Below are 66764 nucleotides of genomic sequence, written 5' to 3' on the forward strand. Positions count from 1 at the left end.
GATGAATTCATGTATTATATAAAATGTTCTCTCTTGTACAGGTTATCAACGTTGCCTGAAATACTGAACGGAGTGACACTTGAGTCTTCCTCCACCAGTATTTAAAGCTAGAAAATCACCATAAGACATATAGTATTAATTTTGTGCAACGTACGAGAACAAACCAGATTGTTTGCTGATATCACAATTGTCTAACTCACTAAAAAAGAATCCCCTCCTCAGACACGAAATCTCTCAAGGAAAATGATCCCATGGACATATTTGAATATATAGTTTAATCCATTGAATACCGCAATTCTACATGTAAAAACAAACATTCTTTTATACTAAGCCTCATAATTAAAATTGATATTATGGAAGCAGAATATTTGGTATGATTGATATTCTGGCGTTCACTGAAACATGGTTAAACTCGAACATTTCACACATCGAAACAAACATTCAACCTTTCATACTTCAGAAAAGAACGAAAAGGTAGGTGAAACAATTGTGTAGGTGTAATTGTGAATGTGAAGGAACAATTCCACTATGAGGTTAGACCTCGAACCTAGAGGATCAGAATGTATTTTTGGATTGAAATCATGCCGTCTTATTCAAAACGTATCTTAATTGCGGTCTTTTATCTGAAGTAGGTTTCATTGTCATATTTATGCCTTTCTCCAATTTTCAAAACCGTGAGCGTCTTGTATGGCTGAATGACAAAGGTGACTATAATTTACTTAGAGACAAAAAATCGGCTACAGATTGGGATCAATTTATAATCATTATATAGCAGAGAATAAATTGTTGTAGAACAAAGTATTGTTAAACATCAGATAAATGCTCATACTAAATTATTCATTATAATACTCTATCAACATTTTTTATCAAGAATAATTTTATAAGAATATACAAATGATATATTTCTATTGCTTTTATCAATATTTGAAATAATGTTCCTATTGTAGACCAATCCAATTTGGTAAAAGAAAATCTCTATATAAAGCTAAACATTCGCGAAAAAAAAAAGATTTTCTCGTATTCTACAATTGAAAATTTGCATCCCCAGGGTTATACAATGATTTACCCCCACAGACGAGAAGTGACGGGGCAAAGTAAGAACACAAACTCTACTTGTATATGATAAATAAATATATATTTAACGAAAATATGTTTCAATGTTATTTTGCTAATTTTACCTCCTCATAAAAGCATATAATTAAAAAAATAACATTCATAACTTTACAATAAAACTATCACATACATTACCTACAATGTCAATTTATAAACAAAAAAATAATTTTCATTTAATATAAACCAGTCATGCATAACACAAGAATTTAGTTGTAAAAATATCTGCTTTAAGAAATATATATTGTACAGCAATATGGCACTTTGATAAGAAATATAATTAGAAAAATATTTGAAGTGAGACATATCACATGTTCCATAAAAGGCAAATATACATAGTTTACAATAACATTTTATAAAAGTGTTCCCATGTGTCGTGTTAAAATAGAACATTTGTTGCCGATTTATCAAGCACTATCTACTAAAAAATGATTTTTGTAGAATCAAGAACAAAACGTTTCGTTTTTCGTCCATATAGACTAGTAGTCTATTATAAAACTGCACGTTTGTTACGTCACTTTTCATTGCATAATCGTGACGTTTATATTATTACATGTAGTTATAAAGATCGTTGACAGGTTATATGGCCCTATATAAACGGCTATTTGTAAATATAACCCGAGCCGTTAGGCGAGGGTTATATTGCAAATAGCCGTTTATATACGGCCATATAACCTGTCACGAATTTATAATACAGCAAGCATCATTTTAGAGAAAAAAAGTAAGATTTCTTCATGAATCGACGGCAGCCGATATATAAAACTATATAAACGTCACGATTATCCAATGAAAAATGACGTTACAAACGTGCAGTATTATAATATTAGTTATAAAGATTGTTGACAGGTTATATGGCCCTATTTAAACGGCTGTTTGTTAAGCGACGTTGCAAACGTGCAGTATTATAAAGTTTAAGATACCCGGCTGCTGTCAATTTATGAAGAAATCTTACTTTTCTCACTAAAAAATGATGCGTGTTGTATTATGAATTCGTTATAAATATATCTGACAGGTATTATGACCGTATATGAACGGTCGTTTGCAATATAGCCCTCGCGTAGTGGCTCGTGTTATATTTTCAAACAACCGTTTATAAATATAGAGCATATAAAAGGTCAAACATCTTTATAACTAATAATATATACATAACTAAATACAGTGTCGGATGCAAGGACTTGTCGGTCCGTTTCTAAGATTCAAAACTCAATTGGTGTAAAATAGCAAATGTAAGCATATTTCCATATTCTACATCTGAAGGTGATAATTACATTATATAAACATTTATATCGCTTATCACAGTGTAAGAAAATTGACCAGTATTTAACAAGAGATCTGTATACCCGGCTGTGCGTTGTCTTGTTTAAACACCATACGAATATCAAGTAACTAGGAGACAGTGATAGTAGCTAATGAAAAAGCATATAATAAATTGCACGCGCAAAAACCCTATTTCAGAACACATATAATCTGTTATAAAGCGCGAACAATGTCAACACTTAAAAGGCGACGACATACGTTTAGTTTATTCATAATTATGCGCTCTTAATGTAATAATGTTCTGTAAATGAATATTTTTTTCTGTTCAACTGACTTAGGCCTACATAACAGTTATAACCGTTCACATTGCTTTGTTTATCATGAAATATTACTTTACTGTATTTCGCACAAATCCTAATTGTGAATACCATCTTGGATCAAATGCTAATTTTCCTAAATATTCGTCTCTAGTATGATTAAAATGTAATTCTTCGACACAGTCTAAGGCAAAATGGTGATAATTTAAATAAAATTTGTTGGCGAATAGTTCTCGTCTTGACGCAATTAAAGGGAGATCACCAGTACCGAACACACACACCATACGCACTCTTTGACCGTGGCAAGGCCAGTTATATTTTCCTGCGCCCCAATTTTTGAAGCGTGCAACAAATGGCTTTATATCATCCTTCATTTCTGTCTCGGGATACCCTGTAAAAATAATGAAACATTAGAAATATAACTGTGTACACTACATATTAAAAATAGGCCAAACTGCCGAAAACTATACGGCACACTGAAATGAGAGGTTTTCAATTGTATACGGCAAAGTTAATTTTTTATATGAACAGAATAAATATACAATTATTGTTAGGTATACAATATTTCTGAATGACAAATGTCAAAATGTTAAGTAAAACTGAGTCAGATTCTTTCTAATTTTATTGCAAGTTTGTTGTACGACTTCGATCTAAACAATGAAAACAATCATTCATTGACAACTGGCATTGTTTTCTTACTAGTTATTTTGTAACATTCATTTCGATGTTTGATTAAAAAAATAAACGTGAATATACGAATGAATAAAAGAAAGAACCTTAAAATAACAACTAAAACGTCAGAAATGAAATTGTTGCAGGCTAGGTTTATGTTCATAGAGGTAAATGCAAGCCACCGTACACGCACTCTCTAGCACCGGCTTATCAGAATTCCAACATTTATACAGGACACTGGTGATATTTGGAAATAAGAAACATTCGTAGATGTGCTCATACGACTGTGATCATCGAACATTCAATGTCACACTTTCAAACCATTCGATGAAAGCCGCGCATGGTCCCCAAGTTAAAGAATCCGCTTGTCCTAAACGAGAAACAATCTACGGGACAAAATTAATTTGAGTTTTTAAAGGGGGCAGCCGGCTTATTTGTCGGACATCTACAGACAAATTAAAACACAGCCAATGTATTCCAAGGGTGATTGTACATTAATCAATTAGGAATAAAGGAACCACCCAAGAAAAAAATAACCCACTTTATAAATTACCAATGGTAAGGGCACGAAATATAATATATTTTATCAAATTTACTTTTTACGACCACCACACAATATAATCAACTATGATGTGACAATAAAATTAGGAAAAAACCCTGTTTGGATTCGTCAAAGAATGGCCAAAACGGCAAGTTTGAAAATGTTTCAGGTCCTTTTTCAAGGACGGTAATGGTTAGTCTCAGTCAGCGCCCCCACCACACAGCACCGGCTTAAGCAGAATTCTACATTGATAGTTTTTTTATACAATGGTGAAATTTGGAATTTAGAAATGTGTATATACAGCGAATATGCAAATTTTGTTCTTTCGGTGATATCATTTGAATGGGCTAGCGCGGATATTTCCGATATGATTTGCACGACTGTAGCGTTGCAAATGGAAGCACTAAATCCTACACATTTAACTGAACCCTTAATCTGCTAGAACCGGGTGTTTAGCCTTTGCCACCAAGTGCAAGGCCTGTCTGTATATCCACGGAATCTGACCAGGCTCTATACTGTTGGCAGCTCAAAGTCTTTTGTCTTTTTGTAAAATTTTGATATTGAAATCCTTCGATCTTGAACGGACTATTCCATTTCAGTTCCACCACACAAATATTAATCAAGGGTTGATATTCATGTATTTATAAATAAACACTCACCTTTATATGAGCCTGGAACTCCTAGACTAGGATTATGATTTAATGATGCAAAAAATGTTTCATCTGGTACTTTGGTATTTCTTGTCCAATTCAAAAGATCGTGTGCTCTTTGATCATGCAATACATAATCAACAAATCCTCTGCTGGCAACGATATGGACCGAACCTTTTGTTGGAACAATTCCATGGGGCGGGGGACCGACACCCTCCCATCTATCTTTGTTAGCACTGAAAATACAAACGTCTTTTTATGATGCAACCAATGGTTATGGATTTTTTTTATGAAATAGAATCTATTCAGTCACAAAATAATCTTAGAGACGTTTCCGGTGATGTCTTCATTTTCAGAAAGTAGGACAGTGACTACTCCTTTTAAAAGAAATTGTCTCAATTATGATTCTTTTTTCATGCAAAGCGTGAGAAAGTTCTGTTCACCAGTTAAAATTTTTCTCCTTGCCTATGTAAAAACTTGTAATCAAAAAGCATTGTAATGGTAAAGTTCTTTTTATTGGAAACATGAATCAAAACTTTTGTAATATATTATTATAAACGCTATTATGAAAAATAACAAATCAGATCGTGCTGTACTATTTTGATAGAAAAAATAAAAACATCTTGAATTGTCTTAGGCAAGCTATATTCAATCTTTGTATAGTTATTGGGAGTTGAGCCTCACAAAAAGAGTTTATCCACATATTTTGTATTTGATACGACAATTGGAAGGTTGAAAATTACGGTGACACTTCGTTTAGTAAATTAACAAAACAGGATATTCTTACAAATACATGTAACAGAAAACAATGGATTACTCATTAGTAGTCCTATTCAAATATTGACTTTTCAGCTGGTGAATATGATGTACAGAACAATGTTAATTGGTGAATTTCCTATGAGTCAGATTTTCACCGAATCATACATACTGTAAAGTTGTACTTTTTATTTCATTATAAGTTGGAATAAGAATTAACGGGTTTTTAAAGTAAAATAGAAATTGTCTAATCGATTTTTTGTTTCACACAAAATAGCCTTTAAAAATGGACTACAAACGGAAAAGTTTTTCCGTGAACGCCTTTTCATCAATGTAATTTTAACGTTAGAATTCATTGACAGATACTTATTCTATGTAACGATATTTTTGATTGGTCGATACGTACTAATTATTGACAATAAGTCAAAGCCATCGAATAGAGGTGAATGTAACTTTCAATCGCACCTTTACGACCAATCGAATAAAGGTCATGTTAAAATACTTTCTCTATTGTTTTTTTACAAAAAGTCTAAACGAGTAGGAAAATGCTCGTCAGAACTATCTAAAAAAAATTAAAAACACAATTTGTACAAAATATCATTGTTTAGCGACTTATTTAACGATACATACTTATGTTAAGCAAAATATAACTGCTTTTGTATATACCTTTTGGACTGGACTGTAAATGTTTGTTTCAGATTTGTGATACAATGATTTACTTTGATTTAAACTTTGAATTCGGAATTCATAAATTACGTAAAATTCAAATATTCTTTTGGGTCTTTTCGTTTACTTGGCATTCTTGTTTAATCAGTGGTTCTTTGAGTAAATTATGATACATGTGTAATTTGTATCCGGTAACATAGAACGATATGATTTCTATTCGGTAGTATCATTTTAAATTCATGGTCTTAGAAAAAACTTATCAAAAACATTAATATTTGAGACCAATTTGTTAAGGCGACTGGGAATTGTGGCCCTTTATCAGGTTTCCATTTTTCCTATTCTATAAGCCAACAAGCGCTTGTACAAGAAATAAGTTTGCAAAATTTGTCTAAAATACTGACTTAATACTGATTTAATTATTGTCGTTTGAAAGCATTATTTATATGTCATACTTCATAACAAAAATTTGCCAAGAAAAAATATTAAAAAAGCTTTAATTGCGTATAAAATTATTGTATCTTTCGGGTAGTAATATAACGGTTGTGTTTAAAGAAACAAATAAATTGCTGCTTTTTATAAGTTGCCTAATCACTTAAAAGGGACTTGAATCTTTAATTTTAGAATCCACCGCAGCGGCCGTAACGTTGTACATTGTGTACATAAAACATTTTCTATTAGTGGTAAAATAACCATATCATTTAAAACTCTTGCTGTCGCTATGTACAATGAAATTAATCAAATTACATCCAACATAATTTTGAATTGATTAATCACCTACTGTTTAACTGTCGCTTCCAAGTCATTAGCACCGTTATATGCTTTTAATATTTGCACAAGTTCATAATTAGTTCTTAATGGAAACTCCTGTCCCGTTAGATTGATAAAATATTTCCATGTTTTACTTTTGTTCCATAATTCTTCCATGCATAATAAATCCGGCTCTAACACAGTCATTGTTCCCCATTGCACGTCAAAACGCTCGCTGGCAATAAATACATTTTCAAAACAGTCTGCGATATAAGACATAGCTTTGAAAATGTCATCTGATGTCTTCTTGTCAACATGTATACAGTAAAAATTTTGTGGTCTATAAATAGATCTTAAAAGTCGTTCACTTTGTTCTATGTCTTTAAACATTAAAAGACTAAATGCAATATGAAAATTCTTTTCAACCTCTGTTAATGAATCGGTGATGTAACCCCTTTCAGATATAAAGTTTGAGCAATTTTTGGCAAGTTTTATATATTGTTCAGGTTTCACGCCAATTTTAGGGTGACTTTCGGAAATATTTTCCGCTTTTTTGGTCTCATTTTTATCACCATGTATGATAGCATTACAGTTAACTTCCTTCACTACTCTATCAACTTTAAAGAAACGCCCCTTTTCAAGATCAGACTGTTCTAATTTATCGTCTGCTACAATGAAAGGTTTTGCTTGATTTATTAAATTTGATAGCCCATGTATTTTGACAGTTTTAACTTCTGATTGATTAGTTCCGTAAAAAGATCCTTTCAGCTCAAGAACTTCATTTGTAAGATTGTATTTATCTACATGAAACGAGACTTTTTCAGCATTATATTTTCCATTGAATGCATCATCTTCCACGTTTTCAAGGTTTCCTTGAGATCCAGTCTGTAAATCTATTTTTAGATCTCCTAGTCTAATTATAGACCGGTATTCAGCTAAATATAGAAGGAGGCCGCACACCGTTAAAGCTGCTATTATCGCTCCATACTTCAGCACCACCGTTGCCATGGAGAAAACAAACCATCGGACCAGCCGTCTTCCTGAAATCTTAAAATAAAATGCAAAATTTGACAAGCTTTCAAAGAATAATGATAATTTTAAAATATTCTATGATTAAACTATTACAGTAAGTGTATGTTTTTTTTGTCATTTTTATTCGTTCTTAGCTCTTGTTCAAATGTGTGTGGCATATGGGTTTTCAACATATTATCATGAAAACATTATGCTTAAATTGTGGTTTTGCTTGAGTACTGCTGGCATGGTGCATATAAAAAGTTAAATATTGTACAGACAGTGCACGCAAAAAGATGTTGTTAAGTACACGTTTTCGCACATACAGAAAAACAACAACAACAAAACACCTAATGTTAATTGTAGACTTTAAAAAAAAAAAAAAACAACTTCGATCTGGGTTTTGTTGTTTACTTCCCAGCTCCATTCATTTTCTTTGAATAAATCTAAAACATTAAAGATATTAATATGAAAACAATTCATAACTTATTTTTATAAGTCACTACATAGAAGCAACTAGTTCGAATGTAAATATCAATGTATTTGGTTGCTGATATCAATTTACGAATGATATAGATCAGCAATTGCTGTGCAAATATATTTACCCTGATGTAAAAATACACAAACTTGCTTTTTACATTATCCCGATGCAGAAATATCATGCATTTAAGAATCGTACACTAAGGAAACAATTGAGTTCACTTTTAATTCTGTAAACATGCAAAATCTTCATTATCCCAATAACTTACCGAATTCATGTTAAATCTTTTAAATTAAATTTAACGTTTTCTTTTCCTTTTTTCATGAAACAAGCTAAATAGAAAAAAAATGTTTGCAAACTCAAGTTTAACGTATCAATCATATTCAATACAACCATCTAACGAAAGACAATACTTCCGGATTTACTGAACCAGATATCCATCTTGTGCTAATCAAACAACTTTTGGGCTATTTTACCGTTTGAATTTACCTTTGGATTGCATATTTTACATTTAAAAAGTTAAAATATAAAGTTCTAAAAGTGTTCAACGGTAAATGTTTTTATATTCTTATGACCTTGATGTTTAATCTTTGATATATCCCATCTATGACAAAATGCAAAATAAACTCTTGCAGCAAAGGAAGCTGTATCAATAAATAAATGTTTTATTAATTATACAAATAAACCGTAATAGAAAAATAACTGTTTCAACTTAAGTTGAACTGAAATTAAGTCACTGTTATTTTCATATATTAAACCACTGTATCTCCTTAAACTTATTGTATATGTATATAGCTCATTTTTGAAATATAAAGTTTAAAACAGTGCAACATTCGAGACACGTCCTAATAAATTTATCCACATAATCAATTATTTCAAACAAAACAAGCGGCGAGGGAGGTTTATCATGTCTTCTGTTTATGTACATGTAGTCAAAGGAAATGCATTTTTTATATTAAAATATTAACAATGGAGATGATGTCATCATTAAAATAACTATCACCATTAGTATTGAATAACAGTTTCAATAAGAACACATTTTTATAAAGAATACTAGAACATTTAAATAATTATTTGTTCGCTCTCAACTGCGTCGCGTCATTGATTTATTAGGATTCTAAGGCCCTAAATGCACCTTTCAGTGGCCAGAATTCGAGACACCATCATTCCATTTCCTAGATGTACAGATCATATATACTGGTCATAATGTAATAAATATAAATCTTCCATCAGTCATTCAATACCCAAGATAAATATGAGCCGTGACATGACATTTCCAACATAGTGGTAAAATTTGACATTTTACTTTTTTCAAATATTCTCAAAATATAATCTATTCTAAATCATTCAAGACAAATTGACAAAGAAAACTTGATTTATAACGCTTTTTAACATTATAAGTGACGTCGTTTTATTTGATGGATTAAAACTGCAACGTAAATGTTTTGCTTGACATATACTCCTATATACACGTATCTTAGCATGTTAATTATAAACGTTACTAACGACGAAGCTCACATTCTTATTTTTAAAAAATACCGTGTCAATTGTAAGCCATCATAAGTACATGTAACGACTTGTTGCACGAATAGACATATACCAGTATATGGAAAGCCTTGACTGTCTTATTATTATAAACCTGAACGTTGTTATGTCCAACTAGCAATATATTGAGTCAAACTTTCCGTATACAATGTGCACTCATTGATATATTATGTGGATCCATCTTTATATGTAGTCAACTGAATGTGTCTTTATATGATGTCAATATATCATTACACGATGTGCATTTTTAAATATAGTAAGTGGAACCATCCTTATATAAGGTCAAAATACTCAGGTAATGAATGTACACAGACATACCAACATTTATGTTTCAAAAAATTGCAGGAATAAATAAAAAATGAGATATCACTTTTTGAATACATTCAAGAATCATCTTATTTCCAAGACATGATATAAACTGTGACATCATATCCTCAAAGCAGCACGCTCAAGATTTTTGCTCTAATTTTCATGAAAATTTAGATACATGTATATAAAAAATAGCCCTTGCTGTGCTAGTAACGCAGTAGAAATGTGGTGAAAAAAAAATCTGAATGCTCAGTCAAGCTTCGGTAATATTCGTCTTCTTTACAGGAAATTGTTGTGGAATAATGGTCGATGATAAGTTCTAGGACGGCGTTATTACCGTGAATAGTTATAAACGTTTTACTCAAAAATGTGCGTACAATTTAGTTGTTCTGTAAAATGCCATGTTATATCACATACCTGATGAAGACTTTTGAGTCGAAACGTTGTATATTTTTCAAATAAAATAATTACATTTTTAAATTGAAACTGGAGTTGATTTCTATATTCAAACTTACATGTTATATCACACAAAGACGTAAGAGAATTATTTTTTACGAGTGCGTATGGACATGTTGATGGATTGTCACGTCGTTGTTTGATTATATAAATGTACATGTATACCATATTGAAATAAAAACAAGAACAAAAAGAAAAACAAAGCAATCAACAATATAATACAGTAGGGGCTATTTTACGTAGATTGTAAGTGTCGTTTGCAATGTGTAAACTGCTTCCTTTGTTCACTTCACAATATTGTACTTTTAAATACATTTTCCGAATTGTTATGAAAATAAACATGGATCTTAAAGTATGCTGCTTTAACTATGTTTAATAATGAAATTTTAAAGAATTTAATGATTTCAATATCTCAATACTATGTTTTTCGGGGTCATTCAGCACGTAGCTGCAATTTACTGAAATTATCCGATTTAGTCTGAATCACTCAATTTTCATTCAGTTTTACCTGATTATCATCCATTTCCGGCTTCTTTCAACAATTTACGATGCCATATTCTCAGAGACCAAAACTGGTATTGCAATTATTATTATAAAACAAGACAAAATTATTTCGGTTTATTTTCTTCCCATTTAATTTTATATAAAGCAGGAATGTATTTCAACAACTTCAAGTGTCTTACATTCACTTAACAGAACAATTATCTCTTAATTATATACTCTTATTATTTTATGTCCGTTAAGTTAAACAATGATACCAACGTAATGTAATATCTTCCTTATTCTATTGACATTAAAATGTTTATTCTGATTTATATAATGTATATCAGCCCCTACATGTTACTATATACATGCATATGATTAAAGAGAAATATTTGAAAAACAACTTGACATTGGAAATACAAGAACCGGTTGAACCGGGTGATGCTCCCCGAGAAGGTTCTGGACACAGGAAAGTATAAAAAAAATGAACAAAGGGCAAAAAACTCCAAAATTAGGCAAAGCGGAGTTATGTTTTTTTTGCACTGCACTTCTATTTAATGAGATCTATCTATCTATAAAGTTTCCTGATGATATCAGAGTTATGTCCTGGATAAAATTCAAAGTGTAAAAATGAACAAAGGGCAATAACTCCAAAATTAGACCAGGCTTTGTTTAGGTTCTTTAAGCATTGCAGTTCTATCAAATTATATCTAGCTACCTACAAAGTTTCATGTTGATATCTCTTATAGTTTTAAAGTTATGTCAAGGACAAAAGTCAAAAAGTAAAAATAAACAAAGGGCAATTACTTCAAAATAAGGCAAGGCAGAGTAATGATTCTTAAGCACTGCACTTCCACCCAATGAGACCTATCTATCTACAAAGTTTCATGTTGATATCTCTTATAATTTTAGAGTAATGTCCTGGACAAAGTTCAAAGTGTCAAAATGAACAAAGGGCAATAACTCCAAAAGTAGGCAAGACAGTGTTACAGTTCTTGTGCACTGCAAACTTACTCAATGAGATCTATCTACCTACAAAGTTTCATGTTGATATCTCTTATACATTTAGAGTTAAGTCCCGGACAAAGTTCAAAGTGTAAAAATAAACAAAGGGGGATAATTCAAAAATTAGGCAAGGCAGAGTTAAGGTTCTTGTTCACTGCACACCTACTCAATGAGATCTATCTACCTACAAAGTTTCATGTTGATACCTATTCACTGGGGAGGAAGTGTTACACGAAGGATGGAGTTCTTATGATAACTTGTTTGGAGTTCTTATTATAACTGTCACGGAGTTCCTGGAAAACGTTACTGATTTCTGTGTAAAACTTTTCTATATACTTGGAGAACTCGCGTAAATAATGGTTATTTTTAACTTTAAATGGGGAGTTTGAGGTGCTAAATTAAACTTTGATAATTAAGCTTGCCCTACATATTGAATTATGTTTCAGAAAAAATCTTTTAGTCCATATTTCGTCGCCGTTTAAAAAAAAATCTGGTAGTTTTGAGAAAAATTTCCAAATTATTTGCTAATTCGTACATATATTGACCTTTTCATTTGTGATCTTCTTCGTTGCTATACATAATCACCTAATTATAGTGGAGAGTTGCAAACATAAAGCCCGGGCTAATAAATGTATACCCGATTTTTCTAATGTTACGGAGTTCTTGTGATAACTCAAAATATGTCCTGGAGTTCTTATGATAACTTTTGGTACTGCCAGTGTGTTTCTTGTGCTTAATTACGGCACATTTAAGCGTATTTTATTAGTCAATAAGTGTATAAATCATTATGAAGCATAGTACGCTTATCATTTGCACAAAAATTTGGTTATATAACGTTGGTTTTGATCGTGTTTTAGTTCCTAATTAAATTTGTGCGAAATCATATTGACATTATAAAACCCAACGAATGCACTAAATGTTTCTGTGTATACTGTTCGTCAACAAAAGTTTTATGTCATAAGTTTCCGCAAATGCAACATTGAGGCCATGTGGCAAAATTAAAACACGATCATTCAATATATCTGGAGAAGACATGGAACTGCTTTGGTGTACAGTCTATATAGGATAAACAGGTGCTAAGCTATCTTCAGGAACGACCGCCTCCGTGGTCGAGGGGTTTGAATCGATGACTTCTAATCCAGTTACCTCTCTGACGTGGGTTCGATCCCCGGGAGATGCTTTGGTAGTTTAGCATGGAGGAAGGTAGTCTAGTACTGGTGTAACTCTCCAGGAACGATGGTTAGGAAACTACCCGCCCATATGACTGAAATACTGTTGGGAAAAGGCGTAAAATGAAACAAACAAACAAAAATCTTCAGGAAAACCTGAATCAGCGGTCACCTGTATTCAGCAGTGGCTTAAACCGCCAAGGAAAAATTGTTTAAAACTTACCATTTTTCTCAGTTACATGTTTTAAGCAACCGCCTTTCTAAAGCAGACAATAAGTAGTTGGGCTCAAAAGCGGCTAAGTAAATTGTATCATAATATACCATGTATCGTATGTAACCGGGATACCCTTCACACCCATGCACCCGAAATGTATGATCTTTTTATGCATAAAAAATCAACCGATTACTACCGATCTCTTCGACAGATTTGCACGTGCCCTACGGGTTCGAGCGAAAGAAGTTCGACAATATATTTTTGTAAATCAGTTACAGCAAAAGTTGTTGCAAAATTTCCACAACTAGGACTCCAACTTTGATAAGAAAAATGTATGCAGTAATTTTCCGAAATATGGAGATTGTTGTACGTCACGTGATGCTACATTGGATTTAATAGAGAAAGGAACAGGGTCGATAAACGGCATGAACCTTACGGTGACTCACATATCTTATTGAAGACTTACTTTCTATCGTCATATCATTGTCATAGAACTTTATACGTTTCTATGACAAAAAACTGATACCTTTTAGAAATTGTTCTAAATGTTCTCTAAAACTGCCAGGAATAATGTATACTAGTATATGACGAAATCATGCTTGAGTATTAAATTCAAAGCGTCTTTTTATCCTGTAAGTAAATGCTCTACATCAAGTATGTTTACAGTCATTCCAATAAAATAAAAAAACACACACACACACACACAAAATGACCAAAACAAACACAAAAAACACAAGAAACGGAGGTAAGAAAAATATCTATTGAACTGAAAAACACGATCAAAACCAACGTTATATAACCAAATTTTTGTGCAAATGATAAGCGTACTATGCTTCATAATGATTTACACACTTAAGCTTATTGACTAATAAAATACGCTTAAACGTGCCATGATTAAGCACAAAAACATACTGGCAGTAACAAAAGTTATCATAAGAACTCCAGGACATATTTTGAGTTATCGCAAGATTATTAGCCTTGGCTTTATGTTTGCAACTCTCCATAATAATTAGGTGATTATGTATAGCAACGGTGAAGATCACAAATGAAAAGGTCAATATGTACGAATTAGCAAGTAATTTGGTAATTTTTCTCAAAACTACCAGATTTTTTTTTAAAAAAGGCGACGAAATATGGACTAAAATATTTTTTCTGAAACAAAATACAATATGTAGGGCAAGCTTAATTATCAAAGTTAAATTTAGCACCTCAAACTCCCCATTTAAAGTTTAAAAAAACCATCATATACGCGAGATCTCCAAGTATATAGAAAAGTTTTCCACAGAAATCCGTAACGTTTTCCTGGAACTCCGTGACAGTTATCATTAGAACTCCAAACAAGTTATCATAAGAACTCCATCCTTCGTGTAACACTTCCTCCCCCGTGCTATTATAGTTTTAGAGTTATGTCCTGGACAAAGTTCAAAGTGTCGGGGGGGGGTAATTCAAAAATTAGGCAAGGCAGAGTTACAGTTCTAGTGCACTGCACACCTACTCAATGAGATCTACCTACCTACAAAGTTTCATGTTGATACCTCTTGTTATTTCAAAGTTATGTCCCGGACAAATTTCAAAGTGTAAAATAAACAAAGGGGGGTAATTCAAAAATTAGGCAAGGCAGAGTTACAGTTCTTGTGCACTGCACACCTACTCAATGAGCTCTATCTACCTACACAGTTTCATGTTGATACCTCTTATAATTTTAGAGTTATGTCCCGGACAAACTTCAAAGTGTAAAATAAACAAAGGGGGATAATTCAAAAATTAGGCAAGGCAGAGTTACGGTTCTTGTGCACTGCACACCTACTCAATGAGATCTATCTACCTACAAAGTTTCATGTTGATACCTCTTATACTTTTAGAGTTATGTCCCTGACAAGAAAAGGGGACGAACGGACGGACAGACGGAAAGACGGACGGACAGACGGACGGATGGACAAGGCGGCGACTATATGCTCCCCCGAAATTTTTTCGGGGAGCATAAAAATAACAATCGAAAGACTAAATGGGATAATTGTTTAATTAATTAAATTAAGTAAGCCCTGAAAGTGTTCACTGTCGCAAGGACAATATATCAAGTGTCGTTTGAACAGATGAAATTAAATTTGTCAACTCATAAATTTCCTTGAAATTGTCTTTCTTATGGTACTTAAAATACGATTGAGCAAATGTCTGTCCGAAAAAGTTTATCAGCGCAGTTGTTACTTAAAAATGAGTTTAACAGCGGAATAATGTCATCATTGCGGAGGAAAAAATCACTTTAGTGCAGTAATTGTCATTGAATCGAGAAATATGCTTTGAAAGAACAAGAAACACAATACATTTATATGGAAACTTACCACGCCTGGCAAACTGTCGCTTCACTTCAAAATTGTGGTGTACGGTAAAACGAGCGAATGGCATTTCCGCGGTAGAGCGGAAGGCCGATTTGGTTTAAACATATTTATTTTTTCATCAAGTTACAATATTCACATCAAACACAAAATTTATACAAAATCATGATAAAGTGGATTGAACTGGAAGCTCAAAGCTTATTGTAATTCTCTCCACTTCTAGCTATACATCGGTACATATTTTGGCGATACAGATGATTTAATAAATTGTTACATCCAAAATATATTAACATTATTATTATTAGGAAAATAAGACAAAATTAGAACAAAACAATCGAAAAAAAAAAAAAAAATCGAAAGAAAAACATAAAGAAGTGTAAAGAAGTTTAAATTAGGAATGAAATTCGAGTAAAGAAGAAAATATGAGAAAATTTAAAGATATAAAGAAGTGTGAAGCTATAGAATTGGGCGAACTGCAGAATGACACATTCATAAAGATGATGGATCTTTTCAGATCAGTCAAAACGTTTAGACTTTTCAATATAAGTATGAACAGCTTTGAATATACCTTCATTCTCTCCAACTGATAAAGATGTGTTTCCTGAAATAATGGTTTTAAGAGAAACAATACAATAAGTATTGATTCCATTTATCAAGGAAGGTCTGATATTATCATACTGCCTACAATGCAAGAAGAAGTGAGAGGCTGTTTCGCGTAATCCACAGGTACAAAGAGGTGATGGGATGATATTTTTGGAAAATAGGTCATCTGCAAGTAAGCTACAATTTGTACGAATACGGGCGTGAATAATTTGATTTTTACGTTTTCCAAAGTAGAAATATTGCGGTACAGTTTTTTGTTTGTTTAAACAATTCTTTCTTAAAAGTTGAAACTGATGCTGCATTTCTAAGAGATATAGGAAGTTCATTAAAGGCTCTAGTTGTTGCAGGGAGAAATGAGTCATAGTACAGCGATGTTCTAGCTCTTGGTGTTCTACGATCTTCACGGTTACGGAGGAGATAATTTTCGTTATCAACTAATGGCGGACATAAATCTGAAATATAAGATGGCGTTAGGTTGGACTTCATTTTGTAGAAAAGGAGTAACTTATGTTTCTGACGTCTGGATTCTAAGGTGTCCCCAACCAACTTCATCAAGAAGCTTTTGCAAAGAGACTAGTTTAGTTGCACCTGTAACAATACGGGCAGCCTCATACTGGACTTTTTCAAGTGCGGTTTTTTTTGCTCGAGTGTACAATTGTCAAAAAAACTATATCACCATATTCTAGTATTGGCCGAATAAATGAAATGTATATAGTTTGTAGCGATTTTCGGTCAAGGGTGAACTTAAGTTTCCGCATTATATTTATGCGCTGATAAGCTTTTCCAAGTACATAATCAATATGAGTATTCCATTTCAAATTATTTGCAAAAATTAGACCTAAATGTTTGTGGCTAGATACCTCCTGAATTTCAACATTGTTCATAAATACGTGAGGATGATTTTGGGTGTTTGGTTTACGAGAAATGATTAGAGATTCTGTTTTCTTAGGGTTGAATTTAACTAGCCACTTTGAGGCCCATCTTGATATTGTTTGTAAGTCTGCGTTCAAAGTTTCGGCAGCACTTACTGGATCTTCGACTGTAATGTAAAGACTGGTATCATCAGCGAACAGGCGTATATTAGCTCTTATGTCGGCAACAATATCATTGATAAAAATGAGAAAAAGAAGGGGACCCAAGATGGACCCTTGAGGTACACCTGCTCTGATATAATTCCACCTTGATGTTGCACCTGGAACAACAACCCTTTGTTTTCTGTTCGACAGATAAGAGGAGAACCAACCTATAAGATTTCCTTTAATACCAAAACTTTTCAATTTATGTAAGAGGCCTTTATGCCAAACCCTATCAAAAGCTTTGCTGATGTCGCAAAATACTGCTCGGACCTCTTTTCCAGAGTCAATTGCCTCAGTAAAGAATTATACAAGAAAGTAAGCTGATTTACGGTTGAATCGCCGGGGACAAAAACCTGACTGAAAAGGTGTTAAAAGGTTATGTGATAGAATATGGTTATAAATGTATTTAAAAACAATTCTTTCAAAGACCTTCCCTGCTGTACATAAAAGAGATACAGGACGGTAATTCCCAGGTAAAGATCGATCTCCGGATTTGAAAATTGGAGTGACATTGGCTTCTTTCCACGCTTGAGGATATCTAGATGTGCGAAGAGACTGATTGAATAGATCTGAAAAAGGAATAAGACAATTCTTTGGAAAGTTCTTTTTAGAACCCTGTTGTTAATTCCATCAGGGCCCGATGCTTTACCTAAAGTAAGCGTTTGTAGTATTGACTCTACTTCGGTTGCTGACGTAACAATTGAATTTAATTCATGAGGGGAAAGCTCTTCTTCTTCAATAATCTGTGTAGGGTTTACATCTAAAATGGTTTGATCACGGAAATAATTGTTAAGAATATCAGCTTTACACTGTTCATCTTCAAATAGATCGTCACCGTCTTGCAACGGCGGTATTGTTGAAGAGCCATTTGATGGTTTTATAAAAGATTTTAGACAAGACCACCAAGACATAGTTGACCTAGATGTATTTTGAAGGTTTGCAGCAAGTTTTTGGATGTGATCATCTTTAGCATTTCTTATATCTGAAATTAATTGATTACGCAGAGATCTAAATTTTGTCCAGTCAGCTGTATTGTTTGTTCGTTTCGCTTTTCTGTATGCTCTGCGTCTACGTCGTATTTGGAATTTTAAGTATGATGTTATCCATGGAGGGTCACTTGGACGAACTGTTATTTGTTTATTTTGGAATACAAGATTTCGAGCATTTTAAAATGACATCAGAAATATTATTGGCATATGTATCAATGTTTGTGTCTTTCAGATCTTCCCAGTTGACAGCTGCAACTTTCTCTCTAAGGAGCTGATAATTACCTTTGTCAAAAAGCCAGATATGTCGTTTAAAAGACGCCATCTTAGGTTTCTTAAGAGTAAGAAAACCATATACAGGGCAATGATAACGTATTGTTTGATCTAAACAAGGGTCACTTACTCCTGAGTAAATAATGAGAGAAGGATTTGATGTAAGTATAAGATCAATGAGAGAAGATGAATGTTCTGTAAAGTGAGTTGGGTCTTGTATGCATTGAGAAAGAGCGAATTGTTGACACAAGGTTTTTATTTTTGTTGCTAAGACTGGATTCAGCATGTTTATATTGAAGTCACCAGTTATGATGATATCCTTAATGCCTGTATCCACTGCAAGATGTATCGAGTCCTCAATACAATTGTGTGTGTAAGCTGTTGTGTTGGGAGGTCTGTAGAATACTCCAAAAAGTATGTGTCTCGTAGCAGTAACAAGTTCAATCCAGATAGACTCGACACCAGGGATTTCTAGATCATGTCGACGCTTGTAGTGAATATTATGTTTTACATATAAGAGTACACCACCATGGCTGTCACCAGGTCTGTCTCTTCTTTCTGGAACTTGAAAGGAATTAAGCGAGAGAGTTGAGGAATCAATTGAATCGTTCAGCCAGGTTTCAGAAAACGAAAGAATATCAAAGTCTTTGAATTCAGCAAATATATATGTTGTCAAGTTTGTTTTTTTACTTTGTACATTGTAATGCATAAATGACAAGTACATAGATAAATCTATTGTGTCTGTTGAGGATATGGAAGAGGTAGAACTTGACCTTGTTGACACTGGTCCTGGGTTTGGATGAACATCTCCAGATAAACTGACTAATAAAATTAGAAAAACAAGCAGTCTTGTTGTAGGAAAGAAAACCGTATATATGACGAAGTAGGAAAACAACACATTTGACATTTGCTTATCAGATAACGGACATCTACGCTTGCTGTATGTATGCCTGTAAGGCACCGTATCGATTGAATCCCAGATAAATTTCAGCAATGAGACCAAAGAGAGTGTAGAAAAAAACAAATAAACGAAAAACATCACCGATAAAGTCAAACGCCATCTAGATCTGAGTCTGAAGGCCGATTTAAAAGGATAATTGTAAGTGTTGTTTATGTTTTTGTCTTGTTATTCATTTAAGTTGTATTTTTTCGAAAAACAGAAAATATAGTTCCGTGTAGGATTGATTTAGGCTTCCAATGAGTTAAGCTGTTACAAAAACAAAATTATATTTAGCCCGGGAGATCTTTCCCCCGGACGAAGTGAACGACGATTTGTTAAATATCAAACTTCAAACCATGAAAACGCTCTAGTGTTTTACAAAAATATTAACCCGTAACGAGAGCTAGTCTTTCCTACAAAATAAACTACTCTTGGTGGATTTCTTAAATTTGTATATCGATTTTTTTCGAAAGTAGTGGAGCCAAAGGGCAAGAGATGGAGGGAAAGGTCGGATGTTGGGCGCAAGGCGACATTAAGTTGGTGTAAAGAGCATAATCTACGAATTTCTATAAATAAAATCTTTCAAAGTTAAAATAGACGTACTAAAATGTGAAGCCGGAGAAATATGATAAGATATTAATTTATTTATACTATAACTATGGCTTTCAATTATTAATAATTTTAGTCGTACACCGACAGATACTCTGAATAAACGAACACAATTTTACAAATATTTCTTTTACTATAACTATTATTTTCTTTAATTAATCAAGATTTGTACTAACAATATGCACTGTTTGATTATAAAAAGTGAACATTTCCATTTATACTTTGAGCGGAAAATGAGAAAAATAAACAACAATGCTAAATAAGAAAGAAGGTATCTTGAAACATAACTGCAACATTAATATAGCCCCCCCCCCCCTTACCCCGGTCTCGTATGCCCTTTCCCTATGCCCCTTTACTTTGTGAGCCTGTTAAGCAATCATTTATATTTTTTCTTTCTTTTTCTTGTCGGTCGTTATGATTTCTTTTTATGTTTCATTTTATAATTAGTGATTGACCTGTCAGTGCACCGCATTGCGCCCTGTCCTGTTTTTGTTTGAGAGCCTCCTGGGCTCCTTGCCGCCGGTTCTTGTTGCTGGGTCACGTGGGGGTGGCGTTCATTGAACGCCGCCTTTCCTTGTTAATCTTGTTTATCATATTTCATATCCTTAGAACGACTGACACTTTGTCAACCATTTTCATATAGATTCCCCACCTTACAAATGCCTTTCTATTTGTTTGATCTGAACATGTACGTTAGAGAAAGTCATAGTAAAATGAACTCGGTAGTAGTGATCAATTTTATGAGCATCGTGTATTGCATAATTTTGTCTCTGTTCTGCACCTGAATTATCTCACTTTTCGAAAAACGTAACATTTCGCGGGAACAATCGTGTAACATGTACCTGCTCGGAAACATTTGTTCGCGGTAGAACTGAAAATATTCGATTTTGTCAAATTTGCACGGAAACACGTTTTTAAATGCTCAAAACCGTGTCAAAAATCATGATTGACCTCGAATAAGTGGCACCCTGTTTTACGCCATATGATTCAATGATCGGGCCTCATCCACATAATGGAATCTATACGACAGCCATAGGTGGACCTTCGCGATTACATTTATTACGCTATAGTCGTTGAAAGGATATCACGCTTTATTAGTAGTCTCTAAAAGGTATATTCATCTCAGTCTCAACACTTGATCATGTCTATTTTAACTTCTAAAATTTTTATATATAAAAATTCATAGACCACGCTCCTCCAAATATACGAAATTAATATCGCCTTGCGCTCAACATCGAACCTTTTGCTCCATCTCTTGCCCTTTGGCTCCACTACTTTCGAAAAATATCGATTTACAAATTTAAGAAATCCTTCAGGAGTAATTTATGTTGCACGAAGGACAAATTCTTAATTACGGGTTGATATTTTCCTCAAACACTTTTTAAAGAAATCCGAAGGGTATGGCATTTTAATGGTTTGGATGTTCAATATTTAACAAATCGTCGTTCACTTCGTCCGGGGGAAAAGATCTCCCGGGCTAAACATAATTTTGTTTTTGTAACGGCTTAGATCATTGAAAGCCTAAAACAATCCTACACGGAACTATATTTTCTGTTTTTCGAAAAAATACAATTTAATTTAATAACAAGACAAAAACATAAACAACACTTAAAAATATCCGTTTAAATCGGCCTTCCACTCTATCTCGGAAATGCCGTTCGCTCGTTGTACCGTACACCACAATTTTGAAGTGGAGCGGCAGTTTGCCGGGCCTGCTTACGGAATCATAACTTAATACGTAGGCCACTAAAAAATCGGCAAAGCTATGTTAACAACACCATAAGTAATGTACTCTGAATACTATGGGCTTTATATTACTAAATAGAAACCCAGACTTTCATTTATAAACATAAACTATAACAATGATTTGACAGAGTATTTCTTGCATATCAGACTGGTGTTTCCGTAAATTTTACCTATGCGGATATTTCATCTGTCATGGGGTGCCAGATGAGTCGCGTGCTATACAATGGCATGCTTTGAATGACGTTATTTCGCCTTTGTGAATGAGTTGTAATTTCATACGCTACTGTACGAAAATAGTTACGGGTGTAAGGACATAAATTTCCAATCGGATTGAAATATCCGTCCTTCGGGAACCTGCCGATTGGCGAGTCCCCTGGGGACGGATATTAAGATCTGTACAGCAACATATGACAGCTATAATTAATTTCAAGTAACAGCCCAAACTGTTGACAAAAATATCTTATCGTTAAGCAACAGTAATACCTAAACATGTAGCTTAGTGGGCGGATTACAGAGGTAGAACGTTTGATTCCTAATTTATTAAAACATATTTTAAACAATATCTCTGTTTTTGATTATCATTTTAAAACATCAATACGATAAAGAAAACAACAATGTTAAATTAAAACAATCAGGGTTCGCCATAAAAGCAGAACACAAAATCTTTAACTGATCAAATCATCCATTGCAATTGTTTATTATTCTCTGTATAGCCAGATGTATGGTAGAACAATAAAACTCAAAATATGTGTACTTCAGACATGAAATATGCTAAAATTGTGTAAATGCATGTCTGCGTGGGTTAAACCGAATGAATAGGCAAACACGAATGGGCCAAAAACGAACTTACACGATTTTAATATTCTATTTATCACATACCCAAAATAAAGACCGTTTAAAGTGAAATAAGAGTCATTTTTTTATTGACGCGCCTACAGTATAACGCTAACATTTAGCGCGTCTTTACACTGTGTTCGTATAACGCTAATGACGTCACGTCAAATATATGCAAGGCCGTGCAATACCATATTTACGGAGTCGTAAAATCGGCACGAGTGTGTGATAAATCTTTATACAGATAAAGAGATATTTGAATGTACAAGTATATTGCCGGACGCTTGCATATATCTGTCGATGTTTACCATGTTCTGTTCACTGACGATATTATTTCTGAAAAATGATAGATCAGATTAGTTTTCCCTGAAAACTACACAGTGATGATTTGAAAAGCACGCGTTACATCATTAAGAAATATTGGCGTCAACTTTGACGTCGCGTTTTTAAGATTACGCCATTTGACCACTATGTTGGAAATGTCATGACACGGCTCATATACCTTTCACTGGTCATCATCCTATACCCTAGATAAACCAACTTTCTTCTGGCCATCATTCGATACGTTAGATGAATAAACCTACTTGCAATCAATCATTTGATGCCTTAGCTAAATATACCTTCAACTGGCCAGATCATCATTTGATACCCTAGCTAGATTTGCCTTCCTGTGGTCATAATTAGATGTTACCGGCGCTTTCATATTTTCGTTTTTGTCGAGATGTCGAGTTTGAAGGGAACCGACACGAAGTAACGACAAAACGATAAAAACATTGCGACAAAACGAGAATTTATATCTTTGTCGTTTTTTTCGTGTTGTCGCCCCTTCAACCACGACAGAACAAAGTAACGATCATGGCAGAAACCAGCCACCATAATCATCCGATACCGTAATTAATATACTATGCACTGGCCATACAAAAAAATAAGCTAAATATACCATTCACTGGCCATCAAATACATATATATCTCGTCCGACAAAACCATCATTTGATAACCTTAATTAATTTTTTTAAAAAATCCACTGACTATTACAATGTATTCGATATCATCGGCCTTTTACAGTGTTAGTTTCAAACACTATACTTTCACAAGTTACTTTATAACATAAACCTAGGTATTTCAAGTGAAAGTTATCTTACCAAAATGTTCTGTTAGAAATGATGTGTAATCGAAATTCTTTTACATTCAACGATATTATTTCTTTTTAAAATTAAATTCACTCCGCTTTATTTTAACAAATATTTGAAACTTTTTCAAAAGACACCATATGTGTTATTGTGTCAGATTAATCAACAAAATGATTACATTGCTATTTGAATTCAGAGATTACACGATACATGTTCCTACTCGTACATATCGTTCCTTCCATTAGTATAATCTTTTCAGATAATCTTTCTTTCTGTATGACCGTCTTTGATATTGCTTAAACGGGTGCTAGGGAGCCGTACTGCTTAAGACGGTGTCAGGGAGTTATAATGCTACAGCATTTGCCAGGATTGCTTATGAATTTACACAGTTAAATGAAGTCACAAAAGTCAACGTTTGCATTGCTGTCATTGCTTTAAGAATATATTTATTTTTCAGAAAATGAAATGATTATTATGTCCTTAAGTATAAAACAAAGACAAATGCCTACACACAGATGTATTTAAAATCAAAATTAGATTTAAAATTGCAAGAAGGAAGTACATGTATTACGAACATGCTTTAACTTTAAAGATAACACTTAAACACCGTAAATTATTTGAAAATGAAATATATGTAATGATATTCAAATAATATCCGTGAGGGATCTTTGATGGCAGAGCAAACACTCCGGTATGTACTCAAAGTAAAGTAAACGCGTTTTCAATATAAACAAAATTTAGGATAATTTGAAAAGTTCAAAATTATGTGCAATATTCACATTTCTTCGTTATTCAAATCGTACAACTGTCTAAATTTAATTAAAGACTACATAAAATATTGAAATGACCAAATGAATGAACGGACATCGTTGTCAATCTATAAATGCACTCAATGTTGATGACCTTTTACAAAACTTCTAGTGAACAAAAATCAATGCTTGAGCAGATAAAGGCACATCACGCGTTGAAATAATGTAAACAAAGTCATTGAAAGCATTTTGTGTATTATCAACAGTCTAAATGTAGAAGTGGCCATCACTTCTAATCTTGTTATCATTTAGTTGTTTAAACATTTTAGTCTACCTACCTATCTTAAGATAACGAATTCTATTATGATTATCTCTAGTCATTGTAAGAACAAATTTTCGGATTACAATGTCAAAATCTTCTGTAAATCCAAATGATTTATTGAAATGTCATGAATGTATACAAGGTGCAAAGGTTGCATGTGTGAGAAACCAAATATGTTCACGTCCTTTTGTACTAAAACATAAAACGCCCTTGAGAAAATAACCAATCCATATATCATGCTTTAAATATCTTAATGATTTAAACAAAGTATTCTTCAGAACGGATACTTGAATCACGGAAAGAATGTAAATTACATGTTTGTTTAATCAAAATTCTTACGATAAGTGAAATATCGCGCAATATTAAATTCTTATTTTTGAATGAAGTGGCATTCAAATAAATCAACATATTAACAATAAAAAAGGAAACAGTTTCCCTCACAACTTAATATGGCATTAAACAATACAAAAGACTTGCTTGCAAAAATGATATAAATCTACATTTCAATTCGATGTAAACACCTCTTCATTGTAAACAATAACATTTATCTTTGCAAGTGTTGAGTTCCTAAAACATCTTCAAGCCATAATGTTAATATCAACGCAAAAACACTTTTAAACTTAGAAAAGTTTTATAATGCTTTCAATTTTTCAGTTTTGTATCATAAATATGACGTCATCGCCTGGAATTGATTTTGTTTAAGTAAAATGAGCTTGTGACGTCATTATATAATGAAACAGTCATTACCTTTAACAATATTTTGTATGTTTATGCTTGTTATCAGCCCAAGTGATTTTATTAAAGAATAAGTACATAAAATCCAGGCATTCATTATTATTCTAACTAATGTAATAATATGTAGATATTTTCTTTGAGCAACAAATTTAATCATTTATCTCATAATATCTAAAAGAAAAACATGTTGATATTATATTGAATGAAAGTAATTTTTTTGATCCCGACTATCGTTTAAACTGTTAAGGTTTGCTAGTTATTTAAACATATATGAATCTACGCTTTATTTAAAGACAGATATAAAAAGACCGAGATAGGGAACTCCGTACAAAATCATCCTTTAAATCTCGAGGTTATCTAAAGATTAAGAAAGATATAACGCCCACATTTAGAATCTATGGTTTTTGTTTTTTGTTTTTGTTTGTTTGTTTTGACATGTAGAAGATATTTAAACATGTGACCAACACTTAAAGAATAAGAGAGTGATTCAGAAGTATTTCAACTAACAAAATTTTATATTTCTTTTAAATATAGAAATCTAGTATGTTGGAGCCCCAGACTCAAGATTATTAAACTTTTTTCTGAGTTCTGTCTCAAATCTCATGCTTTTTATTGGTCAATGTACATTCTGTGACAATTTCTGACCAATCACATGCCTGACGTCTGAGTTTGAGCAATGCTAATTTTTTTATAACACCACTCAAATCTGAGGTGAGAGCAGTTCTAGAATATGTTGCCTTGGTAATCCCTGTACCATGATCAAAGTATCTATGTATCTTGTAATGAGGGACACTGTTAAGAGTAATTGTCAGCGGTCATATGGTTGTACGAGTACCATGTAATATCAAGAACCTTGATTTATTGCTATTGTAAGACATTTGTGATAAAGGAATTGAGTGAACTTAAGTGAAGTATAATAAGGACGTGCCGGCAGCTTATAACAAGATATGAAAGAAAAAAGGATAATATAGAAACGCTTTACTTATGTTATATCAATTTATCATAAAAGGGCTGAGAGAAATGTATATTTTTTTAGGTCAATAATAAACGTTTCCTATACATATTTATATAAATAGTGCAATAATGTAGTCTGACAAGCATCTGGAAGTTGTCTTTTCTTTGCACAGTGATACAGATTTCGTGTTATTTGTCATTTTAAATGAAAAGGGATAATTTTTTATTAAATTTAATTCCCTGTTACAAAGTGTTTAGTAAAACGGTACACTTTTATCTCATATGTTTTCGTGACTAATATGTACTTATTAGTGACTGTCAAAACTTGTTATCCTTGCTGTTAAAACTTCATTATTTCTTGATAAGATAAACAACTACAATGAAATGGTTTGTAATCAATGCGGATGCGGATGCGAAATACCATGAAAAGATACTCGGGTCATTGTATGCTATAGTTTGTAACGTCACCTTAAATTGGATACTCATGACGGTTTACCTATATACACGGCTCCAGATAAATTATAAATTTAGTTCATGTTTACCTATAGGAAGAAAGTTTGCTTTATTATAAATTCATTATAAAAAAAGCTTGACAGATATGGTCGTGAAAACCTTTTCATTGTGGCTCGGGTTATATATACAGACAGTCGTTTATATATAGCCATGTAACCTGTCTAAAATCATTATAACAAAATAGATATTATTTTGTTGTTTTACTAAACGTATATATTACGGAGATCAATAGTCTAGATATCTCATGTACATGTATTACTGTAATAGCCTGTTCTCTAGATTTTCTCTCGATGTCTTAAGAGAATTTACAGATAACCGCGAGTTGTTATGTTAACCGACCGATAACCACGGAATTTGAACAAATCAAAAGGTTACCTCAAAATTTCAAATAATATGACAGATAACGTCGTGTTATGTACTAAACCGAAATTTCATTTCGAAATTTTGAATAAACTGACAGATAAATTTCGTTTCCGTGATTTTGCCTACGTGCAATTACTACGTGGTGAGGTGCTTGAAGTTACATAATACATAACTGGAGATATATACAACGCACAAGATTTAATTAAAGTTTTGCTCCGTGTTTTCAAAAATGCCAATAACGAGTTGAAAGTAAAGTGACAGCCACTGATAATGTTAATGTAGATAAACATTTATCTTCAACTTCAATCTCATGATTATTGTCATAGGTTTAAAGTAAGATTATATGTTCAATGGATTATAATTGAATACCGATTTGTTACATAGTGAACAAAAATACAAATAGAAAGCCTTTAGTTAAAACGAACGCTAAAAATAGCGCTGGTCAACGTTTTAGAATTCATTTAAGAAAGAGCATCGACACACGTGTGTATCTGTATTCGTACAAGGTGTCGTTAAAACAGGTTCCATCTCGTCGGAGAGCGGGTAAATAATATAACGCACTGTGCATGTATATGTATATACGATTTAACTCTGACACATTTTCAACATAAAGGTCCCAAAACTATGATACAATATACAGTTATAGACTTCTTTTGAGGTCGGTATAAATATAATTTTTCGAATCTGAGAAAATCGACCAAGGAAGATTAGTTACACCTGAAAAGCGCCGCGTGCGGTCTATATAATCTTTTGCAGACTCGTGGCGTCAACACTGATCAGGTTATCAGTGCAGCGTGTTCATGATTGGGATACAATATCAGTATCTGTTTTTACCTTTTTACAGAATTGATCATTATACATTTACTGAAAAAGATGCCGTAAAAGGAGATAACATAACAATATAGTACAGAACCAATGCGTCATAAGAATCATGTTCAATCACTACGCGCACTATATCAAATGTTCATGTTCAACACTTTATGTACCTTATTATATAAAAAGATATGTCACGAACTGTTTCCATTTTACGTAAACATGTGTAATGATACTTTTAAAGTAAGCGAGAACGTTTCCAGAAATTATCAAAAACGCATTTATAAACTATGTCGAGAGTATAGCGATATATAAGTTCGTCATAAAAAGTATTCATCAATATGTACACAAATTCCGTACATGAAATTACAATAAGAAACGTTGGGAATGAGTCTCGTCGATTGCATTTATTGATGAAAAGTCATATTTCAAAACATATTTGAAATATTTAAAAAAAAAGAAAACAGAAAAATAACGAGACACGATTTATGTATTGGTTTTACCCAGTTCACATTTTTTGTTTATCAGGCGACTTCAAAAAGAACCCCCAACCAACCAACAAACAAACAAATAGGAAACCGAAATCAAATGTGTGTCTGTTTTGTTTTTGTTTTTTGTTGTTTTCTTTTGTTTGTTTTGTTTTGCTTTTTTCATGTACAAACAAAACTGACTATGCTTTCTTTATGAAATGATTGTCATTGGATCATTTCCGTTCAACAAATACATTTTTACCACCGAAATACAACGCACACTCAAAGTTTGCAGTGTTATCAGATTTCATAATTAATTAACCGGTTTTATCCTTTATTTAATGAAAATATAACCAAATATATCACTCCTTAAAACAATTTCGATATTGAAAAATATCACAAAATCTCCCGTCCTATATTATTCCGTCTATGCAATAGTGTCCAGCATTTTTGAGTTGCCAATACACTCGTTTGTTTATATTTGTTCTAACTATATAAATTGATACAAGGTGAAAACAGCAAAATTGCCTTCATGATATAAACACCCGGAATACTCTCAGAGTCATTTGATTAATTTTAAGTGTTTTTGGCGTTAATAACTTGGCGTCGCCGCCAATACGAAAATCAGGAATGCTAATTCATGTATGTGTGTTGTTAATATTGTTGGCTGATATATCTCCTTAAGGTAGATTGTAAATTATTTAAAATTGAGCGATGTCATGCAAGAAAATATACCATTCTACTTAATTGTATCTTTATTGCAGCACATTCTTAATCCACTTCAACTATGATTACATGTTTTAGAGTAGACAAATAAAACAAAATATATGGCATAACATTATTGCGACCATAAATTAGGTAAGTCAAAGATAGAGCATTGACCGTTAGGCTTTCTGATTCGTACGAGGGGGCGTAGCTATAACCATAATTTTTCATAGGAACGGCTTCGAATTTATTCAATAAATTGAGCAAAGCAAACAAAAAACAAGCAAAAATTAATAGAAATAGTACCTTTAAAGGGACTCCCCTTAACTTTTTTATTTAATTATTTATTTATTTTTAAATTTTTTAAATTTTTTTTCCCTTGGGGGGATTTTTTGTCAGGACTGGAAATTTTTTTCTGTGTATTTTTTGTGTAATTTTTCAGATCAATCCTTCAACCCGTTTTTCCCCAGATTTATCATTTTCATTATTCAAAATGACCCAAGAGCAAAAAGCGTTGTAACGTCTTCCCGCTCAAATTGGGCTTATAATTGCAACGATTAACGATTTTCAATTTTAATTCTGAGAGTATTTCTTTTTTGGTAAGTTTTTTTTTATCCTGCACAATATATCAAAGAAAATTATGTCTTGAAAGGAGACTTAAGAAGAAAACATATACTATCTGGGTAATCCGGTTTAAAACCGACATTTATATAGTATGTTCTAACTGCATCAAGCTGTCTTGTTCAATGCATGTTAACGGGTGTGATTTTTCTGTCAAGTAAAACATATACATGTATTGTTAAAGTTCTTTACATATAAAATCACTGTTAATAAATATATTGATGTTTTTAGATTTTGTTTGGGAGAGTAACTTTAATGTTTGCAGGGTTTTTCACTGGTTTAATTACAAATATGGTAATCATACTGTGAAAATGTATCCTATATATTACATTCTTCTATTTTTCGGGTTTTTTATTGTTAGAAATGGTAGAATAAATGCAGTCACCTTTATTTCTTACCAAATTATATCATTAAATGAATATAAGATTTTGTGTTCAGTTAAAAAGATAAATAATGTGTGCATTTAAAATTATAAATAAATTGTCATTATACAACATAGAACTCAAAAGTTTATTTTTATTAAAACCATAGTGTCCCTTTGAATAAGTTTATTTCTATTTAACCATCATCATGCTTAATGTCTTAACAGGATTTGTCAATCTTTCAATCTTGATAAAGTTATTCATTTGTAAGTGGAAAATTTCAAAATAAGTACTGACTGAATATTCAGTGCAGGGTATGCTCTTTGTCTGCACTGGTCTTATGAGTAGATTAAAATGCCGGTGTGGAAGGTGAAATTTTATAATACCCTGAACGCTAGTTTAGTTCATACAAATTTAGTTTTCGTTCGATTATGTTGAAAGCTATAAGCTTATTGAATCACTCTCGAATCCGTTCCTGGAACCAACCGGTACTAAGCAATGAATGTAGTTTCTTGCTCAAGGAAACAACGGCTTGCAATTGCCCCTGAAAGGGTTTGAACCCACGCGGTCAGCAATCCTTAGAACCTTGACGTTGTGATGTAAATATTGATTATATTTATTTACTATTATTTAATTTGAGAAAATTTAGTTTCTTTAAGTTAAATACATTAACTATAATTATTCATTGATGATTTCTTGCTTAATTAGAGAATTATTTTAAGACTACTACACAATGATTGTTGTTTTAAATGTTTAAAAAGGAGATTCTATGTGTCTGTGTTTGATGAAACATGTATCTTTGAATAGAAATATAACTTACCCAAAAGTCTTATTCCAAATAGTTTTTCTTATATTTCATTTTAAAAGTTTTCAAGCTATACATTTTGAGTACTTTGGCCTGAAGAATAACTATTGACTGCCGTGTCACAAACATGGTAAAAATCGGTAATTCTGGGTCAGATAAGGACTTTAAAGGTAGTCAAACAAAGTTTATCTCCTACGTTATACCAAATACTGATATGAAGCAAAAAGGTATACGTTACTATACTGAAAGATAAATATAAATTGCCAGTATTACACAAAAACAAAACAAGGCAAAAGAGTGGAAAGTTATTTTGTTTGCAGCATTGCTTTTTCTCCATAAATTCCAATCAAAGAGAACAACGAAAATTGTGTTTTATCGTGCGCACCACATCCACGGTAACCCAAGCTATTTACCGTAATACCAGTATCATGTTGTATATACGGATTGTGTACCGTAGATTCCGACGATGACGCAACACTGCTCAATGCCACAAAAAACTCGCCCCTACAGTAAAATACACATACTCTAACCTACCTCTTATTTAAGCATAAACAATGCACTACCTCCATACTTTACAGATAAACAAATATGAAAAGAAAAGTAAACAGCTAAACCATTTAAGACATTTCTGAAAAAAGGAGAAAGAAGAGCCGAAATATTTATTCCGAATAAATCAAAAACATAGCACGTGTAATAAACGATGATCAATCAATCGAAATGATCATTCGAACCTGACAAATGATGTACAAGGTAAACCACCTTTAATTTGGATAACGCATACTGATAACGCAGTCGTATTCGAGTCGTAACACAAATCGCAACTCTAGTTAAACGAATAAGTCATGTTGTGTTATACATGTATATTTTGATGATTTTTAAGACGTCCTTCTGTGGACAATCAGTCGCACGATAACAATTATAATCTGCTGATTTGATTTGATTGATTTAGCTATACAGTGTACAAAGATAAACAAGTGATTGTTCTAGCCATACATTTATATGCGCCTTTAAGTTAGCAATGCGGTAGATTGTTGATTCGCACTGAACACCCCCACCCCAAATTCATTTGCTTGTTTAAGCATTTTATACTGAACTATCTATCAAGATAATGATATTTATTTTACATCCGTTCGTATAAAATATAATCAATGACCGTTCCACGTGATATTCCAATAAAATCATTATTTAATCGAATCTTTTCCATGTAGCGTCATTTCATTCCATTTCAAGAGTCCAATAAATGCATGTCAAATGCATATTGTACCCTCGCAGTCTCGTTTTAAGTTTCAAAAGCATGTGACACTCAATCTAGCCTCGTTTTCATTTTCAGAGTCCAAAATTTTACGGTATTTATTTTTCAGAAAGTCTAAATAGGCGATCACAATAATCCGAAGCTTTACGGAAATAGCCAAGCAATTTTCATTTATGAAAATGATATTCCTCCGCGTAACAGAATTATTTGAATCTATAATCGGTACTTTGCGGAAACGTTAAAAAATTACACAATATTAGAAAACTTCGTACAATCGGAAACTATTTATTCTTCCCATTCAGAGGTTGAAAATTAATGCGCCTGTCAATTGAAATCTTTACGCAGTGATCTCCCCTTAATTTTTCGGCGTTAGTATACTTATAAAGGGAAGTAACCGCTTCTAGGATTTGGTGATGGACTACTTTCGGATTTTGCAAACAAGCAGGGTCTGAAATTCCGCTACCATTATTTGTTTGGTCTGACGACCCAAACAAATGAAAAACGACAATTTTATAATGCGTAGCAGCTAATGTTAAACTATGAATTATTCAAATCAATTGCACCTTTATATTCGTCATCTTACTATCAAATGTTAGAAACTTGTGTTTGTTTTCAAAATCATTTGATAAACTGGTTTAACTACATTACCTTATCTATTTACATTTAAGATAACGAGTTTCATGTAAACAAAATTAATATACTAATAAATACAATATCTTGTCATCTTCAATGGTCAACAGCTCAAGATAAAACATACATTTAAAAGGGTATAGAATCATTTAATCAAAGCAGTGATATTGTTGAACAACAATTTTGAAGTCCTGAATGTTTGTTCTTCTTCTACACCGGTGTCATCGAGCATAAACAAACAAAGTAACAGCTGAGATATCTCAACACATCACAAATTTGTATGCATCAGTCTAGCAGTATCTTTTATAGCAATCAATTTTGTTTCTAAATATCTTTTTTCTGATTCGTATTACATGTACTGAATACACAGCAAAATAACAATCGCCCCGTGAAAGCGTGACTTTTATTCAAAGGGATGGGGGAGGGAGGGGGAAATCACGTGTACCTAATTTATTTAGTTATTTTGACTAAGTATACATATTAAAAGACGTTTTAGAAAAAATCAAAAATTTATTTCAGGAATTTTTTAATAAGCCGCTTCAAAACCAAAAATTGCGGCTAAACTAAATGTCAAATTTTTCTCGAAATTGACATTTTTCTTTCCATTTTTCAAACATTTTTCGGCGTAAAACAATAAATTTTATATCAGCTTAAAGGAAAATATTATTTCCGTCAAATGCTTTAGAATTTAAGATATTTTGTCCGCAAATGGCGTTGAAATACAGTGGCCAAGGTTACACAACGACGTCATGTTCAAAAACGGGCTTTGATGGTCAACTTTGACGCCGTGTGTACAAAAATTGGCTGAAACTATTGAAATAAAATTAACGTAACCTAATCAGAAATATAGTCAACTGTCTGCATGCCAATTTTCAAGACGCTACTCGAAAGTTCGCAAAGTGTCGCGTTCTACCTTAGTGGCTCTTCTTTTCATAACTTTTATTCTTTTCTAGAAAGTACACCTCTGTATTATACATTTATTATAATTAGTTTACAGTTTATACAAATTTATTTTTGTTCAATTGTGTGCAATGCTATAAGCTTATTGGAACACTTATCCGTTTTCTAGAAACAACAAGTAAGCAATGAGTGTAACGTTCTTGCCCACAAAACCAAAGGCTTGCGCCTGATTGGGTTTAAACCCACACCACTAGCGACCATTAGATGAATTATCCGGCGTTTGAACCACTTGGCCAAGCCGCCACTTTGTATGTTATATTTTAGGCTTTATGAGGGTTCATCTGCCCTTTCAAGCACTGACAATACGGACCATGGATAATACCTTCATCACAAATTAATGATTTGGTTTGATAGTTACGGCTTTCAAATCTTGTGGCCCATGCCCACTTTTTAAATTTTGAATTCAGTAATTCACTGAATGATACTACATGTATATATATATATATATATATATATATATATATATATATATATATATATATATATATATATATATATATATATATATATATATATATGTAAGTCTATTTTTGTGATTTTGTGATGATACAATTTTGATGCACGGGAGGCCAATCAAAATATTATATGCATCATGGAGAAAAATAGATAAGGTGTTGCTGCAAGAACTAAATGATCATATCTTTCGGATGATCTTGACTGACTGATAAGGTTATGTTACCACTTTAATTCTAGACGTCATATTTATAATGTGAGCTCCTATAACAACCTTATACAGGTCTGACCAGAAAAAGTCACTATTATACAATAGAATAACGTGCTGTCACACGAGATGATCCAGGTTAACTTTGAGTATGAAAATTATAAGAACTTTTACGCATTTATCGTAATTGCTTATTTGGACACAAGTTTTTGTGAGCATTTCTTAATTGTTATAAAAATGTTCTATTGAAGTAATTTATGAAAAACGTAACAAGTCCAGTATTAAACACAATTGATAAAGTCTTATATTATAGCCAAAACTCTAAGGCATTTAACTGGTCAGAACATAGAAAAGAAAGTAAACTGACCAATGTACCTCTCTGATTGTTTATAGATCTCAGTCAAAAAGTCTAACGACCGCAAAAAAAAGATAAACACGATCCAACAAGGAACGGCACCGTTCAATAAAAGCAACCCCTCACGACCCAACAATAAGAGTGCCAGTGGCAAGGAGCCCTAGAGGACCAAGGCACGATAACTCGTAATTTTCGTGTTCATCTATGTATCATATGAGGGCACGGACCTGTCATGACTCAAATTAATTGCATTCAGATTCAATTGCCTGCAACCCACAGGGAATGACGGTAGCCGTTACCTTCGTATTGCCATAATGTTGCTTCAGACAAATGAAAAGTTTGACTTGATGATGTCTTATTTCTCTAATATGCCAGAAACAGTAGATCATTTCAATATTTCATTTACTAGTACAATGTATATGGTTGTTTCAAATATTACACTGAACTCTGTAAATCTCTTATATCATATTTCTGGCAACCACGTTATGTTTCTTATATGAAATTGATATCGATATTCTTTATTTATGTAAGAAAAAGTCAAATAGAAACATATGTTTTTGTTTAACTTAAATAACAAATGATTTACTCAATTGACGAAATGATACACATTTTATTGATTTTCATTGAGATAATAGTACAAAAATAATGTGGGAGTTTTAATTATGCAATTGATAATCAAATGAACTGTAACATCTGTTGAGTTAGTAAAATGAGGACGATAGACGTTCATATATTTCGAATATAGATATATGTATCGTTTTTCAAGACTTTGTTTACTCTATATAAAACCGGTGTCAAGTGCTGTATGACAGATGTTGAACTCTCGATTGGACTTCTATTCAGTGCTGCAGATTATGATGTCAGGTATCATTCATATAGTTTTTGTGCGGACATTAGTAGTAGTAAGACATTAAGCCGTTTTTGATCAAATGTTGTTTTCTGTTTTAACCGGTGCTGGTGGGATTAAACGAAATAGAGTCAAAGACTTCTTTAAATTATTGGCTTTAAAGCTTTCTTTTTTTATAATAATGAAAATAATAATAATAATAATAATAATAATAATAATAATAATAATAATAATAATAATAATAGAATTAATCTGTTCAATTTATTTGTCTGAAACATTCTTAGAATACAATACTTTACTTTAGATATACCGTAAATTATCATCAAAACTTTAAATCGTGACTAAAATATAGATTTTGTATCTAATTTGTAATAGAAAGAGCACCGAAACACGAGGTTATCTGATTTGTACGAGGGGGCGTAGCCCCCCCCCCTCCGAGTATTAATCAGATTACCGAGTGTATTGGTGTTCTTTCTCTTTTGTATCATAGTCAAACATAAAAACACGTTCCCTGTTGTTACAATATGAAACCCCGGCAAAAATGAACCAATGAACGAGCATCTAAATATGACATTCCTGTCAATTTCACTTTCACTGCCGTCAAAATATGTAAACCCAAGCAAAAATGAGCCAAACAATATGCATGCTCTGGAGTGCGGGTAACTAATACCCGCACTCCAGTTAACGCACTGTGCATGTATATGTATACGATTTAACCCTGACACATTTTCAACAGAAAGGTCTCCAAACTATGATACAAGAATTGATAGGGCACCAAAGATGTAATGACAGGACAGCATGGTTGGTATTTGATAAACGTTTTTGGCAAGGAAATGAAAGGCCGTTTAAAGTTAGAGGACATCATATAATTCGGAGTCCAAACACAGGTAGCGGAGGGGGGGGGGGGTGGACATCAGGGTCTTCTAGACACATCTATAGTTTCATATGAAGTGTAATAAGATGTGCCGACCAGTGAAAATCATTTGTTGGAAGTATACCTAGATTATTATGATAAAAATGATTGGTAGACCGTGTCTTATTATTTGATTTACTTGTTTAGTTCTACGGGATGTCAATACAGATTTAGATATAAGATTTGAACCAGGTTCTAGTATTTATTGTATCCATGTATATATCAAGATGTTGGGAGCGGATGAATGATTATTCATTTCATTGTATAGATTAGTGTCGTCAACATAAGGTCTTATATTAACTTGGATGTCTTGAAAAAACTTATTCATAAAGATTTAAAAAGAATGGAATCGATACAACGTTGAGGGATACAGACGACTTACAGCCATGGCGAAAAAACTCACTGTTCAATGATTTCATGTAAATCTTTACTGAATGCTGTACTTGTCAAATATGTCTTTTATAATTTCAGTATGTATCAGGCATGTTATTTACCTGCCTATAAATATTAGAGGTAAAACAGTCTTAAAACTAGGAGCATTTTACCAAAATTTGTAATCGTTACACAAAATTCCCCATCCCTCACATAAATATTAAAAGCATCACTAATTCTTCATTTTAGTGCTTAGACATATACCGTTCAGATTTCACGTACATTCGAATTAAAGTGGCCTCTAGCTTTTATTTTTTGTTGGCAAAACAATTTAGTGTTGTTTCAAACTAAGTATTTCAGTAATAGTACCTAGGAAATGTGCATCATGTCATTGTTAAGCCTTCTTCAAAACAGCGCCACGAGAGCTATTTATAACGCGGAGTGACGTTCGTTCCTAAAAATAGAAGACTGGGACTTAATAGCGGTAGTGGTATCGAGGGCCTTTTTTATCATTTATGTATTTTATTGACGATAAATTGTACACCTTATTTTTTTTTTGATTTGGCAATTATATGAAATGATTTATCTAAATATATAACACGTTTAACCTTTAGAAAAGCTGAAGGCCGTTGTAAGAGAAATATTATACATTTGTCTCTAAATGTGTGAAATGTATTTTGGTAACTCATCAACGGTATAAAGCATACCCCGAAATATTGCAACTTGTTTATGAAATATTGTTATTTCGAAATAACTGCCTCGGTTTATACTGAATTCAAAATAAGTCAAATTTGCGGTAATATTTGTAAAACAGAAATCAATAATTAACGCTCATTCTCAATAAAACACAGCATTTGATGTTCCACTGGGTAGCTCTTATACGAAGGTTTTTCTTGAGGTCAAAATGTCGTTAGAAAGGTGGCTGCCACTTTGTCTAATAGGGACACTCTCAGTTTTACATTTCTATCTGTTATTTTTCTTTTACAAGTACCATTAATGCCCTAAAATGTAACATACGTTACTGTCGCCACCTAGAATTTTCAACTTTGAAATTGTGTTTCAGAAAAATAAGTTCTAGAATAAACGAAACATGTGCAATTAGTCATTGCTGTGTGTATATGCACTTTGATTATTGGTAAAAATTATATTTGACTGTTAAAATCTCATTGGTATAATGGATGATCAAATGTCGCCAAATGCATATGAATAAATAGTGACAAACCTAAAACAATAAGAAGTGAAACCCAAATTACATAATTGAATCGATGCATGCTTAATAATACAGAATATATATAATTATAAGTAAAAATAAGCTTGCAGCCTCTCAAATATCATTCTATTTTCGGAAATTTTCATTTTTTATTCAAATCTTTTCAACAGCACTTTAAAAAGAAACATACGTTACCATTATTTAAGAGCCAATCCATTCAAAGAAGAATCCAAACAAGAAAGAAAATTAACATGTGTGTAACTCTGATATATTAACCACAAATTATGGCGGCTTAAACGGTCTTGCGTCATTTTTAACCCACTTTCAATGTAAAAATGAAACATACGTTACAGAAACATACGTTATCAACTTTTTAAAGTAAGTTTATCAAAAGGGAAATTGAAGTCAGAAAGCACGTATAACATCAACATTAAGTTCTATTTGACATTAGTAAGTAAATTTTGTTAACTTTGGTCGTGTTTTTACTTGTTTAAGTAACCACAGTGAAACAAACGTTACTTTTATCAAACAGACTTTATATTGTTTACACATGCATATATCAAAACATAAAATCGCATTTTTATGACAATAGAATGATGTGCATTTGATTCCTAAATAAAAAAGTCGATTTTACATGTAAGTTTAAATTCCGTGATAAAGTTCATAAATAAGCGAGTGTGAAACATACGTTACTCCAACTTACAATTCAACAATTTTTGAAAATTAAAGATAAAGTTGGGATTAGCATGCCTGTTAGTAACGGTTACCTTGTATTAGATGTAAGAAGACACAAAATTGTTTTTACAAAGGAAAGATATGTTAATAATATGTTGATGTACCAGCAGAAATGTTAAAAATATATTACAAGATATTGATGTTCTCAGCAACAACTATTTCGTTTCTGCAAAGAGCTTACTGGCCGTATTTCATTCTATATATAATAATGTTAAAATAATATCCATAAATATAAATTATTTTACAAAAAATAAAATTGTTTTCTCAACCTTTACTTGCATTTGAATAAAATGAAACATACGTGACATCCTATATGGGGATAAATATCGAACTGTTTAGTACTAAATTTTCCAAATATTAAGAAAGTGGAAAGTTGAATATTTTGAGAAAAAAAATGCTAATACAAAATTTGTGTATGCATTCGACCTCTCATATATTATATATGATATATATCCTTTGAATGAAGACATAAAATAATCATTTTCAAAATTGACTATTTTTGCTTTCTACGAATATTTAACTTTGAAAAAATTTACTGAAAATTAGCAAGGTACCCAACTTCTTTGAATTTTCCTGGGTTAGAAAGTCCCTCTAGATAGAGAATTTACAGATTTTGATATATTTTACAGACATTTGTTATTAATATGCAGCCAATATGTTACATTATTAGATCTGAAATCTACGTTACCGAAGAAATACAGTGTCATTACCGAAATAAATGCCATCCTGTTATATCATAGTTTCTTGTTCAAAATATTTCTGCCAAACTTTCAAAATACCCTAAACTTTTACTTCAGCGATAAAAAATGACTAAATGACAACATCAAATTTTTAATATTTTTCAACCTCAAATGCTTTATTTTATTGAGAATGGGCGTTAAGTCAGTTTTCTCAATTATTTCAGAATGATGTTGATTATTGATGTTAGAATACTTTAGTATTTTATTAATAAAAATGCATATGAATATTTTTTTGTACTGATTTAGATCATAGAAACAAATGTTTATTTTCATTTTCAATAGATCTATGCAATTTCTAGAACAATGCAAGCCTAATACAGCTTAAACTGTTTTGTACCAAGTTTTTCTCCATTTGATTCATAAAATATATATCATTAAATCAGATTATTGTGAAATATGATAATTCTGAACTAGATCAAAAAATTGGACACCTGCTTTTGGACTGAATGGATCCATTTATAATTATCTTGATAGTATTTAGTATCATATGAGATAAGAAACCACTAAAGAATTATAAATGAATGAATTTGGTAAATATGAGGCTCATTATCAAAATATGATATAACTACAAAAAGCCGATCTTAAGAAGTTCTGGATAGAACATTGTAATTATTATATTATAAATTTACTAAGAGCGCTACCAACATTTCTTTGTAAGAAATTGTTTATTTTTAATATTAGGATACAAAAACGATAAAATTTGTATTTCATTTTAAGCAATATTTGAAATATTTGTGGAAAATGCGTCCATTGCCGACCAATTCACTTTTTAATGTGTCAATAGTCTTTAGGATTTTTCATACAAAAATAATAGATACATGTAATTTGAATTTCATGCAGGAATACAGCGTGCAAGACAATATATAACTTACGATAAATATAGAATTTAATAATTATGAAAACACTTTACCTTTCTGTTTATACATCCATACAAACATTTTTTGATGCACATTGTTTTCAGCAGCATTGTTGAACTCATCTGTTTTATCAATCTTGTGTAGAATGTATCACCTGTATTAAAGTCTTTCCTAAGCAACAAGGCGGTCTCAATCAATATCATATGACAATTTCTGTATGAAGAAACACTCATGTTACATCAAAGTATTAATATTTCCATGAGGATTTAAAAGATGAAGATGAAAATCAAAAAGAAAGTGAGACAACCCTTTTATGGTTAATTTCCAACCATGAAACTATTAGTATTGAAAGAGAAATAAATGTTAATTTTCCTCGGGTGTTCGTTTTATTTCAAGTGTTTTTGTCCATATCTATGTTATTTGATAAGGTTGTAGCAGAATTCGAAATGAACATAATACTACAGATTGAACTTTTTGGTATTAATGTTTCCCTATTTTTATGTCATAAGTATCTGAATATTTATAGGATATTTTCTAACATAATGACGAGCAATATACTTCAACTATATACATTTATTGATGAAATGAAAGAAACTTTCCTATCTTTGGGTAGGTCTTCAAAGAGACAAAACCAATATAAGCGCACTATATTTTTCTGCTTTATGTCATTGTTTTTTTTGTTTGTTTTCTTTTGGTATTTTGAAATTGGTTTTGCAAATAACTTCTGTATCGCTGCCTTGACAATATGATTAGAATTATAATTTTGTAAAATAATGTTCTTATTTTAACTTGTAAAGTATTTAATTGTTTAGCTGTTTTCATGATCCGTTAGGATATGTACGATTTTAATCATTTACATTACAATTCTTTTATTGAATTCAAATATTGATGAATTAATTAAAACAAAATAATTTTTCATTGTATCAATTCATTTTTCTTTTCTCATTGCATGATAATAAACTGAAATTGTCTAAACAAAGAAATAATTTTAAAATTTGGTCGAAGTAATTGTTGCACGATTAAAAGTTTATAGTTTCTTAGTCAATGTGCTTTGATTATAATGGCCAGTTTACAGAAGATTTTAACTGAAATGAACCAAAAGACCAGGAAAAACAACATTCATTCTGACAGAAAACAAGTCGAAATTTGTTTTAAAAAAGATAAGAGTGATATAAGATTTGTTAAGTATAGGCATAATTATGATAACAATACATTACTGTATACTTATTGAAATTAAATGAAATAAATAACATGCAATGTCAATAATGGTGATTGATAGAACATTTTACATGCTGGGTGTGACTGAGCCTGTTAATGAACAAAAAAGGTGTTGCAAGCTACCTTCCACGCCCCTAGCATCGACTATGGCTGGATTCAACATTCAAGCATGTGATGGTGTTTAGAAAAATCCGCCAATGTTTCATATAGCGGTGATCATAGCATTTACTTGACTAAATTATATAGTACAAAATCAAATAAGACAAGAGAGAAACTTAAAGGAGCCAATTTGAAGTTTAAGTATCCCACATTTTCAAGCGATGCCTATGATAAACGAATATTTTATAGAAACCATTTAAATTCTTGGTAATTATGTTACAAATTTATTCAACAAAGTTTTCAAATCTTGACACTTTCTTGAATCTTGGTGACAGATATTTGTAATGCCTATCCATAAATCGTTAGACTGAATGCCGAAGGATCTCCAACTTTTTCAAGATTTTTATCAATCATCATCTTCATTGTTATAATTTAATTTTGTTTTTAAAATAGAGAAATGCAGAAACCCTAAAGAAAGCCAAACACGGCAAATTGAAAATGTTTCAGGCTCGATTTGATGGACGGTACTGAAAGGTGCAAGTTACTGTGCACGCCCCTAGCACTGGCTTAAGCAGAACTTAACATTTAAGCAGGGAAATGATGAAATTTTGAATTTAGAAACATCCGCAGATGTGTTCATACAGTGGTTATCATGGAACTTTCAATGTGACACAGTAGTGTCATTCCACGAAAAGCGACGTTATCTAAAAGAACGCGTGTGTCCTAAACGAGAAAATAAAGGGCGGAAGTAAATTCAATGGAATTTTGAAAGGGGTCAGATGTTATGAAGCCTGTGTATCTTAGATAAGACGTAAACTAAAATTTAAAAAGCAGGTTATGTATCCTAAGGTATATTTTACAGTATTTAAGTAGGAATACTGAAACCAGGGCCAAATCGTAGGAACTAAAAATGGCATGTAAACGCAACACTAATGTCGTGCTGAACGATCTTCAAGGATAGTCATCATGTTACTGCCAAACACATCAAATAAGCCGCGTCATGACAAAACCACTATCATGGGTTTGCGACCAGCATGGATTCAGACCAGCCTGCGCATCCGCGCAGTCTGATCAGGATCCATGCTGTTCACTTACAAACCCTATAACAAGTAGAGAAACTGATAGCGAACAGCATGGATCCTGATCAGACTGTGCGTCATTATGTTAGAAAATATCCTATAAATATTCAGACTGGATCCATGCTGGTCGCAAACCCATTTTGTTGGTTTTGTCGTGACGCGGCTCAAATATTGTTAATTATTTATTGTCTTTTTTTCATCACTGATGTGTTCTTAATAGAAAAAAAAATGATTGAAATGAACTTAATTGAAACAATAAGACTATGTCATTATAACATATTTGATTAAATGTGTTTATAAGCAATTTTAAGCAAAGCGTTGCAACGCTATATAGTTTTGGGTAATCTTGCACAATTCAAATGGCGATTCTAGAAGGACAGGAGTCTCATGTTAGTCCTGACATCTAAAAAATCTCAGTTGAGTCCTTTTAAATCTGATTAGAAACATTTACAGAGGCCTTATACTGTACTTATGAAAACATTATATAACTTATAATAGCTTATATTATGATGTAAGGCAAAATTAAGCAAACAGTAATGATAAATGTACAAAGGAGATCCATTGATATCATATTATTTATTACATGCCATAAACATTCCTTAAAGATCAAAGAGTATGATGTTTTGATGTATTGGTGAGTTCAATACTGAATTCTATGAGACAAGTAAACAGCTGTTTGTACCACGTGAATATAAATCACTATTAGATCCTTTCTTTTCAATTTAGCCTCGTTTTCATATCCAGAAGTTAAACATTCTGTATCAAACCCAAATCAAACTCATTATAGCCTCGTTTACGTTTCCGGACTCTGTAAGCTCATTTCAAACTATACCAGATCCCATATAGACTCGTTTCATTTCCAGTGCCTAAACTGAATTTATCAAATGCTTATCATACTCTATTTAGCCTCATTTTCATTCTTTTAAAGTCCTTAATTCGATATCTAATCATTTTTGTAATTCAATTGCAACAGTTCTGTCAAATATTCATCAATGGTGGTAATAGAATAAAGAAAAATTTATTATATTATATTTGATATCGATTATACAATCCAACGATATCTTTTAAAGTGAAATATTTCGTTTTGGTATAAGATAGAATAATATGGATGTTTTCCTTTGACGTACGTAACAATGAACCTGCATTTCAGAACATGCCAGGTTAGTATTTTCTAATTATTGTCCGTTGCAACTGTGCTGTACAATGATTACTTTCACTACTTTAACCTTCAAATCGTACACCATGATAAATTACAGAGTCATGGTTATTAGTATTAATATTACAATAATTCATTCGTAAATTCTGTTTGTTTTCTGTTAATTAGACATTTCATTTTGAAAAAAGGACGCCATGAGCAAGACATACGGTTTGTCTTGATTATATAAAGATGTATATTGTATTCTTTGTGGAAATACTGAATCCTTTATAATATATTATATGAACAGAATTGTCGCTTTTACCTTTAAATGATGGTTTTCGAAAGGACTTGAAATTTTGCCCGCAAGTTATAGGTTCAGATCACCTTTTAATGGTTCACAAATCCCCCAAAATACATGTGTGTCCAGTCTCGTAATGTCATAACACTTCATAAGAGTCTTTTCAAGAAGCCGGAGAAACAAAAAAAAATTTGGAACAAATAATTCCTCTAAAACAATGAAAACAATAATCTTTTTTGAAAATCGTAAATTGTGTTTTATTGTGTCTGTTCATGAATATACAAGGAAAAGTGCAACATTTCTCACTCCTCTATAGGATTAAGCTGGGTTCAATCTTCAATACTAATATTCTGCAATCGATGATCTCAAGCGATAATGACCTAACAAAAATATAACAACACTTATATGAAGTATGTGGTAAGTGTCTACATCTGCTGTTTCAATATTTATAGAGTTTCCATTTCTTGTACTTTTGTAAAATGTTATTGACATAACCTTTAAGTAGTATAGAATTTAGCATTTTTATGTCATGGAAATAACAAACACCGGCAATATTTAAACAACGTAAAATTAAGTCTTAACCAATTGTTATGGTGGCATATTTCTGCCAACAGATAACCTGATACCAAACTAGTTAATTAACTAGTTACGTAACTAGTTAACCTCTTAATTAACTAGTTAGTTATCAGGTAAACTAGTTACTTAACTAGATAATTTTTTCAATAAATTAAAGATCATAACGGGAAATAAATGCATGTTAGTGCCTGCAACTGCCATCCTTTTATCATATTATCATCTTAAAATTAAGAGGTTAACTAGTTACGTAACTAGTTAACCTGATAATTAACTAGTTAATTAAGAGGTTTACTAGTTAAGTATTTATGTAACTAGTTAACCTATTAATTAACTAGTTCATTATCAGGTTAACTAGTTACGTAACTAGTTAACCAGTTAATATTTAGCCGACCAGAAGGGATGGCAGTTGCTGGCACAAACATGCATTTATTTCCCGTAATGATCTTTTCTTTATTGAAAAAATTAACTAGTTACGTAACTAGTTAACCTCTTAATTAACTAGTCAATTTCAGGTTAACTAGTTGCGTAACTAGTTAATCTCTTAATTAACTAGTTAATTATCAGGTTTTCTGGTGGCAGAAATATGCCACCATAAATTGTAAAGCCGCAATATTATTTAAATACCGAGTGTTGCATTTGTTGTTATAATACAGAGCATTTGGTGATATATATAATTCATTGGATTGAAATTTACCCTAAACTTTCTTCTGAAATAAATATCTAAAAACGTATTACTTATTTCCGCATGGTAATCAATAAACCTTTCGTCTTCTGTAGCAAAAATAAAAAAAAAACTGTCAAAGACATTTACAATCATTTTAGCTCGATAAAGCAAAGCATAAGAAGAGTATTTTTACTAATCTCGGCGTCTGAATCCGGTTCCAGATTTTTTAAATTTAAAGTCTATGTTTCTTGTTTGATTAACTTCTTCAAAATTCAAATGTTTACTTTTTATCACTGACATCATATCATGATAAGGTATATATATATTTCCAGACTTTTCTCCAATTAGATGAAGAGCTTAATTTTGTTCATGTCTCTAGATTGTCTTTTCAAACTTCAAATATAGTATTCTTATCATCACCCACATCATACGCAACATAACTCATAACTACCAATATCCATATTCCTAGACTTATAGCTCCTTAAAATTTAGTTTTCCTTATTGTTATTTTTACTTTTTACTGTCACTTTAAATCTTCCTACGGAATTTACATAAATAAAAATATTCACATACATGTATGTTGTGCAATTACAACTTTAGGACTTATATTAGAAGTTTCGTTTTCCCTTTGCATTTAACTGGGAAATCACGTTTTATTTTACTTTTGTCCTCTGTATAACGAATGTATCTTCTTCCTTTAGTTTCATTTCGTCACAAACACCAAGTATGATAATGGTCATAACTTTATCATCTATATTTCAAAAATTATCTCCTCTTCGAAAATATTTTTTTTCCAGATTTTATATTTTAATTGTATCGTTTTTGTTACTTTTTTAGAATTTAGATTGGTCTTAACATATCTATTTAAGCTCGATTGCTAAACAATTTCTTCTTTCTTATATTAATCGCGTTCATGTCCGCTCCCAGGAACCAACCAGTTCTGATGTCATATGAAGAAACATGGTCGTGACCCAATTAGGTCTTGAAACCATAATACTTGGATTGAGAGGCAGACAAGTCAACCACTAGACCGCTCCCTTTAAGAATTTAGAATTTTGTCGTTTTCGTTACATTTCTATTGATATTTGATTGTTCACTTTAAATTTATTCAAATGAATGTTATGTGATGCAAACATACGTAAGCCTTTGAGTCTTACCTTTACAATTGAATTCTTTATTCGTTTTACAATTCAAAGAACAAATATGTATGTTAAGAGATATAAAAAAAGGAATTTATGTCACCATGTTCATATTCAACAAACTGTTGACGAAAATAGTTTATACACATAATTATGTTCATCATCTAAAAGGGTGTTTCCAATAGTTTATATTCAAGTAAATGAAGTTTAGTCTCATGAGGTTTAAACATGTATTTTATAAAATGTGTTTTAGCAAGATAAATCAGCTTTTATGTTTTCACATATCCTACCAATCAAATTTGCTTTGATTGTAGCGGAATATCATGGATATTATGCTTATGTATGAACTATTCATAGTTTCATGTCACAAATTGTTTGAGAAGTATTGGAGAGAGTATCCGTGTGTATATAAAAGCTGTAATCAACTGAATACATTAAGTGAAATGATATTTTTGTTCTTTATTACTGAAATTAAGAGAAAAATGGTTTTTATTAATTATATATAGTTTGGAAAAGGGAAATATTTCAGAACATTCTTTTTATTATTTTCTTTCTTTCTTCTTGTTATTTCTGTGAAATAATTTACAATAAATGTCTTTTTCAATGTGTACATGGAATATTGGGAAATTGAATATGTAGCCTTGATAAAAGACATCATTTATTTGCTTACTTCCTTATTACTTATTGAAGAACAGATGAGATCAAATAAGAGCCGTTTATTTTTAATCATTGTTTTCATTGTTCTCGAGGAAATTGATTTAGATTCCTTCGACTTAGATTGTACCTTATATTATTAATTTCAAAAATAAATTTTCTATTGGATAGATAAAAAATATTATTGAAACAAATACTAGATATATGAAATTCGTCAGTAAGAATTTTGTAAAAGGAAATCTCATAATTGTTTCGGCCTTTTTTGTCTTGTTCAAGTGCTTTAGTGACAGAGGTCATTAATGTCATCGGCATTCTTCTATTCCACCAACGACTTTTATCATCTTCTAGCATCTTCAAGATTGGACCAAATCATGAGCATGCCACTTGAAAACTTTTGTTTGAATAACTGTATACATGCGTAATATCAATTGTTTCTGAATCGGTCTTTCCGGATTGTTAACAAATATTTATGACAGGGCCGTTTTCCGAACTCTTTAATGATGATTTTTTTCGAATAAATAAAAGTTGTACATACAAACCATTGATACTTTACAATACTCAACGTTTAAAATGATCCTAACTACATTTATTGTCAAGTTTTAAATCAATTTCCGAGAAGTTTTGACATTTTTCATGTTTTTAGAATCGTTATTATATTTAAACATACTTCCCGTTCTGTGTAGGTTGCGTAACTTTATACGTGTGTTAATATTAAGAAAACATTAAGAACATTTACACAATTCCATATTATCCCTCGTATAAACATACCAGGTGTTTTTCTCGGGTGTTTTTTTCTCTCGAAAAATCTTAATTTTAATGTTTCAATTCATTTAAATTCGTATTTGTTACGATAACTATCAGGTAGAAAATTTGTAATGCTTACATATTCATCTGACCGAGATCGATATTTGATCCCAAAAATTCGCGGAGCAGCATACACAACATTTCCTAACGGACACCAACCATACCATACATATATTTCTAACACTCTTATTTATACTCTGTATGACAGCAAGATTTTCTACAGTTGGCCTAAATTCTTACTCCACAAAATGCAATTTTTGGTCATTATTGTGCCATTTGCAATATGACAAAAGGGCAACATTGTCGCAATATACGCCTGTCACTATAACTTTTGACAGAGATGTGTGCATTAAAGAGGTACATATAGGACAAACGGTTGAAACGGTTGAATGGCAAGAAGATTATCAATGTGTTGAATCAGTGTATGTGTTAAACAACAAAAATAAGAGTTTGTTTCAAGATAAGGTTGAGAAATATTTCACAAACAAAACCGTATTTGATATTATTTATAAAATTGATAATATGAATAAATAATGTGTTTCAAATTTAATAAGCATATTTAACGAAATAGGAGCGGAATTTAAACGACCAAAGAAAAAAAATTTTAAACAGCATAGCCAGAGACGGTTTGATAATGATTGCTTTATATTGAAAAGACAGAAATATAAACATTTGAGAACCTATCGTCAACACAGATCTGAAGAGAACCTGAAAATGTAAATGCAAAGCAAAAGAGATTTTAAAACATTATGTGATTCAAAAAGTAAACAGTTTTCAAGAAACGAGCTCAGTGATTTGTCAAACAGTGTTAATAATTCAAAATCTTTTTGGTCGAAATTAAAACGCTTAACAAATCGTAAAAGTCAAGTGACAAATGATATAAGTACTATACAATGGATACATCATTTTGAAGGTCTTTCTTGTATTGCTGATGAAAATAATGTTGAACCCATTTCAATTGATATGACTGTTGAAGAACCAGATTCTGAAATTGAACATCATATCTTTAATTCTACTATAACAGAGAATGAAGTTCATCTTGCTATTAGACACTTGAAACAAGGGAAAAACCTGGACCAGATGAGATTATACCTGAATTCTTTTTATATAGCATTGACATCATAACACCTATTCTAATAAGGTTATTTAATAGGATATTTGCCTCTGGTGAGTTCCCATCAGCTTGGTGTGAATCAATCATCGTTACAATACATAAGAAAGGTGATGTAAATAATGTCGAAAATTACAGAGGCATTTCTCTACAAAATGTCATAAGCAAAATATATTGTTGTATCCTTGTTAATAGACTTAATTTCTTTGCACAAATGTTTAAGAAATTTTCTGAAAATCAATCAGGTTTTAAGGCTGACTGCTCAACGAAAGATAACGCATTTATATTGAAATCAATTGTTGATCGTATGCTAAGAAACAAAAGACGAAAACTGTATGTTGCTTTTGCGATTTCCAGAAGTGCTTTGACACTATAAATAGACAGCTTTTGTGGGATATATTAAAACAGAAAGGTATCAAAGGAAATTTATTTAAATCACTCCAGCGTATGTATGACGGTGTTAAGGCATGTATACGTTGTAATGGCTCAAGAACGGATTATGTTAACAGTTCTGTGGGCTTGAAGCAGGGCTGTTTGGCAAGTCCGATTTTGTTCTGTTTTTTTATTGATGAACTGGAACGATTATTGTCTGATAGTAACGTACAAGGCATACAGCTTCATCCTGATATACTACATTTATACATGTTAATGTTTGCTGATGATGTAGCCTTAATGTCCGACACTGTAGTTGGTCTACAAAAACAATTAAACGTTTTATCAAAGTTTTGTACTGATTATAAGGTCAAGGTTAACGAAGCAAAAACGAAAATTGTTGTTTTCAAGAATGGTGGCTTATTATCAAGACATGAAAAGTGGTTTTATAGAAACTCAAGATTAGAAGTTGTTAACAATTTTTGTTACGTAGGTTTAATACTGACACAAAAATTGTCTCTGAACTCCATAGTCCACGAACTGTGTGTAAAAGCAAAGCGTGTATTGATATCTATTTTAAATTCACTGTATCATCATGGCCAGTTACTGTCTTTTTAAAAAAATTTGATAATAAAATTTGTCTTCAACTATTATATGGATCTGAAATTTGGGGTCTAAATAAATTTGATGAACTTGAGCGAGTACAATGCTTGTAAACGGTTTATGTGCGCAAAACAAAAATCATCGAATTGTGCTGTTTTAGGTGACTGCGCTACGTATCCACTTTATGTTAATACTTACAAAAGAGCTATAAGATATTGAAAATTATAAAGATGCCTAACGAAAGAATTGTAAAGAAATGTTATATTATGATGCTAAATGATGTCTCAAATGGTTATGTCAATTGGGTTACATCAGTGAAAAACTGTTTAGAAAGATACGGATTTGGTTATGTGTGGCTTAACCAAGGTGTACAAAATGAAAATGTATTTTTAAATGTTTTTTTTTTTAAATAGAATGAAAGATATAAGCCTTTAAGAGTGGAATATGAATGTTGACGATAATTCTAAGTTAGAAAGTTACAAATTGTTTAAAAACGGTTTTTCTTTTGAGCATTATTTAAATGTTTTGGATTTGAAAAAAATTCGATTCATTTACACAAACTTTAGAATAGGCAGTTTGGATATTGAATTAGAAAGGGGAAGATATTCGCATACCCCAAGAAATGAACGAATTTATAGTGTGTGATAAAAACAGTGTTGAAAATGAATATCATTTTTTACTTGTATATGACTGTTATGATGATTTACGCAATAATTACCTGCCAAAGAAATATTACATGCAACCAAACTTGAATAAGTTTTACATTATTATGTCAACCACAAATGAATATCTTATTGAATCTGTTGCTGTGTTTTAATATCATGCATATGAAAAAAGAAAATAATATCTTCAAAATATATCATATGATAAATTTTGCGACAATATATCTATAAATAACAATATTAGAATTATTTTTGTTGTATAAAATATGTTAATTGTTATGCACTTACTATGTTCTGTAAATATGTTGTGTATGATTCAAACCGTTGATTAGACTAAGCAACCCATCTGAATATAATATATACAATATAACATGAGTATCATTAAGGATTTTACTTTTTAATAACTTGCACTATATTTATGAAATTGGAACAAAATACCTCATTAAGAAATTTGATTGAAATTTTCATCTGAATGATTTTCAAGAAATTGAAGGTAAGCAAATATTGCAATTGCCATGGCAACATTTCAAGGCGAACAATTAATACTTTTAATGAGAGAAATGATTTTGTTTTGTGAAAAATTAGGTTACCTGTTGGAACATTTCAGGAAGCAAGTTCAGTAAAGCTTATTCATTGACTTTATATATCAATATAATAGGTTAAAACCTATGACCAAAATATGAAAAAAGGGAGAAAAATGAAAATAATAACAATACTAACAAGATCTATCACAAAGCGTGACAAATGCCCCCGAAGGATTCTAGTTTTTAACCAGCTATTAAATGTTAAGTGTGGTGGTAAAAATTGACAAAGTTCGAACCCCAGCAGTGACCTTTAAATTAGACAAAGAAACCTGGGTCTTGTTCACAACAAATTGACTATTTATGGTGACTTTATATTTGTTTTAATAAAAATTGAAACTTTCATGTATATGGAAGTTACAGAGCGGATACAACAACCACCATTTATATGTATATAATATAAAAATTGTAAAACTTTAAATCCAAGCAGTGACCTTGAACTAAGGCGTAGGAATACGTGTCTTGAGGGCAACACATCAAACATTTATGGTAAGTTCATATCTGAAATAAAAAATATAATCCTTTCATGCATATTAGTTTCAGAGCATACTCGACAATATCTGCATATATGTATATTAACATCAAAATTGACAAAGTTTGAACCCCAGAGTGACCTTGTCCTTAATCGTAGAAACCCCGAGTCTTGTTCGCGACACACCACATATATATTGTCATTTCATATGTAAAAGAAAATTAAAATCCTTTCATGCATTAAGTTTCTGAACGGACACAACCACCACCGTCTTTATTTATATACATGTAATATAAAAAATGACAAAGTTTGAACCTCCTCAGTGATCTTGAACTTAGTGGTAGAGACCCGAGTCTTGTTGGCGACACACCATTCATCTATGGTTATTTCAGATATGAACAAAAAATAACAATCCTTCCATGCATACTGAAGTTTCAGAGTGGTCGCGACCACCACCTTCTGTATTTATATAACATTAAAAATGACAAAACCACCACAGTGACCTTGTCCTTAGTCGTAGAAACCCTGAGTCTTGTTCGCGACACACCTAATATCTATGGAAAAGAAAATTAAAATCGTTCCATGCGGACTGAAGTTTCAGAGCGGAAACGACCACCACCACCTGTATTTATATAATATGAAAAATGACAAAGTTTGAACACCCAAAGTAACCTTGACCTTAGCCGTAGGAACCCAAGTCCTGTTCGCGACACACCTAATATCTATGGTTATTTCATATATGATAGAAAAATTGAAATCTTTTAGCGTACGGAAGTTTCAGAGCGGACACGACCACCACTGTCTATATGTATAAAGCGGGACACTGACTGACAGTCAAACTGACAGACAGGCAGACAGTTGGACGGTTCGATTTTAATATGCCATCCTAATAATAATAATAATAATAATGATTATAATAATAATTATTATAAAAAATAATAAATAAATAAAAAAATATAATATACATTTTTAAAACAATGAATAATAAAGAGTAAAAATATTAATAAATTGATATAATAATAATTATATAGATAATTCTGATAGCTGTTATTCAATATAAGTTTCATCTTCTAGGTTTTAAAAAACAAAACATGAAATAAACAAAATATGGAAATTTATTGAATTATTGTTTAAAATATACACCAGTCAATAACTTGACAGAGGACAGTCTACTCGCATAGTTGATCATTACATGGGGCTATTGCCAAGTACATATGAAGAATCATTCTGTCACTTGAGTCAAAGAAGATCATGTTGTCATAAAATCCTACCTATCTTAGATTATATATTTTTCATTTTTATTGTAATATTTTCTTACTAAAAACAGATTGAAGTCTTATCATCTTGATGACCTTTTTAATCGCCTTTTTCGCTCTTTTTATTAACTTCAAACATTGTTATGATACAATAAAGTAACAATCTTCATATCAGATTTCCACAGCTGATGCTACATCAAATTACAAGTAGTCTTTAAGGTTTCAATTTTAGCAAAACATTATTATCATCATTATATATTTAAGTGGTAAAACCTGAAACCAAAATATAATTTATGAAGATAATTAACCACATTGATTTTCCTGTGTTATAGCTTCAATAACATCATTACTTTTCTTCAATTCTTTGACGCAATTTTCAAGTGAAAATTTTAATGATATGAGCAAAAAGGGAAAAGTTATATGTTGTCATAGCAACGCTTCATGACAAAAGAAATGTATGTTTTTATATTTTGTACGAGATGATTTATATGAAATGAAATTACCTTTGCCTCATATTTCAACATAATATCTGGATAATACACGCTCGACAACGAAATGGGTTGGTTAGACGTCTTTATGACAACAATTTAAACGTTGTTAACATATTCAAACCTCATTGTAGCTGGTTCAATCATTTTGTGTTTATTAGCTAGCAATAACACAGAAAATATTGTCAAATTATACAAATAAAAAAATTAAACTTTTGACAAAATAACTTACGATTAACCTGTGGGTAGCAGATTTTCATATAAGCAGTAATAACTTATTTGTCTTATTTGTATCACTTTAAATTTTCCATAAAACAGTTGCAAATGTTTTTGGAGAGGCTCGAGCTGTTAATATTATGAGGTCTTTATACATTGCTGAGTATAATACTGTATCAGGACGAGTAAACAGCCGTCAAATCTCTATAGGACGAGGCGATAGTCGAGGCTGGTACATGTTTTGCAGCTTTGTATGAGTCCTTTAGCAACCAAGTCTAATGGCCTCTTCATTTCACATAAAAAATGACAATTTGCTAGAAAAATCTGTTACTGCAACAGAATTTCCTATGTATTTTGGCCTGAAATGAAAAAGAGGTTACATAGTGATTTAGCAAAATAATGTAAATGCATACATGTTCCATTAAACAGAGATAACCAGATTAAAATTAAAATGAATAATCATTTGTTATAAACACTTTAACAAGTTTATATGACATATTTAAATGATCGCATTAAAATTTATCTATTGTGTATAACGCATACTCAGGAAAAATATGTTTTAAATATGTAACGATTAACAGACTGGTATCTAAATAAATCATAAATGAATTTTATGGAGTTTTTTTCTTGGCAATATTTATTCGTTTTAGTTACATATAATTGTAAATCTCATTCAGCAAAAGTCTGTATATATCTACAGATTTTATATGTTAATGTTATATCTCATTGATGAGCTTTGAAATCTATATCTAGGAATTGATTCTTAATGATCTTATACAAAAAGCAAAATTCGTTCTGTATATGAGACCAATAGATGCACAAATTTGTATATCGTAAACAATAGCTTGTTTTTAAACCAACAATATCCATGCACGGCTTATTCCTGTTGAAAATAAAACATAGTAAAATCGCTTTATTGCTTCTTTAGTTTAATAGTTCCTATGTGAATATGAAGAGAAAAGTGTGATTTATTTCAACTTTATTTTCAGTTCGATCTGATCAATATAGTCCCACAATGAGAATATAAGCTATAAACTCGTACATACATAAATATATACAAATACACAATGGAAAACGGCTTTATCACAATCTAAGGATGAAAGTTATATATAGTTACAATTTGGTTAGAAAAAAAATGATTAATAGAACAAATAGATTGTTTACACCTTTCATAATAACCTGAACAGAACGAAATGAAAGCATATTGAAAAAAAGAACGAACACTTATCCAGGTTATAGACAGGTTCTTACAAATTCACTTTCAAATCAGTATCAATTACAAATAACAAAACAAAAAGTTTCATACTTCAAACTTATATTTGCATGTTTGAAAGAAATGTGCGCAATGTACTTATATAACATAAAGATCGTAATTTATTACTTACTGTGATAGTGAGAAATTATTCATAAATACATATAGCCGAGAAGAAATATTATTTCAAATGACAAAACAGAAGTGTTATAAATATCTTTAGATGCACTACTTCTCATATTTCAACAGAGATGATTACATGTGTTGCATAATGTCAACATTTTCATGAAAGAGAAGGTTTATATTATATACATAATTATAACATAGACACAAATTGTCGTTTAATAATCACAAGTTTACAATGTTTTAAATCCACAACAAAAACTATAATAATCACGAGTCCTTAAGGGGAATCAAATAAACTTATCATATATATTCAAATACTCGGTTTTAGTATGTTCAAGAATGCAACGAATAATGTTTCCCTTTTTTCGCATTGACTCTTTAAAGCAGTATAACTTGATGCACAAACTGAAGAAAAGTCGATTTGTGCCGTGTTTAGTGAGCCATATTAAATGTCATAAAATGTTTTATTATTGTGACCTTTTCTGTTTTTATCGGTTTAGAATAAAGGCCCTTTCACAACAAATATAACTTTGTTATCTTTAATAAATAACAAGCTAAACAAACTAATGGGATTTTCTTAAATACACGACGGCCTTAAAGTTATTGAATAAATGTATGATAAGACAGTTATTTATTTTTTATCTAATAAACATGATGTGATATGCACTGAAAAAAAATAGATTGACCTTTTTTATCACATCATATTCAACAGTTATATGTACCTACATGTATATTGTATTTATAGTAAAAACCATTTTTCCTATTTATTATTCACTTAATAACAAGAATGTAAGCAAATAACGAACTACATACTGTTGCGTATTTAATTTTCCAACCTCCTATACACGCATTGAATAAGACATACATTATTAATCATTTTACAAGAAAAGAAATTGTACTTATTATAATGATAAAAATAATTATAATAATAAAAAATAATACTAATTTATATTGTAAATTATTTCCTTTTTCCAACTACAACGATAAATAATATTAAATACCATTTTCTCTCAATTTTATTAATATAGAACAGACATGTTTCACTTAATATACAAACAATCTATTTTCAACTTAAACTTCAGTTGGGTGTGCCAGCTCTATTATACACACGGAAACTCTTCTAATACATCTCAAACAATCTGTGACATGAAGCTACGTAAAAGTTCATACATATGCATAATTTTTCATAAACATTTTTTCCCGCTAAAGTCATGGCAAATTTTTTGGTAGGATACATGAAACAAGATCCCGGGAACATAATATCTTATTTATCTTGCTAAAGGACATTTTATAAAATACATGTTTAAACCCCATAAGATCAGATTCATTCATTAGAATATAAACTATAAGTAGCACCGTTCAGATGATGAACAAAATGAAGCGAGTCGACAAATTGTTTAATGTATGTATGCTGGTACAGTCTCCTTTCATTTTAATACCTTGAAATACAGATTTGTTCTTTGAACTATGAAACGAATAAAGAGTTCAATTGTAAACGAATGACACAAATGTTTAATTTCGAACGCATCACACAACAGTCATATGCATATGAATGATATATACATGTATAAGTAAAAAGAAATTGTTTCTCATTCGAGCTTAAATAAATGAGTTAATCTAAATTCTTAAATAGTAGTGTAGCAAGGGCAATAAAAGTAAAATATTACATCTGAAAGTATTTCTTTTCAAAGAGGAGATAACTTTTGTAATATAAATCCTTTTCTTGCACGATATTGGTGAAGAAAAGAAACAATCTCTGAAGTCTAACGAAGGTACGCTCGTATCATAATACAGGCAATTTCCTAGTTAAATATTTAGTTCAAAGAGGGAAACGAAAATATTTTTATTCATGTAAATTCCTTAAAATTACTAAACAATAAGGACAGGAGAGATAGATCTTGGAGTATGGATGTTATATGCATAAGTCAAGTTGCGTATAATGTGGGTGATAATAATAATAGTAATTTGAGGTTTAAACGGTACAATTAAAATGGAGATAATGCTGGAAATGTGTATACTAGAGTAATAAACCGTATCACGGTATTATTTGGTTGAGTAATAAAAGAGTATTCATTTGAAGATTGAAGAAGTAAATCAAACAAGAAACCATATACTTTATATAAAAAAAATCTGGAAGCGGAGTCAGACGCCGTGATGAGTAAAAAAAACTCAACGTGTACTTTGTTTAATCGAGCTAAAATCGAAGAAAATGCCATTGACAGCTTTTTTTACCGAAGTTTAAAATTTTCGTGACATAAATCTCTAAATCTTATACTCTTTAAAGTAAATGTCAATAACATTTAATCAACGTACAAGAACAAGGAACTCTATAAATATTGAAATTTTTCAACAGCAGCTGTAGACACTTACCCCATACTTTAAGTTAGTGTCGTTATATTTTTGTTAGGTCATTATCGCTCGGGACCATGATTGCACTAATATTGATGGATGAACCCCGCTAAATCCTAGGGGAGTGAAAGATGTTGCACTTTTACTTGATCTGTCATGAACAGACGCAGTTAGACATAATCTAAGATTTTCATACAAGATCATTGTTTTCATTGTTTTTTTTCTCAGGAGATTTCCTTAAGGAATTGCTTAACTGGTGATGATGAAGATGATGATGTTGATGAAATCTATGCTTATTGAGGTTTCATCCGCCATTTCAGGCACTAAATGCAACTTTCGCTGTATTAGCCAAAGATATATATTCTTGTCCAAAAGTAGGGACTCTACGGCGACCAATGAGAACCTTAATGTACATAAACATTTACCGACAATTCAAGTGGCTGAAGTTTGTCTGTACATGCAGCCGGCACAAACAGCAGGGTAATGTTATTTTCCTTAAGAAATTCAATCAAATGCCCTTAAAAACATCAAACAAAGCGATTGCTTGTTGGTCACATTGGGAAAGTGGTAAGGTATCCCGGATGCTGTTTACGTATGGCACAATCACTTTTTCTACATACCGTATCATACCGCCCTCGTTACTCCAGTGCGTTTCTGTGACCGTAACATCCCAGTCATTCGGAAATCGAACAACTTTAGGACGACATCAGTCAGACTTGCCAGCGTAAATCACTTGAGGCGGTAGAAGGGTATATCTTTACCAGCAGCAAGTAAGACAGTGTTCTGGCGCTTGTCGTCAAGACCAGCTATGGTGACCTGGGTAGAACCACGCTCATCCATTGTCCATTCACCCCCGGGTACCATCTGGTAACCTGTCTTGCACCAGTTAATAAAAAGAGAATCTGGCACGTTATGTTCCTTCACATCATTGTTTACCTTATCTACTTATCCATTATTAGAACGAGTGTATTGTTTGTTTAAAAATTTGGCGTAAGTAAAACATGTAAAATCAGAACGTCATGTCAATATCTTAGGGTATTTTTTTCCATACTAGTACGACAAAAACACTGTGCATTTTGTATTATTAATGAATTTAAATGTGTGAATACATGAATAGCAATAGCATTTGCAGCAGGTTCTGGAAGTCCTGCAACACTCGGAGAACGAGTTTGAATCGTGTCCGTTTTAAACCCTTGTGTAAGTGATATTGTTTAAGTCGAGGTAACTTAATAATATTTATTAATAAATTCAGAAGTTTAAACGATCTGTTTGTTTTGAATACTTTGTAGAAAGTGATCATATTTTTCTATGCGTTTATTTAAGGTCGCCGCCGGAAAGCCCATATGGGCGACCGTACACTCAAGTCGGGTCATCCTAGAGCGTCCCGCCGAGATTTTTCGTCGATTTTTTCCCCAGCTTTATTGGTGGAGGAAGGCCCCAGGTGCCCCTCCGGGCATTATTTCAGGCACGAGCGGGCACCTGGGTAGAACCACCGACCTTCCGTAAGCCAGCTGGATGGCTTTCTCACATGAAAGATTTCGACCCGAGTGAGGATCGAACCCACAGTGGTGAGGGACCTGTGATCTCAAGTCAGCGACTTTTAAACACTCGGCCACGGAGGCCCCATAAAGTGACCATATAATAGGACTATGTGTTTTTATAATAACAATCATCAGGGACCCTGTGCATAAATTGGCGCCCATAAAACTTATCAAACTGTCAATTTAATTGACGTGTGAAAAGATATTTCGTTTTATTGGGGGAGGTGGGGGGGGGTGTTATTGACATTCCAGAAGGCAGTTCTAATTAGCGACGCAATACACACAGTGTGGCGGATATATGTCAACGGTGCACATCGATCGTAACTTGATACCGATGTCGTCTGATGTTAGATTTTTTTTTTTTTGCAAGAAAATGAAAATCAACGAATTCAAGAACCCACGAAGTCCTTTTTGATAAAACCACGAAATTTTAAGCCCACGAATTTATGTGAATTCACAGCAGTACTTAAATTGTTTAATGTGGGAAACGAACAAAAGCCCTCCCGGACAAAAGCCCTTCCGTCAAAAAATGACAAGGCGGACACAATTTTAAATGTCTTTCTAGCTCCTCGTTTAAATTGGGGGACATTTTAAAAGGACCCCACTGAGGTTTTTTGACATAACTGGACTGGAAATGTTGTTCGAGATTAAATGTTTCATTTTATGCAGGTCTAGATCATTTATTTACTTTTTTCCAGAAAAATATTCTAATTCTGAAAAAGTGACCAAAATTGAAAAAAAGTTATTTTTTGTAAAATATAATTGAGCCATTAACCTAATTGCTATGATCACGGCCATATGACACCTTTGCGGATGTTTTTAAATAATTATAAAATTTCATCATCTCATGCTTGAATGTTGAATACAGCTTTAGTCGATGCTAAGGGCGTGTAAGGTAGCTTGCAGCATCTTTCTTTCATTAAAAGACTCAGGCAAAATGTTCTATCTTTCCGACTTGCATATGATAATGTATTGTTATCATAGTTGTGCCTAAACTGAAAGCAGCAGAACACCTACAGATTCATGCAATATTGTCATGTACATTTTTAAAATGTATAATGTGTAATATTGTGAAGTAACAAAAAGGAAGCAATTTACACAGTATCAATTGCACATACAAACCACGTAAATTACCAAAAAGTAGTCAAAATATGCATAAATAGCCTTTACTGCGTGAGTAACACATTAGAAATATTGTTGAAAATACTGAAAATCAGTTATTAATCGCACATAATTTGTAAAATATTACTTGAATCTTGAAACTTTATACTTTTTCTTGCATATAAGTACATTTTTCTCAAGTTTGTTTTTATTGAAATATCTTGACTTGTTTTCTTTCTGATGCATGTTGTTTTGATCTTTTGATAAATCAGTATTTTCAGTTATAATAAATTCTTTTATAAACTAGCCATTAAATCAAAGCGCATTGACCAAATTTCATCATGTTATGCTTGATTGTTGAATACATCTTTAGTGTATGCTAGGGGCGTGGAAGGTAGCTTTGTGCATATTCTTTTCATTAAAAGGCTAAGTCAAACGTTTTCACTCAAAAAGGGCTAAGGTAAGCAGAAAAATACAAAAAATTATTTCTGATTATATTTCGTTGCTTTCCATTTTGATCAAGGTCAGTGATTAATCTGACAATTGATATTACTTTTATCATTTAATGTTCTACTATAAATAATCTTATTTGTTATATCTTAATATCTTATAAAGGATCATGTATCATACAAGCATCATTGCAAACAAATATTATTGCAAATATCATACATATATCATAACTTCGTGGCTTGTTTTGCACGAATGATACTAACAATATCTATATAGTTATTTATGGTAATGCGTATGGAACAATTCACTTTTTATTAAAATACATTAAATCAAAAATGTTAAATGGACGATCCTTAAAGATCGCTCAGCACGACAATAGTGTTGCGGATAAATGTTAATTATAGTTTTTTTCGATTTGACCTTTTACATCTTGGGTGATTTCAGTATTCCTTCTTGAATACTATATGTTCACCCTTAGGATATATTGCTTAATTTTTAAATTGTCTTTTGACATCTTATCTGTGATATGCAGTCTTAATATCATTAAGATTGCTACCAACACTATAAAGTGTTGAGAATTGAGTACCGCTCAAGCCGGTGCTAGGGGGTGTGGGGGATGTTGCACTTATTCATAATCCCTCATGTACAGACTCAATCAAACCGAGTCTGCAATTCTTATGTTATTTTGTTGTGATTAATGCTTTCGAGGGATCACTTTGTTTCCAGAATTTAATAACCTCTGATCCCTTTTTAAAAATCCATTTTATTAAGTTCCGCGCAATGTTTTCCCGTTTAGGATACATGCATCCTTTTACTTGGGGACCATACGCCGCTTTTCATGGAATGGCAGTTTTGTGACACATTGAAGGTTCCATGATAATCCCCGTATGAACATATTTGCGGATATTTCGTGTTAAAATGTGGAATTCTACTTAACTCGTTGTGAGGAGGGCATTGACGGTAGCCTGTACCTGTCAGTACCGTCCATGAACAGACTCAATCAAACCAAGCCTACAAGATTTCAATTTTGCCGTGTTGTATTTTCTTAAGGGATTCTGTTTTTTTTTCTGTTTCTTCAACACAAAATCAAATCATAACAAAGAAGATGATGAAAAAAGGAGATCTTTCGTCGTACGTCGTTTAGATCAACATTTTATGGATAGACACTATAAATACTTGTCACCAAGATCAATATAGTGTCTAGAAATGAAAACTTTGTTGCATAAATTTGTAACATCACTACCAAGAATTGAATTTGTTTTTATATAATTTATATAATATTCGTTTGTGTCTCCAGAACATAAAAAAATATCCAAACTGTAAATTGTAAATTTGCTCCTTTAACATTCTATCTTGCCTTATTTGATTTTGTACTGAATAATTGAGTCAAGTAACTTAAATGCTATGATCACCGTCACATGACACATTTGCGGATGTTTTTAAATAAATTAAATTATAAAATTTCATCATCTCATGCTTCAATGATGAATACAGCTTAAGTCGATTCTAGGGGCGTGGAAGGTAGCTAGCCGTATCTTTTTACATAAACAGACTCAGTCAAACCCAGCATGAAAAATGTTCTATCTTTCCGATTTGCATACAATAATGTATTTTTATCATAATTGTGCCTATACTTAACAAATCTTATATGAGTTAACGTTCATCTTTTTTAAACAATTTTGACTTGGTTTCTTTCGGATGCATGTTGTTGGTTCGACCTTTTGATACTCAATATTTTTCAGTTGAATTCTTTTATAAACTGACCATTAAATCAAAGCGCATTGACCAAGGAACTTTAAACTTTGGATGTAAATGTACCTTGACATCTACTTACATTGTCAAGACAACGATACAATCGTAATTTGCAAAACCAGTTAAAAATATTAAAATGAAAACAAAACAAAGCACTCTGAAGAAACAAAAAAATTAACAAAGCAGTTAAATAATGCACTTCTGATAGCTTTGTTTGCAAGTCTATAAAAATCTGTATAAATCTTGAAAATCTACCATCCTTCCAAAGATGAGAAAGTTTCTTATATTTTTATATTTCATCAATAAATGTCTAAAGCGGAAGTACATCTTCTGTTATTATGTTTGAAAATATCGTGTAAGTATTCAGATACGATCATTTTCAGACAGATGACAATTAGATATGGAAATAGTAATATCAAATAGTTCAATCTGTACTATTATGTCAAATGACAATTTTGCATTTTGTTACAACCTTATCAAATAACACAGATATGGACATAAACACCTGAAATAAAACAAACATCTGAAGAAAAATTAACATTTATTTTTCTAATAAATACTAAAAATTCCATGCTTGGAAATTAACCATTTAAGGTTTGTCTCATTTTCTTTTTATTTTTTCACCTTTATCTTTTGAATTCTTTTGGAGCGGCGGCCTAGTGGAGGGGAGCGGCGGCCTAGTGGTTAAGGTGCCTCTCAACCCAGAGATCATGGGTTCAAGCCCTACTCGGGTCACGACCGTGTTTCTTCATATGACACCAGTACTGGTTGGTTCCAGGAAGCAGACTCAAAAGTGATTAATATAAGTTGCAAGAACTTGTTTCGCAATCGAGCTTAAATAAATATGTTTAAACCGAATACTTTTGGAAATAATAATACTGTGATGCAACATGAATGTTCTTTTATACAGAAATTGTCATATGGTATTGATTGATACCGCCTTATTGCTTAGGTAAAACTTTAATACAGGTGACACATTTTACACACGATTGATAAACAGATGAGTTCAACAATGCTGCTGAAAACAATGTGCATCCAAAAATGCTTGTATGGATGTATAAAAAGAAAGGTAAAGTGTTTTCGTAATTATTAAAGTCTATATTTATAATAAGTTATATACTGTCTAGCGCATTATATTCCTAGGTCTGTTTGAATATCCTATTCACTATTGTTTTTGTATGAAAAATCAAAAAGATTATTGACACATTTTAAATATTGCTAAAAACGGAATACAAATTTATCGTTTTTGTATCCTTATAAACTATTTCTTAAAAAAAACCATTTTGGTAGCGCTTTAAGTAAATTTTTACGGACATTTCTATGATGAATTATTGTATACTTTCCAGAACTATTTATTAATAAGTTTGGCATAATGTGTCACACAAATTCATTTATTGATAATTCTTAAGTGGTTTATTAATACTAAAATATCAACATAATTATTAATAGATTCATTCACTGTAAAACATTCGTGTGCAATATCGTTATTTAATGCAAAATTATTATATTTTACATTAATCTAATTTGTATGGAATACATGATAGCTTTATAAATCAAATGTATCAATTCTTGGTAGAATACAGTACATAGTTGTCAGATATAAACTGATATTGAATTTAAAATTCATAGATCTATTCAAAATGAAAATAAACGCTTTGTATTTTAGATCTAAATTAGTAAAAGGAAATAGTCACACGCATTTTTATTAATAAAACACTAAAGATATTATAACATCAATAATATATTCCAATCATTCTGAAATAATTGAGAAAACTGACTATTTTATTGATTTCTGTCCTACAAATATTACCGCCAAATTTGTCGAGTTCTGTATTCAGTATAAACCGAGGTAGTTATTTCGAAATAACAATTTTTCATAGACATAGAAATAATTGACTTTTTAAGATTGCAATATTTCTAAGTATATAAGAAAATCAGGTTGTATACCGTTAACGAGTTACCAAAATACATTTCACGCCAATACAGATGACACCTGTTTGTTATTTCTCTTACAGTTACCTTCAGCTTTTCTAAAGGTTAAATGTATTATATTTCGATAAAATAGAGAAAGCAAGAATCCCTAAAGAATGTCCAACACAACGCAATTGAAAATGTTGCAGGCTCGGTTTGATTGAGCCTGTTCATGGACGGTACTGTAAAGTGCAAACTACCGTCCAAGCCCCTAGCACCGGCTTAAGCAGAATTCAACCTTTTAAAATGAACTGGTACAATTTTAAATTTTGAAACATCCGCAGATGTGTTCATATGGCGGTTATCATGGAACCTTCAATGTGACACTAAGTGCCATTCCATGAAAAGCACCATATGGTCCCCAAGTTAAAAAAATACGTGTGACCTAAACGAGAAAACAATGGGCGGAACTAAATAAAATGGAATTTTGAAAGGGGATCAGAGGTTATGAAGCATGCACATCACAGATAATACGTCAAAAGACAAATTTAAAAAGCAGGCTACATATCCTTAGGGTGATTCAACAGTATTCAAGTGAAAACCTATTTTATAATTGCAAGTGTAAAATGAAATTAATCGTCGATGAAATACAAAAATAATAAGAAAGGCACTCGATACCTCTAATCTACCTTTCTTCTATTTTTAAGAACGTTGTTTTGAAGAAGGCTTTACAGTGACATGATGCACGTTTCCTAGGTACTATTACTGAAATACTTAGTTTGAAACAACATTAAATTGTTTTCCAACAAAATATATAAGCTGGAGGCCGCTTTAATGCGAATAGACATAAAATGGGTACGGTAAATGGAAGATCCGCTTCCAATATTCGTGATGAAAACATGGAAACTATAAATACTGGAACCTGGTCCAAATGTTATATCTGAATTTTTGTTGATATTTCGTAAAACCAATAACAGAAGTGTAGTTTCACGAAATATAGGTCTAATTCTTTCAAAGGATCCTTACAAGTCGGCACATTTCAATTGCACTACAAATGAAACAAGAGGTATGTCTAGGAGACACAGACGTCCACCACCACCGCTATATGTGTTAGAACTCCGGATGATATAAATTAGAAAAATCATGTCCTCTTACTTTAAACAGCCTTTCTGTCCTTGCCAAAAACGTTTATTAAATACCAACTATGCTGTTCGGTCATTACATCTTTTGTGTCTCAGATACAAAATCACTACTTTTAGTCACGATTTAAATTCTCGATGATAGTTTACGGTATTTCTGAAGTAAAGTATTGTATTTTAAGAACATCTCAGACAAATAACAAAACGGTAAAATTCAATTTATTGCAAGCTTGGTTTGATTGAGTGTAGAGGTAAATGCCAGACATCGTAAATGCTCACCCCTAGCACCGTCTTAAAAAGAAATCAACATTTTACTATAAAATGGCTAAATGTCTAACCACTCCTTATGTCCGCACTAAAAAACTATATGAATGATAACTGACAATCGGAAAATAATCTGCAGCACTGAATAGAAGTCCACATCTGTCATAAGGCACTTGACACCGGTTTTGTATAGAGTAAACAAAGTTCTGAAAAACGATACATATATCTATATTCGAAATATCTGAACGTCCAATTTCCTCATTTTACTTACTCCATAGATGTTACAGTTCATCTGATTATGATCCCTCACATTATTTTTGTGTAATTTATCTCAATGAAAATCCATGAAATGTGTATCGTTTCATTAATTGAATGAATAATTTGTTATTTAAGTTAAACAAAAACATGTTATGTTTCTATCAAACATTTTCCTACATGAAAAAGAATATCAATTTCATATTAAAAAGCTAACGTGGTTAGCAGATATATGAGATAAAAGGTTTACAGATTTCAGTGTAATATTCTAAACTAACCATATAAATGAAATATTCAAATGCCCTACTATCTGTAGGACTATGTGAGAAAC

At 31.8% G+C, this 66764-nt stretch overlaps 1 protein-coding gene across 1 annotated transcript; it reads right to left on the minus strand.

Moving 5' to 3' along the window:
- Nucleotides 1–1097: 1097 nt before the first annotated feature.
- Nucleotides 1098–31480, minus strand: LOC132741948 (beta-1,3-galactosyl-O-glycosyl-glycoprotein beta-1,6-N-acetylglucosaminyltransferase-like). Its single transcript, XM_060730223.1, has 4 exons — nt 31347–31480; nt 6748–7763; nt 4557–4783; nt 1098–3075 (listed from the first exon to the last, which is right to left on the minus strand). Exons 2-4 carry the CDS (start codon nt 7722–7724, stop codon nt 2756–2758), a joined length of 1524 nt encoding a protein of 507 aa, XP_060586206.1. The 5' UTR covers nt 7725–7763; nt 31347–31480; the 3' UTR covers nt 1098–2755.
- Between the last annotated feature and the right edge of the window lie 35284 nt (nt 31481–66764).

This window comes from Ruditapes philippinarum, unplaced genomic scaffold, assembly GCF_026571515.1.
Source record: "Ruditapes philippinarum isolate M1 unplaced genomic scaffold, ASM2657151v2 ctg6664_1_1_1_1, whole genome shotgun sequence".
NCBI classification, from domain to species: Eukaryota; Metazoa; Mollusca; class Bivalvia; order Venerida; family Veneridae; genus Ruditapes; species Ruditapes philippinarum.

Coding starts and splice junctions, on each gene's coding strand:
- LOC132741948 (XM_060730223.1), bottom strand. CDS start 7,724: ATGGCAACGGTGGTGCTGAAGTATGGAGCGATAATAGCAGCTTTAACG. Junction 4,784..6,747: donor TTGGAAGCGACAGTTAAACA/GTAGGTGATTAA, acceptor TTGTATTTTCAG/TGCTAACAAAGATAGATGGG. Junction 3,076..4,556: donor AGTTCCAGGCTCATATAAAG/GTGAGTGTTTAT, acceptor TTATTTTTACAG/GGTATCCCGAGACAGAAATG.